Below are 72,089 nucleotides of genomic sequence, written 5' to 3'. Positions count from 1 at the left end.
GGTTCGAGTGGGAGAAATGGCAGAAGATGGTAAGTTTAGGGTTGAGAAATTTAACAGCCAAAACTTCTCGCTATGGAAAATGTAGATGGAAGATTATCTGTATCAGAAAGATCTATACCTACCATTGGGCGGAAAAACAAAGATGCCGACGGGTATGAAAGACGAAGAATGGAACCTTCTCGATAGAAAGGCACTCGGAACAATACGGTTGTGCCTTGCTGCGTCAGTCGCCTTCAATATTTCGAAGGAAACCACGACAGAGGGTTTGATGCAGACGTTGTCGAAACTATATGAAAAACCCTCAGCCTCAAACAAGGTATTTCTTATGAAACGGTTATTTAATATGAATATGTCGGAAGGTGGATCTGTTGCAAACCATTTAAATGATTTTAATACAGTTACAAGTCAGTTAAGCTCTGTAGGGGTAAACTTTGATGATGAAGTTAGAGCTATGTTATTCTTGTGCTCATTACCAGAAAGTTGGAATGGTTTGGTAATGGCCATTAGTAACTCTGTTTCTGGATCTAGTACTTTAAAGTTTGATGATGTTGTCGGTGCTATCCTTAGAGAGGAAATGCGACGGAAAAGCTCTGGTGAGACATCGGGAAATGCTTTGAGTGCAGAGTCTAGAGGAAGAAAAATGGAAAGAGGAAAGAGCTCAGAATATCGCAGTAAATCAAGGAAAGGCAGATCCAAGTCCAGATCGGGGATAGTGTGCTGGAAATGTAGAAAGAAAGGACACCTAAAGAAAGACTGTAGATCTCGGAAGGGAAAAGAAGGAGATGCACAGCAAGAAAACAATCATGAAGCAAATGTGACAGGTGAGGTGTTACAAGATGCTTTGATTCTTTCTTTTGAAAATATTACTGATTCCTGGGTGGTAGATTCAGGGGCTTCATTCCATGCCACACCTGATAAGAAATACTTTCATGACTATGTTCAAGGAGATTTTGGACAAGTTCGTCTAGGTGATGATAAACCCTGTAAAATTGTTGGAATGGGTAAGGTTCTTGTAAAACAGCAGAATGGAAACCAATGGCTATTAAAGGAGGTAAGGCATGTTCCAGATCTAAAGAAAAATCTGATTTCAACAGGGCAGTTAGGCGGTGAAGGTTGTGTGACAACTTTCACAGATAAAGCTTGGAAGGTCACTAAAGGAGCCCTGGTAATAGCAAAAGGTGAAAAGGTTGGTACATTGTATTTATGCAATGGTATTTCTAACTCTGTTAATGCTTTAACTTCCAGAGGAGCAGATGCAGCATTATGGCATCATAGGCTCGAACACATGAGTGAAAAGGGGATGAAGATTCTTCACTCAAGGAATTTGTTGCCGGGTTTGAAGAATGTTGATTTGGACTTCTGTGAGAACTGCATTTATGGAAAACAGAAGAGAGTCAGATTTCTCAGAGTTGGGAAAGAAAAGAAGAACGAAAAATTAGAGCTTGTGCATACAGACGTATGGGGACCTGCTTAGGTATCATCTCTCGGTGGCTCTCGTTATTATGTTACTTTTATTGATGATGCAACTAGAAAAACTTGGATTTATTGTATTAAGAATAAATCTGATGTATTTGATACTTTCAAGAAATGGAAAGCTTTGGTTGAGATTGAGACAGGAAAGAAATTGAAGTGTCTTAGATCAGACAATGGAGGTGAATATTGCAGCAAAGAGTTTGATAGGTACTGTTCAGAGCATGGAATTCGCAGAGAGAAGACAGTTCCAAGAAAACCACAAGAAAATGGTGTGTCAGAAAGGATGAACAGAACAATCATGGAGCGTGCAAGGTGCATGAGATTGCATGCAGGATTGCCTTTACAGTTTTGGGCAGATGCTGTAGATACTGCTGTTTATCTAATAAACAGAGGGCCTTCAAGTTCCTTGGATGGTGGTGTTCCAGAGGAAGCATGGACAGGTAAAAAGGTAAACTACTCTATTTTTAAAGCCTTTTGGTTGTGAGGCCTTTGTCCATATTGATAAAGAAAATAGAACAAAGCTTGAGGCAAAGTCAAAGAAATGTACCTTTACTGGATATGGTGTTAATGATTTTGGTTATCGCTTATATGATTACGAAAATCACAAAATCATTAGGAGCAGAGATGTAATATTCAATGAAAAGGTCTTGTATAAGAATCAGTTGCAGGAAAAGAAACAGGAAAAGGAAAACAAGGAATACGCAGTCCTTGATGAAATCACTGAAAAAGTAAAGGTGCCTGAAAATAATAATAATCAACAACCACAACAACAGCAACCACCACAACAGCAATAGGCACCCCAAACACCTGAAAGTGGTGTTAGAAGATCTACCAGGATAGGTAGACCCCCTGAACGATACTCTCCTTCATTATATTATTTATTGTTGACTGGTTCCGGTGAACCCGAATGTTATGAAGAAGCAATGCAGGTTGAAAGTAGGAAGAAGTGGGAGGTAGCCATGGAAGAAGAGATGGACTCCTTAACGCATAACCAGACTAGGGATTTAGTCAGGTTGCCTGTAGGAAAAACTACATTGAAGAATAAATGGGTTTACAGGCTGAAGGAAGAAGATGGAGGAAAACAGAGGTATAAAGCTAGACTTGTGGTGAAGGGGTTTGCACAGAAGAAAGGTATTGATTTTGATGAAATATTTTCTCCTGTTGTTAAAATGACTTCAATCAGAACTATTTTAAGTCTTGTAGCAGCTGAAGATTTGCATCTTAAGCAGTTAGATGTAAAGACAACCTTTCTCCATGGGGATTTGGAGGAAGAGATATATATGCAGCAGCCACAAGGATATGAGGTGAAAGGGAAGGAGAAACTAGTGTGTAGGTTGAAGAAGAGCTTGTATGGCTTAAAACAGGCTCCAAGGCAGTGGTATCTAAAATTTGACAAGTTTATGTCTGAACAAGGTTATACTAGATGTCACTCTGATCATTGTGTTTATTTGAAAAAGCAAAATGATGGCAGCTATATTATATTGTTATTGTATGTAGATGACATGCTTGTTGCAGGATCTAACATGCAGGAAATAAATGTGCTCAAAAGAAAAATGGCAAATTCATTTGCAATGAAGGATTTGGGAGCTGCGAAACAAATCCTTGGTATGAGAATAACTAGAGACAGGAAAAATCGTAAATTAACATTGTCTCAGAATGAGTACATACAAAAGGTGTTGAAAAGATTTAACATGCACAATGCAAAACCAGTTAGTACACCTTTTGCTAGCCATTTCAAACTTAGCAAGGAAATGTGCCCAAAGACCCAAGAAGACATGGATTATATGTCTAAAGTTCCATATGCATCAGCAGTTGGAAGCTTAATGTATGCAATGGTCTGCACAAGGCCTGATATTGCACATGCAGTGGGAGTTGTAAGTAGGTACATGAACAATCCAGGAAAGGAACATTGGATGGCAGTGAAATGGATCCTCAGATATTTGAAAGGTACCACAAATCAAGCATTATGCTTTGGTGGTTCAAACATCTCCCTACAAGGATATGTTGATGCAGATATGGCAGGTGACAGAGATAACAGGAGGAGCACTACAGGATATGTATTTACTATTGGAGGAACAGCTGTCAGTTGGGTTTCAAAAATCCAAAGTGTTGTTGCACTTTCAACAACAGAAGCAGAGTATGTTGCTGCTACAGAGGCTAGTAAAGAAATGATTTGGTTACAAAGGTTTATGGGTGAATTGGGTAAGGAGCATGATATGGGCACGTTATAAAGTGATAGCCAAAGTGCCATTCATCTTGCAAAGAACTCAACATTTCATTCCAGGACTAAACACATACAGCTCAAGTACCATTTCATACGATCAGTGTTGGAAGATGGAGAGTTGAAGCTGGAAAAGATACACACTAGCCAGAATCCCGCAGATATGCTAACAAAAGTTGTAACCAGGGAGAAACTGAGAATATGCTCAGTTTCAGTTGGTCTTCAAGGATGACGATGAAGATGAGAAACAGCCAAGTCCAAAGAGGAGTCATTGTCCAGCAAATGGAGCAGCGGTGGAGTTGCTACAATCAGTCTCCAAGTGGGAGATTGTTGGGTGTGGATCCTGATTATCTTCTATATTCAAAGGTATCGCCACATAGGACCCCAGTTCGAAATGGGGGCAGCAACGCCGCCCGTAAAATATTCGCTGCAGGGGGGGTCCAAGGGGGGGGGCGGCTGCGACCTTTGGGAGCCCCCCCTTGGCGGGGGGTTTCGGGGGCAGCGCCCCCGAAGCTAAAAACAACTGTAAAATTGCCTTGTAAAAGTATAGTAATTTCTAGTCAATCTGGGCCGTTCATTAGGCGGATGATCTGACGGTAGAACTTATGTTTAGTTTAGGGTTTTTTGCCCTAGAAGGCAACCCCTCTCTTTGTATGAGGGTATTGTATTTGAGGCTGTGAGATAGATGTGTATTCTGTGAGCGAGAAACAGAGAGGTGAGACTGTGAGAGAAAACAAAGGATATTACAACGGATTTGCTGTAGGTTGTGTCTCTTCATTTTGCTGGATAATAGAAAGGAAGGACTGGCTGTTCGGGGTGGACGTAGCCCAAACTGGGTGAACCACGTATATCTGTGTCTCTCTTGTTTTGTGCGTTTTCTGTGTTTATATTTCTGCAATAATATATGTGTTCCATTGCTCCGTAATATATAATTTTCTAACATGTTTGATTGCTTGCACCAGATGCATTGATTTAAGTGTATATGGTGATATATAATCTTATTTGATTGCTTCCACTAAATGCATTAATTTCAATGTAGATGGTGATTTCTAATCCTATTTGATTGCTTGCACTGGATGCATTGATTTCAGTGTAGATGTTTCTTTATAATCCTATTTTCTTACTTGCACTAGGTGCATTAATTCAATGTAGATGTTGGTTTATAATCCAATTTTATTACATGCACTAGATGAATTGATTTGAGTGTAAATGTTGATTTCTAATCTTATTTGATTTCTTTCATTAGATGCAGTGATTTCAGTCTAAATGTTGTTTTCTAATCCTATTTAATTGCTTGCATTAGATTTATTAATTTCAGTGTAAATGTTGATTTATGTTTTGATGTAATTGGATGTATGATGGCACATTAATTTTAAAGTGACTGGATTAACATTATGCATTGATTTAAGTGTAACCACAAAAACTTATTAACAATGTGCATTGATTTTTGTGTTATAGTAATTTAACCTACTAATATTGGAGAGAAGAAGAGACAAGGAATGTTGTTTACTACAATAGATTGAGCTAAAGATTTGAATGGTTTATGGTTTAACCTGTCATTTTCATATAATTGATATGAAAATATGACAATCAATATGAAAATATTACAAAAGTAACAAGGGTGACAATAAGAATAATAGAAGAAAATAGTTTTAGATTAACCACAATGAAGACTATTTTTAATTGACTATATTCCTAATATTCACATTTTCTATCATTCAACACTTAGATTACATTGTCCCTTTACATTCAAAATTTATATTTCATAATTTTTCATCATTAAAGTTATTATCATCACAAAAAACTGATGCAACTAAGAAAATTTAAAATTAAAATCTACAGATTAATCTGAGACAAATTAGCATATTTAAAATGAATATATTAATATTATATGAACTTACGTATTAATGATAAAATTAATCATATGTTCATTAGATTTTCTTTGGCCGCACATGACTAAAACCAACCTAGATCCATCTTAACTCTGGATCTATCAAGCGCCAAGAGGGATCAAATCTCTCGAGGTACAAACCTTTCCTCGAGTGTTGCACTCAAAAAGAGGTTTTCATGTAGAGAGATGTGATCCCTCTCATTGCTTGATAGATCTGGAGTTATGATGGAACTAGGCTGGCTTTATCTTAAAATTGAGGAAATTACAAATATTTTTTAAAAATAACTTTTCATTAAAATAATAATTCCTTACATTCAATTACATAAATTGATATAAACCTAGCTTGGATCTATCTTGATTTTGGATTTACCAAGGGCAGAGGGGATCAAATCTCTTTACACTTTAAAAAGGGTTTGTATATGAATATATTTTTATGCCTCTGGCACTTGATAAATTAGGAGTATTATTATTATTATTATATTTCACTTTACTTATTTTTATTTTTATAATTTACCCCAACTTTATTTTTCTTAACATTTTTCACATTAAATTTTATTTTACGGAGTTTCCTCAAATCAGATGTTAAAATTGACTTTCAAATAAAATAAATTGGCTATATTTTTTAATATTAAAAGTTATTTTTAATTTTCCCCATGGTGTAGATTAGTTGATGATAGAATGGGTTGTTAAGGAATTCCTTATGATGTTATTGGTTTAAACATTGATTAGCTTAGTGTGACATGTGTGAGGCAATGCGGCTACACTTGGAGGTGATTGTGGTAGTGGATAGAATCGATCCTTAAGTACAAACTGACTATAGTTGTCTATTCTCTTATATACAGAAAAAATGACAATAATAATAATATTTTTTTTTTTGAATTAATTATTTATCAAAATTTGATGTTATTAAAAGCACATGATTCTATTAGAAGTAGTTTAGGTGATGGAAATAAAGGAAACTAATTTTCTTGTAAGAATTTTCAAAATTGTATCTCCACTCAAACGCTTTCATAAAAAAAAGGTCTTGACCCCACCCATCAAGCAAACCACCTAATGTCACCTTGGTGGCCTTCTCTCACTCTTTAGACTACAATAAGGATATCCTTATCTAGGGGGGAATCCTTAAATATCGAGCTAAGCTAGGTGATTGAGTAATGAAAGGAAGTTCCTTAACGAAGACTAGTGATTTGAAACTACTCACTCTCAAAGTAAAAGGTCAGGGATAAGTGTGCCAATAGTCAAACAAACCGTGAATTATTAAAAAAATTTGAAGGATTTTAATTACACAAGTATGCTTATTCATGCAACGAAATTACACTTGAAAAATGAAAGATAAAGCTTGTTCAATTAACCATATAGCATGAGATGTTAGTGAAGCATATATACAATGACATAATAAAAATAGAAAATGAAACATAAATTGTCTATACAAGTAAGGCTTTAGATCATTCATTCATCGCATTAATGAGAATTGGAGATTCAGAGTTCGTTATCATCATCAAGGGACCATTCCACAATTAAGAGATCATACACCAACAATATTTTATATGTTTGGGACAACAAAGAGTTATGTGTTTGTGATGATAAATAAAGGAAATATTCAAACTTGTCATTGTTACTAAGGACAATGAAGACAACAAAGTTGAAGTTGGACTACTTACACATTTGTAACATTCAAATTTCATCCATTTATCATCCATTTATCACTATTTATAGTTGGGTAGTTTGTAACCTTAGAATTGTGACCCAAATGATGCGTTTGTAACATTCCAAAGTGTGTAATTACAACTAATGAACCATGAGAAATACCATTAGTGTGTGAGCACAATAACCACTATGTACTTAGAACAAATTACCATTAAGACTAGAGATCAATGTAAGTTTTAAAGCACCCCTAAACAATAAGAAATTCCATATGTCAACATCAAATATTTAAGAATTGTGTGCATTGTCTAAATTGTGTGCAGAGTGCACCAATAGCAGCACCACTAGAATTCGATCACTATCTCGTTATGTGTGTTAGGATGTGGAATTTCAAATTATAAAGTGATCATACATCTACAAAAAGGCATGAAAGAAAACCATCAATACAATCTTAAAAATAATGAATTGTTAGTGTTATGAACCAAGTCATTTCATGTTCACATGCATTAATTTGCATGAGGGTGTGGTTAGAATATCAATTTTTTCAAAAAATGTAAGAAATAAATGTATCAAGAACAAAATTTGACCATGATGCAAAGTTCTAAACCCTTTTCACAATAATTTATAAAGAGCTTAAATATCAAGGTGTTTCATGCTTTCATGTACTCATGTGAAGCTTAAGAGTGTTTACTATGCCATAGATATGTTACTTACACATATCAAATCCAACATGAACAAGTAAAAATATGATATTGTGTCGTTACAAGTAAAGCACTAGTCATTTTTAATTTATGTTAATAATTTTTTATTTTGTCACTTATTATCTAGTTATATATTTTAGTCCCAGACTAAGTTAGTCACTTTTAGTTGAGTCACTTAATATCTAGTCATATACTTTATCCCTAGACTAAATTAGTCATTTAAGTTAGTCATTTTTACTTCGATAACTTAAAATTTCTCAAATTTAGTAGTGATTCACTTGAAATAATTGTGGTGACTAACATTTTTAGTCATATAGTCACTAATGTCTCATTTTGTACTAGTGTTACATCATCAAATTTTAGAGGGAAAAAACAAATAAAAAATTAATTTTTCAACTCATATTCTCAACTTAGCTCTTTATGGGTTTGCTTGAATTTCGAGAGAAAACAATCATTGGATGCATAATTTGATTCCTCATCCAAGGAGTACCCATGTTGCATACTTTTTATGGACCCTACTACATGAAAAATGAGAAATACATGAAAAAACGCGATTGCAATCAGATTTTTCATGTATTTCTCATTTTTTATGTAGCAGGGTCCATTGAAAGTATGCAACATGGGCACTACTTGGATGAGGAATTAAATTTTGCATCCAACAATTACTCCCACTCAAAATTTGAGTAAAACCTTAGGGAGATAAGTTGAAAATACAAGTTGAAAAAATAGTTTTATTATTTTATTATTTTTTAATCTTTTTACCTTTTTACTCCAAAAATGGTGAATCATCCCCCATGGTTGAAATCATAATCTTGAATCCTATTGGTTCTTATAAATTTTATTTTGGTTGGAAATTTTTCTTAGGAGACCCATTTTATACCTCAAAATTCCCCTAATGGGAAAATTCAACGTTTGAAGGATCATCAAATTCTGAGTTGTAGAAGTGGAGATATGAATTTTTGAAGTTATTTTTGGGTTGACACCATAAGTGTCAAGGTCGGAGTAAGGTCAAATTAGCCTTGTGACAATTGTAGAAGCCCCTCAAGATAATGTTTTGGAGCCCATCTTTATGGTATATATAGGAGGTGAGTGTGAGAACTTATCCTCATCCATTGTGGAACACTCACACTTGAGAAAAATATTGTTGAAGGCCTAGATATCTCTATAGAGCTGCAAAAATGAAAGGGTTAGAACAATGAAGGTTCTTAGGATGGTTTGGAATCTGATTTGGGTGACTGAATGCAAGGAGAGAGGGTCGAGGTACCTCTGAAGAAGGCCACAACAAAGCGGAATATTTTATGGTCTTGCTGGAGGGTGGACACTCCTCCTAAGAGGCTGCTCCAGGCTTGGTTAAGCACCTGTAGGTTGTCATTGTTCTTTTGGGGAGACAAGTCTATGTGTAGGGATTGAAACTTCCCTAAAGGAGTAGCATGGAGGAGAAGCCTACGATTGAACGATAGCCAGAACAAGAGGAAGCAATTATGGGCTAGATTTGAGGACTGTTAGGGACTATGGTTGGGTCCCCTAACCATTGCATAATTGTAGCAGTCAAAGTACCCTAAAATAGTGAGCTAGTGTATTTATTTTGGAGCACATCTTGTGTGTGTTGATTCATAGTTTTTTGACCAGATTTGGAGCAAGTTTCATTGCAACTTGTGGGTGCAATTTGGAGGACTTTCTGTGGAGGTGAAAATTTCATCTTAGGAGCAGAATCTACAATGAAGAATTGGGCATCATTGGTCTGGTGGAGGCACTGTGTTGATAGCCCAAAGTAGCCCTAGACGAGCTATCTTGAAGTGACAAAGAGGAGTTGAAGGTTGGGTGATGTTTGGATCCAAATTGCAACACCTTGATGGACTAAGGTGACTACCAAACTAGAAGTTTGGAGCTTAGGATTAGGCCTACCCAGAGAGTATATTAGATCAACCTGTGTACATGCTACAGAAGTGACTTGCAACATTTTTAGGTGGCATCCCTCTTGGAGTCTCGATGTGTTTTCCTTTGAAGGACTAAGCAAGAGATAGTGATTAGTACGGGAGTGAAGGACCAACAAGAAAATATATGACACTGAAGCTGCAACGAAGTTTGTGATTGTATCTTGTATACAATAGACTACTGTATTATTCAGATTTGGTTTAATATAACAAAGATTGAGGTTGTACATTATTATACAATTTTGTTAAAAATTGTGTATACTTGTGCATATGTGATTTACTGCTTTATACTTTCTGTTGTGAAAAGTAGTTCTTGTTGAGATTCTTGGTTTGGTAGTTTTTGGTCAATCTAGTGTGTCCTAAATTGCTACATTAATTATCAATCCGAGAGTCATAAACTGATGAAGTGTGGCGCACTATATGTGCAAGACAACCTCTTTCTTATATTTTTGTCGTTTTTCAATTTTTATTTTGCTTTTGGGGATTTTTATCGTTTATCTCCTAATGTGAATGGCTATTCCTGAGTCTTTAGAAGGCAAGCATGGATATGTATTTTAGGAAATTATGTCCTCTATAATGGTTTCTAGCACTTAACACTTCAGAAGATCTTAGAATATACTAGTGATGACAGTAATGCTTGAACAAGAATGGAAAATGTGCTACTATTTAAAACAAGTAAATAATGAACTACTGATAATGAAACTATTATCTCTGCTGCTGTCTAAATACAGGAAAAGTGATTTAAGCTACTGCACTCAAAGAAATCAAAAATAGCAAAGGAAGTAAAACTAAAACCAAATTACATCATTCATAGTTCGATCTCTCACCAGTTAGTCTAGCTATGGCTTTTGGAGATAATCGTCAATAACATGAGCAATCTGATATCTAATTGCAGAAAAGTAAAACTAAAATCAAATCACAACATTCATAATCTGATTCCTCGCCAGTTAGTCTAGCTATGGCTTTCGGAGGTAATTGTTAATGACATGAGCAATCTGATATCTAATTTCATAAAAGTAAAACTAAAATCAAATCACAACATTCATAATCTGATTCCTCGCCAGTTAGTCTAGCTATGGCTTTCAGAGGTAATCATCAATGACATGAGAAATCTAATATCTAACTGCAGAAAAGTAAAACTAAAATCAAATCACAACATTCATAATTTGATTCCTCGCCAGTTAGTCTAGCTATGGCTTTCGGAGATAATCATCAATGACATGAGAAATCTAGTATCTAATTGCAGAAAAGTAAAACTAAAATCAAATCACACATTCATAATTTGATCCCTCGCCAGTTAGTCTAGCTATGGCTTTCAGAGGTAACCGTCAATGATATGAGCAATTTAATATCTAAGCTAACTAACAAAGCAAGTAAGCAAAACTGAAATCAACAAAACAGAACTGGAATTAAAATACTAAGAAAAGCAAAGTCAGCAGAGAATTAATCCCATGTCATTAGTCATTTCGAAAATTATATGCAGATGCCCAGGCTGCCTACTCTATCTTGAAACATACATGCACTGATCAGTGTTATACAAACTTGTAAAATCATGAATAGAAGTGAAATACCATAACAATTGAAATATACACAGGTGGTTAACTATGGAATATATGCAATGGAAATAAGAAAAAAATGCATAAAACTTTACAGCAACAAGAGAAACAAAACCTCAGCATATAGGGGCCCTCTGTACAGCCTCGGTCAACAAGCTATCAATCCAAAATTACGTTCATGCAATCATGTAGAAATAGAGTCTTCTCATATATTTCAAAACACAGTTACAATAATAAAGCTAGTGTCACGGCACAATGAACTTTGAACAACAAAATTACATTAACAAAAGACTAACTCTATGTGTTATAGAAACACATTATTTATAACAAAGGTTACATAACTGTTTTCTTTTAACACTACGTGAACAGGAGACACGTAAAAGACAGCATCCATGGATTTAGCATAATGGTTGCTGAGAATATTAAATCTATCAACTGTGGCTGTTGGATTCCCATCATGGGGCAGTCTATAGGTGGAAACATGACCCCAAAGATTTAGGAATGGCCACGCATCCTTCAGAATCCTTCACGTGTTTGAAAACAGAGTCTGGATGCCGTAGGACTCTTACGTTAGACTACCGTTTGACCACCATTGACCACAACTTCCCTTGATGAATCCGGCTAAACCAATAGGACCTGATCCATGTCCAAGTCATTTCTAACTTGCCCATGTGGCTTTTTTTTCCTGATGACACCTACAACCTAGAGTTTAACAAAAACAGTTGCGGAAAGTGACTGGATTCTGCAACTAATGAGCAAAATCTAGTTCAAACAGCAAACACAAAAACATAGTCAGAAAACCACTTAAATTCTCTTTTAGAATCAATATCAATGATCTCTGATAGCTTATGGAGTGCTGGTGAGGGAAAAAATTCTGGGAAAATATGTAGGAGAGGTGTAATTTCAAAGCTCTACATACCCCCACTATGAAGGTGTTGCATGTCCCCATGCAACCAAAATTTTGATCACCCTCCTTTCAGCTCATGTGTTCCGAGACCTTTGCCAATACATTTAGCCTTCTTTTCTTCTTTCCTTGGGACCACTACCATCCTTGGCTTCCTCATTAGACACCTGAACTTGAGGTTGATGAGAGCCCTATTCAACCTTCTGTTCTTTTTCTTTAATTTTCTATTTTTCTTTTGCCATAGCCCAAGATGCAACATGGTGTTGTCATGAATAAGCTTATCTAATCTGCCATGTTCCTTCAATGTTTCATTTTCTCTTTTGATGTGTCTATTTAAAACCTCCAGGTCAAAAACTTCCTATTTTAGTGATTGGATTTGAGCTTCTTGAGCTGTATTAGGTTGGGCAGATGAAGTGCCTGGATCTACGGCCGTTTTCTCCAAGGACTCTATATAATCATACATTTTTTGCTGGTTCGGGTCTATCTCAGGTGTGGTCTTTCTTGGGCTGACCCCAAAATTCTGTTGAGAAGGGCTGATTTCAAAATCTGGCTGAGAAGGACTCATGTCAAAATGTGGCTGAGAAGGACTCATATCAAAATCTGGCTGAGAAATAGGAGTATGGTGGGGACCACGGCCAGGAGGAATTGCTGAAGGTTGTTCCGGTGTTTCACCTCCTAAATCAATAAAGTGGGGCCCTTTAATTTGTATTTTTCTCAATTTCCCTTTAAGTCTGGAACTTCTCCCTAAATTTTGTGGGCTAGTGTCTTCTTTCTCCCCACTCTGTTTTTCTTTCCCTTTCTTCTTTGCTGCAGCTGACTGTTCCTGAAGGTAAACTAGTCTTTCAGACAGTATTTTGTGGTCCTCTTCTGAGGAAGGTTTTGGGTTTTGATAGACAACCTTAATACTTCTTTTCCATTTTGATTTTCTTGGCTTCTTACCCTCAGTCTTTTCCTTCCTTCTTTTAGATAGTTTTTCCTCCCTACTAGTTTCTTCCACTATGTTAGTAGGAGTGTCCTGAATTCTATCACTTGTTTTCTTTCTTCTGCTTCTCCTTGATGTGCTGCTTTCAGGGGTTTCTTATGGATCTTTAAAGAAATTTCTAACTAAAAACTGCTCCCAGCTATCCTTCTTTTCCTTTAATTGCCTTTCAATCAAGATTTTCACAAGGTCATGGTGATACAAGTGGGGTTCTACGTCCCCCAGATTCTTTTGGATGGTGGTGGACATTTTCTTTAGGCTATTTAGCAAGAAATAGGGAAAATTAAGAGTTTGGTTTTCTAGAAAATTCATCAACAACCTGGTGTGGTACATGTACATTGACCCAAATCATCCCTCACAGGTAATGAATTTCTGGATTATTAATAGTAAACTAGCCCATTTTTCTTGTAAAGCAGAGATAGGGATTCCTTTATTAAATATGGTTACATCCATACCTAGATTTCGTAGGATAACCCTCCATGCTCTCTCTTCAAAGCTCTTATTTTTGAACCACCATTCTCCCTCATGTGAGAGTTCGGTTGCAGCTGCTATGGATGCCTCTGTAATTGTGAATTTAAGGTCTCCAACCTCCACTTCTACGCCGTCAAAGGACATCGCAAAAGTCTTCGTAGCTTCCTTGTTGTAGCCTCTGAATTTCTGAATAAATTGTAACCACCGGGCCTTTCTTAGCATGCTTTTCACTTGTGGATACCCTTCCATCAATTTGGGCCCTTCCGGTTATTCTCTCAACAGAGGACCCATTCTTTCCTCCTGTCTTAAACATGTCTGTGTGGGTATTGGATGAACGGAGGTGAGATAGCTGGGTTAGCGGGAAATGGACAGGATTTATGGAGAAAAACCAGTGACTGTAAATGGAAAACAGAGAGCAGGTAGCGGGAGTGAGTTTATGCAGTGGAGCAGAGGCTTATGTGAAAAGGGTAGGAATGCAAGCATGACTTCAATAGAATATTAGGGGAGTAAAATGAGCCCAGCAAAGTTTTAAACTGGATGTCTATGAAGTAGATGTAAACATGCTCAAGAAATGGCTGCGGAATTTGTGCGGCGGAGAAGAGTCGTGATCAAATCAACCATGTCCCTATAATTACAAGTGGAGTGTCAAAGTACAGCCAAACACGATTTAAATCTGGAGGCTTGATCATGAGGCTGTTTGAAAAATAAATACAAGGTTCGTGGAAAAATCATAGTTCGTGGAACGGTTATGCGCTATCAATGCCAATCATTGCATATAATGGAGCCGTGGTTTCAAAACTATATGAAATGTGCTCTAAATGCTATTTGAAATAAACCTTACTCATACCTTGGAATTTTTGCCACTTTTCGTCCATTAACCTTTGATCAGCTGCTCCTCATTGATGCTTTTAAGTGCCTCGTGTCTTCAAAATATGTGCTTGGTCATACCTAAATTTGTTTTTCATGATCATTAACTAACTGTCAGTTTTGAAAAACAGAGTGATGGCTTCGGAAACTGCTTCTAGCTGCGGAAACTGGGTTCAGCTGCGGAAACTGACACAGTAATCATATGATTGAATGGAGATGGATAAATGATGACTGAATGAATGAAAATGGTCATGAAAAAAAACTTTTATTGGCGGAATGAAATGAAATGGATGAAGTGGAGTGGAATGAAATGAAGTGGAGTGTCACAAAACTGTGAAATGAGAGAGATTTTTTTTTTTGGAAAATATAGGGCGTCAGGAGTTCCTGATTTTCGCCCTGTATTTTCTATATAAGACTGCCAATCAGTGATTGGTTTTCAGGCTTATATATATATATATATATATATATATATATATATATATATATATATATATATATATATATTTTAGAAACATAAAAGAACAAAGGTTAGGCTGGTGGAGAAGAAGGATTCTTCTTCACCAGCCTTATTGCAGAATTATCTTGAAAGATTTTGACAAATTCCTCTTTTGAGAGTGGCTTATGATAGATCTTTAATCTGTGGCCATTCATAATAAGAGGAGTTTTATGTTCATCAATGGTTTTGATTCTTACCGCTCCATTGCTAAAGATTTTGTCAATCTCGTATGGCCCAAGCCAATGAGTTTGAAATTTTCCTTTAAAATCTTTAAACTTGGAATCAAATAGCAATGCCCAATCTCCTTCTTGAAACTTTTTCTCCTTGATGTATTTGTCATGCCACTTAGCTCTTTGATATTGAACTAGATCAGTTCTTAGGATTGCCTCTTGTCTGATCTCATCTAGCTCATTCAACCGTTCCATTCTATGCTTTTAGGCTTCTGATAGATCCATTCCCAACTGAACTTCCATCTTGAAAGTTTTGACTTGGAACTCATTGGGGAGTAGGAATTCTTTCCCATAAACAAGTTCATAGGGAGAATATCCTGTTGCAATTCTCCATGTAGTTCTGTAGGCCCACAAGGCTTCAAGGAGCCTTTCTGCCCAATCTCTTCTGTGTAGATGAACATTTTTGGTGATGATGGCTTCAATAACTTTGTTTGTAGACTCCACTTGACCATTTTCTTGCGAATGGTAAGGAGTAGATTTTCTGTGTTTGATTTTGTATTCTTCCGTCAACTTTTCCACCAGGTTGGATGTAAATTGACTTCCCTAATCTGTCACAACTTCTCTTGGAACACCAAAGTGAGTAAAAATATCCTCATAAAGAAAACTAACAACTGAATTTTCAGTAGCAGAAAATAATGCTTTGGCTTCTACCCATTTAGTGACATCATCAATACATACCAATATATACTTTTTTTGTTTAGATGGTGGGTTAATAGGTCCAATGAAATCTAAAGCCCATTTTTCAAAGGGTTCAATGAGTACATGTGGTTGTAAGGGAATTTCATTTGAAAGGGTAGGTTTCCCTACTCTTTGGCAGCTGCCACACCTTTTGACATATTGTTTTGCATCTTTAAAGAGGGATGGCCAACAATATCCTAAAGAGAGGATCTTATAGGCTGTCCTTTTGTCAGAAAATTGTCTGCCACATGGTTAATCATGACATGCTTTGAGGATATCAGGCATTACATCTTCCCTAACACATCTTCTGATCACAAGATCTGGCCCTGTTTTAAACAATTCGTTAGAAATCCATGAATATTTTGAACTCTCCTAAATAATCTTTCTTCTTTCACTAGGAAATAAATGTGGAGATAATGTCCCTATAACCAAATAGTTAGCTATATCTACATACCAAGGAGTCTTAGTAGTTACTGCAAATAAATATTCATCGGTAAACTTATCCTCTACAAGAGAATCTTCTTTAGTATTCTGAACCGTAGACAAGAAATCAGCTATTGTATTTTGTTTCCCTGGTCTATCCAACACAGTAATATTGAATTCCTGTAAAAGTAGGAGCCACCTTGTAACTCTGCCATTAGTAATAGGTTTTTTCATTAGATATCTAATTGCAAAATGATCAGTATGAATAAAAGTTTCATAGCCTGTTATATAGTGTCTAAACTTATTGATTGCATGAAAAACAACTAAGAACTCTTTTTCAGTTATAGTATAGTTCAACTCAGTGGGAGTCAAATTTTTACTGGTATAGTAAATGGCATAAGGAACTAAATCTTTTTGACCCAACACAACTCCTAGAGCTGTATCTGAAGCATCTGTAGAAATATGGAAAGGGAGTTTCCAATTTGGTCCTCTCAAGGTAAGTGCTTCAGATATTCTTGTTTTCAAAGTTTCAAATGCTGATTGACAATCAGGATCCCATTTGAATTCATAGTCTTTTGTAAGTAGCTTGAAGAGTGGAGATGCTATTTTAGTGAAGTTTTCTATAAATCTTCTATAGTATCCAGTAAATCCTAGAAAACTTCTAACATCTTTTTGACAATTTGGAATAGGCAATTTGGAGATGACTTCAACTTTTGATCTATCAACTTTAATCCCATCCCTTGAAATATGATGTCCTAAAACAATACCTTCAGTAAACATCATAAAGCATTTTTCATGGCTTAATGAAAGGTTTGTCTCTTTACATCTTATAAGGACTTTTTCCAAATTTTCTAATGCCTCTTCAAACGAATTACCATAAACTGTAAAATCATCCATATAAACCTCTACACAATCATGGATTAGATCAGAAAAAATTCCTAGTACTGCTCTTTGGAATGTTGCAGGTGCATTACATAATCCAAAAGGAAGCACTCGATAAGAAAAAGTTCCCCATGGACAGGTAAATGTGGTCTTATCCTAATCCTTAGGTGCTACCTGAATTTTATTATAACCACTAAAACCATCCAGAAATGAAAAGTACTTTTTGCCTACTAATGTATCCAATACTTGTTCGATAAAGAGCAAAGGAAAGTGATCCTTCAAGGTTGCTTGTTCAATTCCCGGTAATCAATGCATACCCTCCATTTACGATTCTTTTTGGGTACTATAACCAAATGAGAAACCCATCGACTATCTGAAATTGGATAAATGAAGTTTACATTGAGTAGTTTTTGGAGCTCTTCTTTCACTATCTCCCCTAAGATTTGGATTCATCCTTCTCTGAGGTTGTCTGATTGGTCTACTGTTTTCCTAGATATAGATATGATGGATGCAAGTCTTAGGATCAATACCTTTCATATCAGTATACTCCCATGCAAATGCAGTAGAATGTTTTTGTAAGATTTTGGTTAGCTCTTCCTGTTGTGATTTTTCCAAATTTTTGTTGATATTCAATGTTTTTCCTGGAAAAATTTCAATGGTAGAACTACCAAACTCTTCCATAGAGTAAAGAGACATTTGTCTTGATGATAAATATTCAATATCAAAATTTAACTGAAATTGTGTGTGGTCATATTCTGAAGATGTTTCAAAATTTTCTAATGTGTTCAGAATTTGACTATCTTCACTAATTTTAGAAATGGTAAAGACAGGTTGTATAGTGTCCTCATCATCGACCCATTCATTGTCTCCTACTTTTGTAATTGCTTTTGTTAGAGGATACAGATTGAATTTCTTTGTCGAACTACCATAAGAAATGTACATATCCCCAGATCTACAACTAATGAAAGCATCAGTTGTGACTAGCTAAGGTCTTCCTAAGATGAGCGGGTGCCCTCCTAAATTACTCTTGGGAGTCAAAATCATGAAATCTACTGGATATTCCCAAGAATCTAAGGAGACTGAAATATCTTCTAATACACCATCTAGTTTGATTATTGATCTATCTGCAAGTTGCAGTAAGGTGGGCGTAAAGAGAAGATTAGGACATTTAAGCTGTTCCATAGTCTGTCTACTCATAATGTTGATAGCAACCCCTAAGTCAATCAAAGTATTTGGAATTTCTATCCCATTTATACGTGTCTTGACAATTGGACTTCCCGGATCTACATATTTCTCCATGGTAATTTTTCCCATCATGATATCGGCAATTTTTCCTACCAGGTGGATTCTTCTTGTATCTCTTGGTTTCCTTCCTGGTCTTTTAAGACTTAACTCCTTTATTGTTTTTGCTAGAATAGGAATCTCTCTAATGGCTTGTAGCAAGGGAATCTTGATATAGACATTCTTTAATTCATCTAGAAAGTCATAGTCAGACAACAAGATTTGTTTTTCCACCCCTTTGTCAATTTGTAATATTTCAGGGAAAGGAGGTGTGGATGAAGATGCAGGTTGCTCAACTACAGGAGTTGTGGGGGTTGACTCTTTTTATTTTTCTTTTTGAATGGTTGGGTTTTGAAGAGATGCTGCTTCAGAACCTTTATTGGCTTTAAGAGAATCCTCCTCAGAGGTATCTTGCTCTTGAACATCTATAGAAGGTTTTTCTAAAACTCTACCAGACCTAAGTTGTACATCATTGAGAGGAACAATCATATAGGTAGGAAATTCTTGTCCTTCTACCATGTAAGCATTCTGAGGATTTTTGTTGTTGGGATTTGGCAATGACTGGGCTGGAAGTTGATTTGTCTTTTGTTGAAATGGAAGAAAGAGTTGAGAATTTGGGTTTTGTTAAGAAGGTTGTTGTTGTGGAAATGGTAATGAAAGCTGTGGGTTTTGATTTGGAATTTGTGGATTTTGTTGATTTTGAAAAGATGGAAGATATTGATAAAATTGAGAAAAACTCCCATAAGGATTTTTCATCCCTTGTGCCCATGATTGGTATGGATTTTGAGATTGGGGCCAAGGTTGTTGCCAAATTCCAATTTGGTGGGAGCTGAAAGTTCATAGGATTGTTAAATCCTTGATTTTGTGGCCCCTGCCATGGTCTTATTGAAACAAAACAAAGGGATTCTACTGAATTTGGATCTTCATGAAAGACAACTTTGAGCCCAAGAATTGAAGGACAATCCTTGGTCTCATGGCTTTATGAGAAAATCACACATGTCTCTACAACTTTTGCATCCAAGGGACATTCCCTTAAAGCATGTTTCTTTCTACATTTTGGACAAAAGATGGCTAAGGATTCGGCTTATGCTTTCTGCTTGTTTTGTATTTTAAGGGTGTCTAGTTGTTCACTAAGGCTCCCTAGAATATCAGTTTTGAACTCATCAAGCATATTGCCAATCTCTGCCCTACTTATTGATCCAATTGCAGATTTGTTTGCTCTAATAAGAGAAGGATCTCTAGGCCCTTTTCCAGTTTTAGATTTTCCCCTTGAGAGATGGACACATAGTTCTGCTATGTCATGGAGTGGAAGTTGAGAAATATCTCCCTTTCCCATCATGTTTAAAATATCTATCCATTCATCTCTAATGGCTTTCAATAGAAGGGCTTTCAAGGTTTCCTCATTTAAATTACTCATTTTTGCTCTCTTTAAGTTGTATTGAAATCTTTCAAGTAAATCCTCCAAGTTTTCATCTTCTTTTTGCATCATCTTGAATTCATCATCCTTATGATTGGTGGGCATACAATAATCCAAGTATCTATCCAAATTTTTTTGTTTCATATCATTCAAGTCCTAATAGATTGAATGACTAATCCCATGAACCATTTCAAAGCAGATCCTTTCAATGTTGAAGGAAATAGTTTGAGTTTTTGAGAGTCTTCCATATAGTCATAGGTTTGGCACAAGACTTCGAACTCAAATAGAAATGTTTCAGGATCTTCACTTCGCAACCCATAAAAGGTTGGGAGGAAAGATGGTGAAATGTTTTTCATTATTGTATGGGTTTCCTCATCGGCTATAGGGAATCCAAATGAGTTATCTCCATCCCTATTTCCCCCATTGTTACCTCTACCTCCTCCATTGTTTCCTCCTCCTCTACCTCTACCTCTACCCCCTCCTCCAAATCCATTCACTACTTCCTCTGTCATGATAGTTTCCTCAAAGTTCTCAGAGTCCTCTAGTTCTTCTATTAATGGCAAATGAGGAAGAATTTCTCCCTCCTCTTCTTCAGGTGATTCTACTTCTTTGATTACAATGTGTTCCCCTGTAGAAGTGAAGAAAGGTTCTTCTCCTAGGTCAGATTTGATGGATAGTGTGGGAGAGTCTCCTAATTCAGCTACTACCCTTGAATTCCAGGAATCCTAAGGCTGGGAGTGTGAGTCGGAGATGATGGAGGTGTATCTTGTCTATGCCTTGAAGTAGTTGGAGTTGTGAAAATCGAACTTTTGGCCCTAGCTATAAACCTTCCCCTAGAATCTCTTGCTCTATGCATGTCATTTTTTTATTTTTTATTTTTCAAGTTGGGCTAATAATTCTCTTTCTGATCTTCCAGGTCACACTAGTTGCAAGAAGAGAGCATAATCAATAAATTATTAAACTAACAACTCTATTTTCTGATCTTCCAGATCACACTAGGTGCAAGAGGAGAGCATACTTCAAGAAGTTATCAATTTTTCCCTTCTTTTTTTTTAAGAGATTGGCTACCTAGTTACACTTCCCCGAAAACATCGCCAAAATGTTTGGTCAATTTAGTTTGTCCTAAATTGCTACATTAATTATCAATCCAGGAGTCGTAAACTGATGAAGTGTGGCACACTATATGTGCAAGACAACCTCTTTCTTATATTTTTGTCATTTTTCAATTTTTATTTTTCTTTTGGGGGTTTTTATCTTCGTTTATCTCCTAATATGAATGGCTATTCCTGAGTCTTTAGAAGGCAAGCATGGATATGGATTTTAAGCGATTATGTCCTCTATAATGGTTTCCAGTACTTAACACTTTAGAAGATCTTAGAATATACTAGTGATGACAATAATGCTTGAAAAAGAATGGAAAATGTGTTGTTATTTAAAACAAGTAAATAATGAACTACTGATCATGAAACTATTATCTTTGCCGCTGTCTAAATATAGAAAAGTGATTTAAGCTACTGCACTCAAAGAAATAAAAAATTGCAAAGGAACTAAAACTAAAATCAAATTACATCATTCATAGTTTGATCTCTCGCCAGTTAGTCTAGCTATGGCTTTCGGAGATAATCGTCAATAACATGATAAATCTGATATCTAATTGCAGAAAAGTAAAAATAAAATAAAATCACAATATTCATAATCCGATTCCTCGCCAGTTAGTATAGTTATGGCTTTCGGAGGTAATCGTCAATGACATGAGCAATCTGATATCTAATTGCAGAAAAGTAAAACTAAAATCAAATCACAACATTCATAATCCGATTCCTCACCAGTTAGTATATCTATGGCTTTTGGAGGTAATTGTCAATGACATGAGCAATCTGATATCTAATTGCAGAAAAGTAAAACTAAAATCAAATCACACATTCATAATTCGATCCCTCACCAGTTAGTCTAGCTATGGATTTTGGAGGTAACTGTCAATGATATGAGCAATTTAATATCTAAGCTAACTAACAAAGCAAGTAAACAAAACTGAAATCAACAAAATAGAACTGGAATTAAAATACTAAGAAAAGCAAAGTCAACAGAGAATTAATCCCATGTCATTAGTCATTGCAAAAATTATATGCAGATTCCTGGGTTGCCTACTCTATCCTGAAACATACATGCACTGATCAGTGTTATACAAACTTCTAAAATCATGAACAGAAGTGAAATACCATAAAAATTGAAATATACACAGGTGGATAGCTATGGAATATATGCAATGGAAATAAGAAAATAATGCATAAAACTTTACAACAATAAGAGAAACAAAACCTCAGCGTACAGGGGCCCTCTACACAGCCTCGGTCAATAGGCCATCAATCCAAAATTACGTTCACGCAATCATGTAGAAATAGAGTCTTCTCATATATTTCAAAACACAGTTACAAGAATAAAACTAGTGTCACGACATAGTGAACTTTGAACAACAAAATTACATTAAAAAAAGACTAACTCTATGCGTTATAGAAACGCGTTATTTATAACAAAGGTTACATAATTGTTTTCTTGTAACACTGCGTGAACAGGAGACACGTAAAAGACAATGTCCATGGATTTAGCATAATGGTTGCCGAGAATATTAAATCTATCAACTATGGCTATTGGATTCGCATCGTGGGGCAGTCTACAGGTGGCAACATGACCCTAGAGATTTAGGAACGACCACGCATCCTTCAGAATCCTTCACATGTTTGAAAATAGAGTCTAGCTGCCGTAGGACTCGTTAGACCACTTTTTGAACACCGTTGACCACAACTTCCCTTGATGAATCTAGCTGAACCAATAGGACCTGATCCATGTCCAGGTCATTTCTGACTTGCCCATGTGGCTTGTTTTGCCTGATGACACCTGCAACCTAGAGTAACGAAAACATCTGCGGAAAGTTGAATTAGCTACGGAAAGTGACTAGATTCCGTAGCTAATGAGCAAAATCTAGTTCAAACAGCAAACCCAAAAACATAGTCAGAAAACCACTTAAATGCTCTTTTAGAATATGCAATGATCTCTGATAGCTTATGGAGTGCTGGTGAGGGAAAAAATTCTGGGAAAATGTGTAGGAGAGGTGTAATTTCAAAGCTCTACAGGTAGCATCTGATATTTTAAGATTCTAACATAGACCCAAGATAATGGAAATTCAACATGGTATCAGAGCTAGGTTTGAGCCCACCGTATTTCTTCCATAGTTAGTTCTTTCCATAATTGTGCGGATTGAATTGAAGAATTAGTCATTAGTGATTGCAACGATTCATCATTAGATAACCTCTAGATTCACTTCATATACTGTGCTGACACTCTTGAGATAAGAAAGCACTACCTCAGCTTGAAAACTAATGTAGGGATTGAGATTGCATGTAAAAAGACATCTTAGTGAGCCAACAACAGTTGGTGAATTGGTCTAAAGGTTCTAGGAATTTAATGCAGCCAACCACAGTTATTCACGACATGCGACAGGTTTTCCCCTTTTGTCTTTTCTCATCACCAACTGTCAGAAATTAACTATAGGATAGGTTCATGGCCCCTCAAGGTACACAACCTCCTCCCCCAAACGATGGATCTATAAGGTGATCCTCTCCTTTCGTCAACCATAAATTTTAATTAATTTACAATATATTTTGCAACGCAGTGTTTTGGTTAGTCGTGGCTTCCACGCTGGCTTTCAAAGATATAATTTAGTAGTACAAGAACATGCTAAAGAAAGGGACATTACTAACCACACCCCCTTAAAGGAATACCATCCTCGTTGTTCTATAAGCAAAGAACATTAAAAAAAAAAAAAAAAAAAAAACTGAGATTTATAATTACAACTCTTACATCAGCAACATCTTTCATGTCCTTAGTTGCAATGTGAGGTCATGTGATTCATAATTCATGGTCTAGTCACCTCTAGACCATCTAGCATTCCAACACATTCCCGCCTAGTTTTCCATTGTTCCCCAAGGTCTCTACAGATAACAAGTTTATCTCTTTATCTTCTTGGAAACACCTAATGCATTCATGATCCCAATGAGTATGTACATGACTCTTTGAAAACCAGTTCATCCAAGTTTCCTCTTCCCGGAAGTCACACACCTTCTAAGTTCAGGTATCCCCTTCTCTGCGCTATCAATCCCTAAGGTGATCCATTCCTTGGTAAGGATTCCTTGCACGGGAACAATATCGAGAGTTATAGAGTCTTACAACTAAGGAATCCCTCTAACTTTCTCTAATAATACAATACATTTCTCATAACATAACTCATGGAAATAAATGCATATTACGAAGTTCTAGTGTCACCTAAATGGCCTCGTCCTTAGGGTATTCATATCCATTACACTCTTGTTGCACTACTCTAAAGTCACCTTGTAAGAAACATCATCTACCATTTTTAGATAGTTCATAAAATCTCCTAGATAAAAACATACAGTTTTCATGAGATTAACCATAATAAATTTAAATAAAATCAAGCCAAAATTTCAACAGATAATGTTTTAAACTAATACTTTATTTCCATGGTTTTTCTTAGCCTCCTTTTCCTCCAAAAGTAATAATTTCCAATCATTTTTTGCATTGAACATGCTGTCTTATGCTCACATCCTAGTGAGCATGTGGAAAATTTCTTCTCCCATTAGTTACTCACCCTTCCATGATCTAGAAACCCTCATCTCGGGAAGTATATTTGGCTGAGGATTTTCCTACATGGCTCATCATCAACTACTCACCCTTTCAATCCTAGGTAACCCCCATTCTAGGAAATCTACTTAGTCTAGGATTTCCTCCATGGGTTCCCATCAACAACTCACCCTTTCTAGCCCAGGAAACCCCCATTTTGAGAAGTGTACCTGGTCAGGGGTTTTCCTGCATGGGGTTATTGTTAGATTCTTATATCCAAATGTTGATCTAGCATGCTATATTATATTATTCATGGATTTGTATAGCCTAGTTCCTTTCTGGTGTTCTCCATGACATTCCTCATGGAGTCTTATAGTTAAGGTGTTGGCTATGACTTTCTCCCAATGAGGTAATCAAAGTGTCATAATACTGTAATGTCACCACAATGGTATTTTTCCTGGGCTCCTTGCTCCATCATTTCACACGTGCCATAGCAATTTCCCATGATAAATACTCAAAAAATTCAAATTATAAATTTTAATTTCCCAAATGTGGATCATTGAAAAGCCATATCTCATAAACATGAGACTTGTAGTCATGTGGTTGGGATCCCTTACAAGTCGTGATATTCTTCCAAGGTGGATTTTATCTCACATTCCATTCCAACACTTTTCTTGTAATCTAAAATTTCAATCATCCAAACAACTCTAGCATTTATGCATACAATCTTTTCATTGCAAAAATCCACAACATCGACTTGAAGTGATCTCAAAATTATTACCCACATAACAATTCTTATCATTTATCACTGAGTTCAAATAGTTTGAAATGAAACAATTTCATTGTATATGTGCATCACATCATTGTAATAATTTCAAAATGCAATTCAAACATTTATTCCAACAACCCAAAGGGCCATAATTGATAGATACATATCTTTAAATTCATGAGAAATTTTAGCTTTCCATCTTGTTTTGTAGGCATCACAAAATTTTGAGCGATATTTTCACACTAAAGGCTTCCTATATTGATCATACCCTTTCTCATGAAATACACACATTAATTTTAAAACCAAAATGTATCAAATTCAACTGACATGAATTCTTATCCAATTCATTTCCTTTATTTTTTTACGTTTTCTTGCTAGTTGTCCCACTTACTTAGATACCATTACAAGAACTCTTAGCTAAATTCTTTCAAGAAGTCCAGCTAGATTTTAGCATACCTATTCTTGCAATATTCAATAGTACCCAAACATATGCATATTCATCGTAAGCTATTTGTGCCATACTTGTATGTTATCCATTCTATTCACACACTCTTAGTTTTAGAGAACTTCCAACCTCTAATGTCTTCAATTATTCACACAACGAATTTGATAAGGATAATCATAAGCACACTACTTTCTTTCATGTGGTAGTTAATGGAAAGAGATCATTCTTGCACATTTTCCATATGAATATTTCATGTGACATGGAATCCATTAGGTAACCTCATTATATTACCCAAAACATAGTAAGTACTAGTTTCTATTTATGTACCATTCATGCATTCATACTATTTTCAGTTGAGGGGACTCCCTTCTTAAGCCATTTTCATAGTTGTAACAACATTTTATAGTTGGTTCATATTGATCCAATTAAAGCCCCTTGACTGATCCTTTATCCACATTTTCCTTCTAATGTGGTTCTACAAGGTAGAATTGTACTCATTAGGGATCTAATCACATGAATAAAAGTTACAATTTATTAAACATAGAAATAAATTTCCTCATTTTTTATCCAAATTGCAATCCAACTTCATTCCTTGTCAAAACCATGATATTCATTTCCCTTTATACTCCTATGCATATCATCTTTCTACACACATTATTTTTCAGTCATTTAATTTACACATGAGCTATAACATCTCAAATTCACAACTAAGTCAATCTTGTTGAATCTTGAGTTCAACAATGAACATGCCAAATATATATTAGACATTTTCAACAAACCAAACTTCTATATATACTTCAACAAGAGAACTTAACATATGCAAAAAATTTAATCAGAGTGTATCCTAAGGCCTATAACAACCCTAAGATCCCAAAAATATTTCTAAATATTTCAAGGGAAACCTTCCCACTCACATTCTTATGCAAGTATATTACCATAGCTATGCATTATTAGTTAGTAAATCTCATATTACTACCATGGATCTTTCAATATTTTAGAGATCTTATAGGGATGCTCTCTCATCTATTTTCACCTTACCCACCAATGGTGGGTGATTTAGCCTTCTTAAGTACTCCAGGCACTAGCCAAATCCTAACGTGTTGTACTACCACTACCAGGGATTCTTCTTGTTGGTTTTATGTTGTTGTACCTACCTCAAACACATTGTTGTGTGATTTATTAATTGAGGTAGTCTCTTGGACATCAAAAGTTTTCATGCCCTCATGTTGATTATAAGGCAAATAATGAAGAAGGTGTTTATTTTTGTATCCCCAACATTTCAATGTCTTCCTCTTTGATTTACTTCCTTTTGCGTTGTTGGTTACTGGTTCATGTGTCTGAATTTTACATGGTCTATACTTCTTTTGTTGTTAGTGAGACCATTAACAGAACAGGTGTTATCCTAAAAAAATACAACATTTCAATGATATTTCCTTCTTCCAAACCTTATGAGTTTTTTCCCTAGTCTTGTCATTTGACACCCTTCCATATCTCTAGTGATTGGTCCATGTTGTAACAACCTTTGCATGTATGGTAGGTTTTGTAGAAGCATCGTGTTTAGTTTTGCATGTTCTTTTTGTTCTCTAATATATATTTCATTCTCTGCTCTACAAATCTTCAACTTAGATCTCAAGTTGTTGAGGGTATCCATTCCATTAGGGGAACTTTCCTCTGGCCTTTTTCTATTTGAATCTTATTCATACTCGTGATGGATTTGGTCCATACTTTACTATAGCATTCTGGTTCTCATTCCTTTATATTTGCTGCAAATTGTCTTCTTATGTGATGTCATACACACACGATTATCATCTAAATCGAGCATAAACATATTCATTACCTTAGCATGTCTAGACTAAGCATATTTATTTGATTATGTTCACACATCTAAAACCCATGCCAGTTACATAAAATAAAAATATATGTAAGCATTCTATCAAGGTTAGAAACCATGACATCTATAAGTTTAAATCAAACACACACACACTCACGCATACACATGTAACAAGTAAATTAGCATAATAAATTTTATCATTTGTGTGTGAGCCTATTTAGATCCAATGTTGAACCTCTACTCTGATACCATTCTGTATCAAATCTACAATTTTTAATCCCAAAGGTTTAGTGTTGAACCTTTTCTCTGATACCAATCTGTAACCACATCCCACCCCCTTAACCATCCTAGGATGTGAGAGGCTTTCTTTTTCATTTTGATTCAATCTCCAATTTGCTATGAATATAGTGTTACCAAAAACCTCTCTTTTCAAACTTTAAAGAAATTAATTTTGACGCCATCATTAGGATAATGTCATCGATAGATTTTTGGTTATGTAAGTTTTGTCTCAATCTGAGTCCTAAATTCGAATTTATGCTTGCTACAAGTTTCATCCTATTAACATATGCCAAGTCATCACAAGTGCACCATGTGGCACATATGTGGCCATTTCCCATACTCTTGTGGTGGTACACATCATTCATAGATGGCTCCAGGATGAACATGACACAAAAAATGGTAATACATTGCAAATCATGGTACGACCATTGACTAAGGCCTTCCACTTCCATGTCATCTTGGCATTGAGCTTTCTTAGCTTCCCCTTATTTTAATCTTAAATTAAAATACTGAGGTATACAGTTTGAGACCTGAGACTTCACTCCATTATATTGTGTGTTTGAGGTGTAGCCCACTTTCCCACATAATTTTTGTTGCTTGGCATTGGGGTTCCTTGCCTCCCTTTACACCAACCATAGTTGGAAAATTCCAAGGTCTAAAGTCTTATATCCAAGATCTACACTTCATTTCATTATATTGTGTGCCTAAGGTGCATCCTGCTAGCCCATGACATATTATCATATTGACATGAAGGTTCCTCACCTCCATCTATTCCAATCTCAATCAAAAACACTGACCTATGAGATCTGAGACCAATGAATTTCCTTCATCATGTTCCATGCTCGAGGTGGAGTTAATTGGTTCATGCCATCTCAGAATATTGACATTAGGCTTTCGTCACCTTGCTTATGCTCCAATATCAATTGAAAACATTGAAGTGTGAAGTCTGAGATGCACAACTTCAATCCATTGTATTATGTGCCCAAGGTGGAACCCATAGGTCCATGTCATCATGGTGCCTCAACATCAGAGTTTCCTTGCTTCCTTCTACACCAAACTCAATGAAAATTTCCATGGTTCAAGATCCAATGGTCAGTGGAAACATTCTGGGACCCGTGGTTCCACTCTCCTTCCTTTATTCATTTGGTTTTTGACTTATCGGTATCAACCTTCTCCACATGGGCACTTTCTTATTCGTTCGAAGGCCTAGTCGTGAGGTTACACTAGGCTAGGTTCTACCATCAGATCATCCCTCCTCCTACTCGCAATATATTTTTGATAACATTGAAGGTCAATTTGCTAATGACCAAAGTTGGATGTGGGGACAACATGGAACATTTCCATTGGGACAGGGTTCCACTAGTAGTCCCTTAGTGGCATCTTCTCTCGTAAGTGTGATATTATACTAATTCATCCCACTAATTTAAATGATTAATCTAACTTCACACTAGGGGTAATCACAAGGTAGAAAATGGGTGATTTCCCTCACTGTTCCTCTATGCATTTAGAAGTAACAAGTCCTAAAGTGCAAAAACCACAACCATATGCCTGACCACCAACAATAGAGAATGACACTATGAAACCTAGTGTCTTTATTTCTAAAAAAAGGAAGGGGCATGGCCCCAATATCAAAATTTACACAAGTTGTGGCACTGTGCAACAGGGTGGTGATATTGCGTGAGGAGTAAATTTAGCACTAGCCACACCAATTTTATAACTTCTCATAGTGTGTTTAGACATGCTCCAAGGTAGGTATTTATTACAATAAATCTAGCTACCAACATAGAAGCATCTGTAAAATTACAAAAGGAATTTCAGACCCTATGGTATGTTGTGCCATTTCGCTAAGCAACTGAGCTATTACACTCTCAACCATGGGAATTTAATGAATGACTCTTTATCACATCAATCATGAACTAAGTAATGGAAAACACAACCTCGACACTCATTAAATCCATAACATACAAGATATCATGCAAATCATAAGCATAACGACAATATTCAACATTCAAGAATTCATTAAGATTCATGAAAATACAAGAGCTAATATCAAGCATATGCAATTCATAAAACATCACAATTCATGAGTCAATATATCATTTCATTTGTCTTATCTACATATGTAAAGCTGGCTAGAAAATAAAGGAGGAGTTTCAACTCTTCCCCCAACCATAGGCCAGCTACATTACAAGTTTCTCATAGCTAACCACCCCCGAGCTAGATCCAAAGTATGAGGGGATGCTTTCTCGGGGAAAATTCACACCAAATCTTGGTAGACACTTGTATGGTTTACTATGCTAGTGGTTTAAGAACTACTCTTTGGTAGTAGGCACAATAATGACTCACTTACTCTTCTGAGTTCAATCATTGGGCTTCACCCAATGTCCCGATTTGTTTTTTATTAGTTATAAGATATTCAATCCACTATTTAGGTGGTTTCATAGTTTTTTTTCATAGCAATCACTGAAGGGGTCCGTAGTCCACTATATGAGTGGTTTAACAACTTTGAAGCAAGCATTGTAGTGGCTTAGATTTCTCGATCCAAGTGGTTTGATAGCTATACAACAAGAACCATAGTGATTTGATCATCCACTTAGCCTCCCAATGGACACTCAGGCTTGGACACATAGTTTAATGGCCTCAAATAAAACCATACCAGGAATAGCACCCTAAATTTGTAAGCCTAGGGCTTATTCACAACTCCATCGTTGCTCTTTTTCTCCCCACACAATGTTAGTTTGTAATGAATCCTCCCACATTACTAAAACGAAAAATATCGCCAGCATAAACATGAGACGAGTGTCACTATGAGATGACCTGACCTCCAAGTTCCAGTTAAGGTAGTGGGACATACAAACTGAACACTTACTCACTTTCTACAGGGACTACAAATCACTCAGGAGATGGACAACCATCCCATGTGATCAATCCATGAATTGGAACCCTTTTTTGCTGACCTAGTTCCATAATTGCACCCTTGAAATTGCATCCATGCGATTGGAAGCCTATAACCACACTCACAGGCTTTTCTCCATGCAGTTATGACCCAAATCCTCTAGTTTTGTGCATGCAGCTCTAGGATCTATGCCATTTTTTTAGGATAGCCTACAAACCACCACCCATAACTTCCTATAACTTTCTGGAAGCATAGAAAAGATGAAAACAATGCTAACCATTAAAACTCAAGAAAGAACTTGAACTAGAAATGCCTAATCCACATCAAACATTTCATCAAACATGTGGTAAACATATAAGCTACAGGTCATGAATGCATATCTGATCATACCCTGATATTCTTCATCTGAGAATCACCAAGAAGGTTCTAAGACATTTCTAGATAGCTGCAATAACACTCGTTAGTCCATGCATTCATCAACCACTCAAATACTTATGAGAACATGTCAAGAGACATAGATAGAATACATAATATAACCAACATATAACCAACAAATAAGCACAATAGAAACCATGGAAAATTAGCCATAATGTCAACATGATAACCAATATACGCGTTCATAAATCACAATATGAAAATAACTCTTATTAACATATGAAAATTCCAACAAAGTCAGGGACTTCCACGTACCACCTGACCATATATTAGGCTGAACCAAATCTCTATTTCATCTAGTCACTCCCACACCATATTCCTAGCATGAATGTGGGATATCATGGAATAAACCAAGACAAAACCAACCAGGGCTTCCAAAGGTTAAAACACCTCAACCCTCAACCACAGTGGTTCAACCTCTATGGTATAAAAATCACTAACACCAACCTGATCAGTCTCTACCTAATTTGTCCAGGGATCCATGAACTAGTAACTCAATCTACAACCTTCCAAGGCTCTAGAATGTTTGTTCCAACCATGGCTCCAGGAACTAGTAACTCAACCCACCAAGGGCTCCAGAGTATTTTTCCCAACCTATGGATCTAACAACTTGTATCTCAATCCAAGTTGTTCTAAGGCTTTCAAAGTATTTGTTCAAACCCATGGCCATAAAGAACTTGAGCACTAATCAAAACAACAAGTGGAAAAAACCCACATGTAACACCCTACTCCCACATCTATCCAAGCAACCAGTCAGCCGAGGTAAACATCTGACGAGAGGCAACTATGATATGATTCAACCTCCTAAGTTACCTTAAGGAAGTGGAGCTAAGAGAAGCACACCATACAGAAATCCAACATCATCAACAGAACCCTAAGAGGACAATTCAGCCACTCAGAAAACCTGTCCCTGGGTGCCACTATTTTTTTAGGTCTCCGTCAGTCATCATCCTGGAAATTTCCACAAGCTGGTCCCTAGTCTCATGTGTAGCAAAGAGTCTGCGTTGCATGTTGTTCGAGGGGCTGATGGGAGGTGAGGAGTGGCGGTGTGCTGTCTCTCCGGTGAGGTTCCCGTTAGGGTATGGCAAAGGAATGATGGTCTGAGCTCGGATGGTTGGGTGGGTTTTAGGTAGAAATCCCTGGCTTGAAGCAATAATGTGCTGTGTTGAAGTCTAAAAAATATAAGTCAAGGATGGAAGGCTGGTTCAGGGAGTGTTAGAGTCAGGAGATCAAATTTTAATGTCCGTAGGTGGTTGAAGGAGAATATTTGAGTCATTCTCATGTTATGGGAAAGGGAGAGACGAGCAACCTAAACTCGCTCTCATAGGCTTGCCTACCAGTGGCTATGGACCAAAAGTGTCAGCATTGTGCTAGCGACTCCAGGATTTGAGCCACTTTTTCAAGCCTGGAGCATAGGACACTACCCATAACTGATCCATCTCTTCAAACTAGTAAATTAAAATGCAAATGAAAGTACTAAAGCAAACACTTGTTGAAGACCTTCACTAGATCCCTACTAGCCATGAAAGGAATTTTGTAAAACATATCATTGAAATGTAACCTAAAGGTGTAAACAATAGAATTAAGTGTAGAGATCTCATAATTATTTGAGAATCACTATGAACCATTGGTCCCTCATGCCATTTTCTGCATTATCATCTATTATGTCATAGACACATTATCCATTCACATACAAGTAAAAACATGCTAAAAGCCATACATAATTGTTGTCATAAAATGTGCATATAACCAGCATAATAGGAATAGAAATACAATAAACATGACAACCATGGAATCCATAAATACATCAGTAATTTTACACATGGAAATCAAGGGAAAGGATTTCTCATTAATTAATGCAATGAACCAACCAGAGATGGGACTACCACGTTCCACCTGACCGTAGAATGGTTGAGCCAAATCTCTCTTCAGCCATTCACCCCTGTGCCATATTCCAAGCATGAATGTGGGATCTTATAAAACACATCAATAAAACTCATCCAGGGCTTCCAGAGGCCATCCACCTCAAACCATCAAACAATGATTCCACCTCATGGTTGGACATCACAAAACCATCATCAGATAGGTCTCTATCCAAGCCTTCAATGGCTTGAGAGCATTTGTCCAACCAAGGCTTCAGGACTAGTAACTCAACCCATAGCTTTTACTGGGCTCTAGAGTGTTTGTCCAACCAAGGCTCCAGGACTAGTAACTCAACCCCAGTTAGTACAAGGCTTTGTCCAACCAAGGCTCTAGGACTAGTAACTCAACTCAAGCTAAGGAAACATGAGAACCAACCAAAAACAAGCAATGAAAATAAACCCACAATCGCCATGGCTATCCAGGAAATGGAAAGTCTAGGTAATCCACTATCGATCTAGGTAATCCTCCACGCTAATGATAGATCATGACCAAGAATCCACATGCATATGCCATGCATGTCAAAACTAGTGAAGAAATCATACATTCAACTTGGTATCTACAAACAAATATAATGTAGTTGTTGAGGTCGATGTCTTCTGGCACTTTCTTGCTCTTCCTTTTCCTTCTTGCTCTAAGAATTCAAGTATACCAAACCCTCCAAGAGTTCTCCAAGAAATCTCTAAGTATCGAAGGGTATGCGAGAGAGAGAGAAAAAGAGAGAGGTCCAAAACTGAACTCACAAAAGGTTACCAACTGATCGTTAGAAACCTTTTTATGAATGTGGCCTCTATTTTCTTCATTTTCCATTATTTTCCTTCATTTTCCTCCTCACATGCAACCTATGACCTTTCACCTTATTTTTCTCCTAATTTCCATTATTTTCATAAATAAATGTGCCAAAATTCCTTTGCCAATTTCCTTAGCCATACACAACCAAATGAACACCCCCTAGGATGCCTTGGCCAACATTCAACTTGGAATAAGTGTCCCAGACATCCATGGTTATTTTTTTAACTTTATTACATAAAATTTTCACTAGGGATGTTACAAAACCCTCTCCCTTGGGGACACAGTCCTTGGTGTTCAATCACACATATACCTCAGCAACCTGTTGAAAGAAGACTTACTTCTTATGGATCTTTATAACACAACTCATTATGGTATTTACAATGATCATCTTGCCAAGTGCCAACTCATATGACATCATAACATCATGATAACATAACCACATGATAGCATATTAACATAACACCCATACCGCATAGTGGAGATTTATAACACAAATCGTTACAGTATTTACATCCATACACGGATGTACATATAAAAATGTCATCAAAATATATATACCAAAACATATGGCAAATCATATATCAAAACATCATATAGCATATATCAACCATCATAAATCATATATCGATCACCATAAATCATATACTAAACCAACATAAAAAAAATACTAAACCACCATCAAGCATATACCAAGCCATCATAAGCAAATACTAAACCACCATAAAGAAACTACCAACCAGCATAAGCAATCACCAAACCACCATATCAAAGTTGCTTTGCCTCAATTGGAAAAAAAGGAAGGATACATGGCCCACATCTGATCCGTCATCTCCCATGTAGCTTCATCAGGCCAAAAGTGCTTCCATTGCACTTTAACTTGCTCTATTGCTCAGTTCTGGAGAATTAGAACTATTTTCTGCAATATACAATGAGGCTCCAACTAGAATTCTCCATCTGGTTCCACCTGTAATACAAACCAGTCAATCACATGATCATCATCTTTTACACACTTCTTAAGCAATGGGACATGGAAAACATCATGGACTTTCACTATTGGTGGCAGTGTAAGTCAATATGCTATTGGCCCAATCCTCTTAATGATACTGAAGGGTCCACAAAAACGTGGTGCCATCTTTTCACATGAGCCAATCTGCAAGGAGCTCTTCTTTGGTTCGATGCACAAGCACACATGATCACCAACCTAGAACTCCTTTAACAACCTATTCCTATCAGCATAGCTCTTCTATCTATCCTGTGCTACCTTAATATTCTTCTTAATCACCTACATCTCTTGTTCCATGTCTACCAACATATCTAGTCCAATCAATATCCTACTAACTAGATCACTCCAACTGATGGGAGTGTTACAACTGTAGAGTCTGAAGATAGCCCTACCATGACATCCTTTTTGCCTATTGATCCTCTCTTTTCCCTATATAATTTACCATCTAAATAAATCCATATCTACTAGGTTTTTATGAGGGTATGCAATAATATGTATTGTTGTTCATATTTAACTTTATAGCCTATTGTTTTGTTAAAGTTGCTACTGGCTACAGAGTTAGTCTGTTTCTGAAGCTAATCCAAGTTTCTGTAGTTGTCTCCATTGTTTGCAAGGTTCCAGAGTTCCAGGTCAGTAACAAAAGGTGCGAATGGATTGAGGATGGCTCCCTCGTGGATCCGTTCCTATCCCCTAAAATTTTTTTGCTAAGAGAAGTGCAGGAGATCATAGTCAAACTCCAAGTCAACCATCGCTTAATGAAGAATAGAACCCAAGATCAATTGGAAACCTTATTGTTTTACTTTCATAATAGAAAAATGACGGTTTAACGATATAAGTTTAGATAGGATAGAGATATTAGGCTTGAATTATTCATACATTTATGCCAAGATACCTACTATAAAACTTATGGCCGCACTGTGATTTGGGTGCATGCCGAATGATATAATCGTGAACAGTTTGTGAATTCCGCATGAATAGAATTGGTTTTTGGGTGCAATCATTGTGTTGATTGGAAGCTCTGAACTACTATGTGGAGGGACCCTACAAACAATGGAAGGTTTTAATCAATTACAATATGATTTCCTTTAATTATTCAATTGCTCTGTTTTGTGTGACAATGCAGCATAATGATCTCACCAGCGAATTGTTATTTGCATAAGAACTTTAATTTGATCTATACCTAGTTTAGTTTGTTATTTAATTTTCTGTATACCTGGTACAACAGTCCTTTACTTTATTTATTATCTAGCATAATCAAAGTGTGTTCAATTCATAATATAGATTTTGCTTGGGTTATTTTGTTTGATTGAACATCGAATAAGTAAAAGAGTGAGAAGTTCTCTCCTAAACAATTGAGTTCAGACATTATTTCTTCATAGATGATAGAATAAGTTTCTTTTTTCACTTAGAGAATTAGAAGATGCAACATAAAGATTCAAGATCAAAAATCCCAAAACAATCTAATATAAGTAGAATCACTCTCACATCATTTACAAACTAATTGGATAGAGATTAATTCCTAGGAAACTTAATCAACATCCCTAAGAATTACAACACTACTATAATTGACATACATCACGTCCATCTTAAGTTTGGATCTTAAAAAATACATAACGACCTAATGAATAACTTCTAAGCACATATTTTGCACTTGTCCTTCATTAGTCTACACACCCTGGTTGACAATTTATGATTGACAATTCAAGGACATTGAATTGACCAAACATTTTGGTGTCATTGCCATGGAAGTACAATTGGAAGTAAAAAAAAACCATCATTAATTTAAAACATGACAAGCGTAGAGATAGAGACTCTAGGGGTATATTTGTAGGGCTAGGAAGAAGTTTAATTCCCACAAATCCACTCACCTCACCATGATTTCGAGATTCCACACCACCAACTCGAACCCGAATTCTATTTAGAGGTCGACAAAGACTTCCTGAAGTCTCAAGATCAAAAATTCAGTCCAGAAATTCACCTAGTTCTTCTACCGATGCTGTAATTGAAGAAAATCCTACATCCCCAACTATAGGTGTAATATTTCTATCCCCCATTGGTGAACAAATTTTGGGAGAAGAATTAGAAATTCCTAATGAAGAAGAGGAATTGGAAACTTATTCTAAACAACCATTGATAGAGGAACTAGAAAGATTAGAAGAACACTATATTAGATCTGAAGAATCTATCATGGCTGAAGAAGGGGAAGGAAAAGTATACAATGTCCATGGCGAAGAAGATAGGATTGATGGTAGAGGAAGAGGTAGAGGTAGAGGAGGGGGTAGAGGTAGAGGAAATCAAGATCCTTTGGGATTCCCTATTCTTGATGAAGATACAACCCTTACAATGAAAAATATATCACCCTCATTCTTCCTAATTTCCACGGGAAAAGAAATGAAGATCCATAAACGTTTCTCTTCGAATATGAAGTATTATGCAGATCATATGACTATCTGCATGATGCTCAAAAGCTAAAATTGTTCCTTGCCACGTTAAAAGACTCAACATTAAAATGGTTCATGAGTCTAGGAGTGCATTCTATAACAACATGGGGACAAATGAAAGAGGCTTTCTTAGGAAAATATAGAGATTATTGTATGCCTAGTAACCTTAAAGATGAAGTCTTCAAAATGACACAAAAAGAAGATGAAAATTTTGAAGACTTGGTAGAAAGGTTTGTTTATAATGTTAAAGAGAAAAGATGGATAATTTGGATGAAGGAACCTTAAAAGCGCTTTTACTCCGAGTCGTTAAAGATGAATGGATAGATCTCCTTAACCTAACTAGAAAAGGAGATATTTCCAAACTACCATTTGCAGATATTTGTGATTTATGTGTACATATCTCAACAAGTAAAGCACGAATTGGAAAGAGTCCTAGAGACCCTCTATTGTTAAGAATAAAGAAGTCTATAGCTGGGACAGTTAGTAGGGCAGAAATAGGAAATTTGCTTGACACCTTCAAAACAAATATTTTAGGGAGCCTAAATGAATAGATAGACACCCTTAAAATACAAAATAAGAAAAATTCTGAAATTGCTGCATTATCTATCTTTTGTCCCAAATGTCGGAAGAAACATGCTCTAAGAGAGTGTCCCTTAAACTCAAAATCCATATAAACCTATGTGATATGTGCAGATAATCATGAGACAAAGGAATGTCCATCCTTTCCAGGTCTTAAGGTTGTATTCAATGATGAAGGAATATCAGAACCAGTAGACCCTCTCTACTTTATAGCCAAAATACCATGGAAAAACCCCCAACCAAATCAATCACAAGGATTTAGACCACAACAATTTTCCCAGTCTTCATAAAGTAATTGGAATTCAACCTGGCAACCTTGGGCTCTGCCACAGTCGCAACCTTGCAATCAAGGATGGAAAAATCCTTATGGATCCTATGCTCAATATCAACAATACTTGTCATCTTACCTTCCACCACAATTCTCACCCCCGTCTAATCAAATTCCTTAAGCTAATCAATTGCCACAAGTCCCAGTTCAGAATCAAAACCCGCAACTTTCCCTACCATTTCCACAAAAATAAAATCAACTACCTACTCAACCACTTCCAAATCCTAATAATAAAATGCCACAACAACCAGTGTACAACATGGAGGGTCAGAATCCTCAAAATTATGTAATAACCCCAGTAGACCTAAATAATGTCCAATTAAGGTCTGGAAAAGTATTACCAAAAAACCCTCATGTTTTCAAACAAAATCTGATCTTCAAAAGCATAAAAATCAATCAGAAGAAGGGGAGACATCTCCCCCTCAAAAAGAAAATAAAAAAACATAAAAAATTACAATAGATGCTCCTATCATAGAACAAACCTCGATATTAGTTAAACCACCTTTCCCAGAAAGGTTGGAAATCGATGAAGGAGTAGAGAAACAAACTATCTTCCTTGATTACAATATGATGGATGAATTGAGAAATGTTTGTATTAAGATTCCTTTATTACAAGCCATAAAAGAAATACCAATTTTTGCAAAAAAATTAAGGAATTAAGTACACAATGATCAGGGAGAAGAAGAAAAGATATAAAAAGAATTCAGTTAGTTAGAAAAATTGCAGACATTATGATGGGAAAAACAACAATTAAAAAATATGTAGACCCAGGAAACCCCATTGTAAAAATTCAAATCAGTGGAACTGAAATACCAAACACATCGATTAATCTAGGAGTAGCCATAAACATAATGAGAAAACAAGTTATGGACACACTTAGGCTTCCTAACCTTCAATACACACCATCCTTATTGCAATTAGCAGATAGATCTGTTATTAAACCAAATGGTGTGTTAGAAGATGTTTGTGTATCTTTAAATTATTGGGAATATCGTGTTGATTTCATGGTCTTAACACCCAAGAATAATCTAGGAGGACATCTATTAATTCTAGGAAGGCCTTGGTTGGCTACATCTGATGCTTTTATCGGTTGTAGATCAGGTGATATGTTTATCTAAGATGGAAATTCTACAAATAAATTTACATTATACCCCCTTGCAAGAACAACAATAGATATAGAAACTGAAGAATGGATAGAAGATGGAGAAGATATACAACCTATTTTTGTCACTAAACAAGTGAAAGAGGAAGACCAACTTTTAAATTTACTAGAAAATAATGAATCTTCCTCACATTATGAGTGTAGTCGAAATGAATATCTCTCATCTAAACAAGTATCATTTTTTTCGATGGAAAAATTTGGGAATTCCTCAATAGAAATATTTCAAGGAAAAACCTCGAATGTCAATGAAAACTTGGAAGACATGTGAAAGAAACAATTGATAGAAATTTTACAAAAACATTCTTCTGCTTTTGCATGGGAATACACTGACATGAGAGGGATTGATCCTAAAACTTGCATACATCATATCTAAATTGAAAAAAATGCAAGACCAGTTAGACAACCTCAGCGAAGAATGAACCCAAATCTAAAAGAAATTGTTAAGGAAAAATTGCATAAATTATTAAATGTAAATTTCATCTATCCAATATCTGACAGTGAGTGGGTTTCACCCCTAGTAATCATCCCTAAAAATAATTTAAAATCGAGAGTATGCATCGGTTATAGGGAATTAATCAAAGCAACATTAAAATACCACTTTCCATTACCTTTCATAGACCAGGTTTGAGATACTTTAGCAAGAAAAAAATATTTTTCCTTCTAGGATGGGTTCAGTTGATATAACCAGATTCAGGTAGCTCCTCAAGATCAATATAAAACCACATTCACTTGTCCATGGGGAACTTAAGCTTACCGGGTACTTCCCTTTGGGTTAAGTAATGCTCCAGCAACATTCGAAAGGGCAGTCCTCGGCATTTTCTCTAACCTTTTCCATGATTGTGTGGAAGTGTACATGGATGATTTCATAGTCTATGGGGATTCCTTCAATGAAGCACTAGAAAATTTGGAAAAAGTCTTAATAAGATGTCAAGAAACAAGCCTCTCATTAAGTCATGAAAAATGTTTCATGATGTTTAATGCGGGAATTGTTTTAGGTCACCATATTTCCGGAGACGGAATTAAGGTAGACTCATCTAAGGTGGAAGTCATTTTTAAGTTATAAATGCCAAGTTTTCAAAAGGATGTTAGAAGTTTTCTCGGTTTTACTGGATACTATAGAATATTTATAGAAAACTTCACAAAAATTGTGTTAGGATATTCCGACACATAGGAAATAGTTAAGTACAACTTGGTCTAGTATAGAGTTAGGTATAGAGTTAGGTAAAGTGTGTTTCTTTACCTCGTACATTTTGTAACTTACAATCCGACGATCACGATATGTAGTGATCCGACGGTTCATTCTCTCCTCGGTATTACCGACACTTGATCTGTGGCTTAACACCCGATTGGTCCATGATTTCTATTTAAAGCACATGGAGGGTCATTTGTAGGGTAATCCATCTATGAGAGAAGCATATGTAAATTTTGATTCTTTTATTAATAAATTTCCTGAAGTGGCCGCGTTGGCTCAGGCCATGGACTGTTTCCCTCTTTGAGGGTTTTAACCACGTCAAAATACTGGTGTATTGATCTGTGATCTGTTTGTGAGCGGTGTCCTTTGGTGCTATGATACCATGTTCAGTTATTGCAATGAACTCTTGGTTCAGGACCCATTACATGGGCTTGCAAGAAACAAGGTGCCATTTCTCTTTCTTCAGCAGAAGCAGAGTATCGTGGTGTCGTAGAAGCTAGTAAGGAAGCCTTGTGGCTTCGTCAGATTCTGTTAGAGTTTGGCTTTCAGCAGCAGCATCCGAATACACTTTGGTGTGATAATAAAAGTTCCATTCAACTATGCAAAGATCCAGTCCAACATCAGCGTAGCAAACACATTGAACTGCAAATGCACTTCATCAGAAAGCTCATTCATGACCATGTTCTTGAAGTGCAATATTGTTCAACAGATGATCAAGTTGCAGACATCTTTACAAAGGCTCTCATAGAGGCGAAGTTCACTAAACTTCGATTTATGGTTGGAGTTCAGGAAGTTGTCACTAAGGGGGGATAGGCTCTAGTGCCTCCTTCCTTCTCCTATTGTGTCATATTTGTAAATCCTTCAATCCTATCCCAAGTTGTTCTTAAGGGGGGATGTTAGGATATTCCGACACATAGTAAATAGTTAAGTACAACTTGGTCTAGTATAGAGTTAGGTATAGAGTTAGGTAAAGTGTGTTTCTTTACCTTATAAATTTTGTAACTTACAATCTGACGGTCACGATATGTAGTGATCCGACGGTTCATTCTCTCCTCGGTATTACCGACACTTGATCTGTGGCTTAACACCCGATTGGTCCATGATTTATATTTAAAGCACGTGGAGGGTCATTTGTAGGGTAATCCATCTATGAGAGAAGCATATGTAAATTTTCATTCTTTTATTAATAAATTGCCTGAAGTGGCCGCCTTGGCTCAGGCCGTGGACTGTTTCCCTCTTTGAGGGTTTTAAGCACGTCAAAATACTGGTGTATTGATCTGTGATCTATTTGTGAGCGGTGTCCTTTGGTGTTCTGTCTGAGGAACTTACCCTGTAAATTCCTACAAATTGCATCCCCACTCTTTAAATTACTCACCGAGACTGTGAATTCAGTTGGGATTCTGAGTGTCAAGTTGCCTTTGAAACTTTGAAAAAGAGAATTTATAAAGCACCCATATTAAAAGGGCCTAACTAGAAATTGCCTTTCTATATCTCAATAAATGCTTCAGACTCAGCCTTAGAAGTTGTTTTAGGACAAAAAGATCTCACCCCTTATGCCATTTATTATACTAGTAAAAATTTAACTCCTGCGAAGTTAAATTATATTGTAACCGAAAAAGAGTTCTTAGCTGTAATTCATCCCATTAATAAATTCAAACATTATATAACTAGCTATGAAACTTTTTTCCACACAAACCATTTTGCCATTAGATACCTAATGAATAAACCAGTCACTAATGGAAGAATAACTAGATGGCTCCTACTTTTACAAGAATTAAACATAACCATTCTAGATAGGCCAGGAAAGCAAAACACAATTGCCGATTTTCTATCTAGAATACAAAATGAAAACATTGATCAACCCGTAGAAGATAAATTTCCTAATAAATATCTTTTTGCAGTATCTACTAAATCACCTTGGTATGCATATATTGCTAACTATTTGGCCACAGGAAAAATGCCATTTCATTTATCCCCTAGAGAAAAAAGAATAATAGCCCACAATAACACATCCTATTCATGGATAAATGAGGAATTATACAAGACAGGACCAGACCTCATCATCAGAAGATGTGTTTGGGAGGAAAAAATACCAGAGATACTAAAAGCTTGTCACGATGAGCCATGTGGAGGACATTTTTTTGACAAGAGAACTACTTACAAAATCCTGCTTTTAGGATATTATTGGCCCTCCATTTTCAGGGACACCAAGGAATATGTTAAAAGATGTGACAGCTGTCAGAGAATGGGAAAACCTACTCTTTCAAATGAAATGCCACTGCAACCACATGTACTTATCGAACCATTTGAAGAATGGGCACTAGATTTTGTCGGACGAATCAACCCACCTTCAAAGCAAAAGAAGTATATTGTAGTATGTACTGATTATGTCACTAAATGGGTAGAAGCTAAAGCACTTCCTTTTGCTATTACAAATACTATAGTTTCATTTCTTTTTGAGGATATTTTTACTCTTTTTGGTGTTCCAAGAGAAATTGTAATAGATCAAAGGACATAGTTCACATCCAGACTAATGAAGAAGCTTGTGGACCAATACAAGATAAAACATCGGAAGTCAACTCCATACCACGCACAAGCCAATGGACAAGTTGAGTCCACAAATAAGGTGATCGAGGCTATCCTTACAAAGATTGTACATCTACACAGGAAAGACTGGGTGGAAAAGACTCCAGAGGCCTTATGGGCCTATAGGACTACAAGGAGGAATACTATAGGGCATACTCCGTATGAACTTGTTTATGGGAATCAATTCTTCCTTCCAATAGAGTTTCAGATCCAGACCTATAAGACAATAGTCCAATTAGATCTTGACTTGTCAGAAGTCCAGAAGCAAAGGATGACACAATTAAATGAGCTCAATGAAATCAGAAAAGAGGCCTTCGAGAGGACCATCTTAGTGCAACAAGAAAGGTCAAGATGACATGATAAGTACATTAAAGAAAGGAAGTTTCATTCGGGAGATTGGTCATTGCTCTTTGATTCAAAATTCAAAAATTTTCAAGGGAAATTCCAAACCCATTGGCTTGGACCTTATGAGGTTGAGAATGTCTTTGATGGTGCAATTAGAATCAAGACTATTGACAAAGAGAAAACTCCTCTATTAGTAAATGGGCATCGACTCAAGCTTTACCAGAAACCATTAACAAAATAGGAATTTGTTAAAATGTTACAAGACAATTCAGAACTGAAGATGGTAAAGAATTCTTCTTCTTTTCCACCTTAGAAATTTTCATTCAATTTGTTCTTTACTATATATATATATATATATATATATATATACATATAATAATATGAAGAAAAAAAATAGAATAAAATAAAATAAATTTTGTAGAAACATGAAAACCAACATGTTGTTGGCATGCTTATACAGAAAATTGAAAGTGAACCAATTTGTTGGCACTACAATATTTTTTTCAAAAGAAAAAAAGCAATAAAGTTCATCTACTAAAGCCTTGTTTCTCTTAAGCTGCAAAATCAACAACTTTCCGCAACTTGGACAAGTTTCCGCAGCTAAAACAAGTTTCTGCAACCTAATAATTTTGAAGTCTACAAAGATACTTAGTGATCTGGATTAAAGGATAGTTGATAGCAAGGCTCTTACAGGAGATCAAAGGACAACAAATAAGGTTAGCAAAAGAAAATTAAAGGTACATGCTACTTTAATTTAATAATAGGGAAGGTTATATAGCATGTATGACTAAGAATATATGGTACTAAAGTGCAATCATTATAACCTAGGGTAATGGCTACCTAAAAAATATCATATGCCACCACTTTAAAAGTCATGTCACAACCTTATGCAAAATCTGCAAAATTAATTACCAAATCATAAGTTTGACTGCGCCTAATGGTCAGATTCATTCCCATAATCCTTATGATAACCCATTCATTCCTCCCTATTCTTACACAACTCTGAACTTTTACAACCACTCCATCTTCCTGCTAGCTGGCAAACCCTACCAACCCCATTTTCCTATCAAGGTAGCCAATATTCGAGGCAAAGCATCCTTCGACATGGGGATAATTTTTCAGACTGAGCCAACAGGGATGCAATTCCTGGAGGGGTACCCACAAACTAGGGAGTTGCTACAAAGAAGACAATGGCTACAGTTCATTGAAAAATTTAACAGCTTCCATAAGGAGGTAACCAAGACATTTGCGCGCTCATTCAAAGGAATTGAAGAAGAAATTAGGGACATAAAGCTCACAGTAATAGATTCTATGATCTTCAAGGCTACAAGAAATGTAGAAAAAATGTTTAAAAACAGAGGTATTGATAGCGAGAACTAGAAGGTCTTCCTCAAGAATCCGAACATGGACACTATGGTCTACAAAAAAGGTCTTCCCAACACTGCTCTTAAAAACAAATGGAGAAACTTATTACTTGTGCTTCAAAATTTTATCACTTGTGAGGGTAAGTTTGGGCAAATGTATGTTTATCATGTTAGGATGATGATGCACTTCCTTGAGGGTCATCAGAAGAACCTCTCTTATTTCCTGCTAAATATCCTCAAGAAAATGTCTACAAATGTTCAACAGAAAATTCAATGCATAGAAAACACCATGTATCATCATGGCCTGGTAAAAATATTGGTCGAATTTCATCTCTGAAGTATATGGGATAACTGGGAGAGTTTCCTAGTAAGGAACCACTTTGAAGTAAAAATCCCCAGAAAAAGCAAGTAGCAGTAGGGCCCTCAAAGGGAGGAAGAGAACCATAGAAATGATAAAGGAACATGCACCTCAAACTCAGACAGAAGTAACAGAAGAAGAGATACCTATAGCAAAGATTTTGTAGAGAATGAAGAGGGGAAACCCTAGAAGAAACAAAGCCAGCTTGGGTAAAGAAGAATTGTTACAAACTAAGACCTCTCCTCTAGAATAAAAATCAGAGAATAAAACGAGGAAAGTGCAGAAAATATAAACCCCAGGGTTGAGGAGAAGCACGAGGTTGAGCACGATTCCACAAACAACCTCAAAAACTACATAATATATTAATCTTGAGGAAAATGAGCCAACTGAAGGTGAGCCAACAGAGAATACTCCAACAAAGATTGAGCCAACAGAGAACGAGCCAATAGAGGATGAGCCAATAGGGGATGAGCCAATTTAAAACCCTGGAAATTCTCCAACAGGGTCACCAAGATCATCACCAAGAACCATAAGCCCAATGCATAGTCTAGGTATTGACCCCACTGAATAAGAAATATATGACTATATAGAGTCACTGGAAAGGAAGGAGACAACAACAAAAGAAACAATTAAGAGCCCTGGAGAAGGAAGCAACCAGGTAAATGAACAATCTGCCTCAAACATCTTGAAGAAGGAGATCTTTGAACTAGAAACACTAAATCAGTATCTCAAAAATGAAAATCAAGCATTGAAGACACATAGTGACATACAGATTTCAAAGAGTGACAATCTTATCCTTCATCTAAGCTTATGGTATAAGAAAAACAAGATGTTGAACAAAGAAAATAGAATTATGCAGAGAGAAATTATCAGTTTAAAGAACAAGATTCTAATGAGGAAGCCTAAAATGATGATCTCTACCAAAAAGAAGAAAAGAGTGAAACATGGAGATGATAAACAAGAGGCACAAGCGAATGACAAGGAAGAAGTGTATGAGGACATACAACATCTCCAATGTAGGGGAATGTAGAGTCCGAAGATTGTCCTACCATGACATCCTTTTTGCCTAATGATCCTCTCTTTTCCTTATATATTTACCATCTAAATAAAGCCATATCCACCAAGTTTTGATGAGGGTATGCAATAATATGTCTTCTTTTCCATATTTAACTTTATACCACCATCAAGCATATACCAAGCCATCATAAGCAAATACTAAACCACCATAAAGAAACTACCAACCAGCATAAGCAATCACCAAACCACCATATCAAAGTTGCTTTGCCTCAATTGGAAAAAAAGGAAGGATACATGGCCCGCATTTGATCTGTCATCTCCCATGTAGCTTCATCAGGCCAAAAGTGCTTCCATTGCACTTTAACTTGCTCTATTGCTCAGTTCTGGAGAATGAGAACTGTTTTCTGCAATATACAATGAGGCTCCAACTGGAATTCTCCATCTGGTTCCACCTGTAATACAAACTAGTCAATCACATGATCATCATCTTTTACACACTTCTTCAGCAATGGGACATGGAAAACATCATGGACTTTCACTGTTGGTGGCAGTGTAAGTCAATATGCTATTGGCCCAATCCTCTTAATGATACTGAAGGGTCCACAAAAACGTGGTGCCATCTTTTCACATGAGCCAATCTGCAAGGAGCTCTTCTTTGGTTCGATGCACAAGCACACATGATCCCCAACCTAGAACTCCTTTAACAACCTATTCCTATCAGCATAGCTCTTCTACCTATCCTGTGCTACCTTAATATTCTTCTTAATCACCTACATCTCTTGTTCCATGTCTACCAACATATCTAGTCCAATCAATATCCTACTAACTAGATCACTCCAACTGATGGGAGTGTTACAACTGTAGAGTCTGAAGATAGCCCTACCATGACATCCTTTTTGCCTATTGATCCTCTCTTTTCCCTATATAATTTACCATCTAAATAAATCCATATCTACTAGGTTTTTATGAGGGTATGCAATAATATGTATTGTTGTTCATATTTAACTTTATAGCCTATTGTTTTGTTAAAGTTGCTACTGGCTACAGAGTCAGTCTGTTTCTGAAGCTAATCCAAGTTTCTGTAGTTGTCTCCATTGTTTGCAAGGTTCCAGAGTTCCAGGTCAGTAACAAAAGGTGCGAATGGATTGAGGATGGCTCCCTCGTGGATCCGTTCCTATCCCCTAAAATTTTTTTGCTAAGAGAAGTGCAGGAGATCATAGTCAAACTCCAAGTCAACCATCGCTTAATGAAGAATAGAACCCAAGAGCAATTGAAACCTTATTGTTTTACTTTCATAATAGAAAAATGATGGTTTAACGATATAAGTTTAGATAGGATAGAGATATTAGGCTTGAATTATTCATACATTTATGCCAAGATACCTACTATAAAACTTATGGTCGCACTGTGATTTGGGTGCATGCCGAATGATATAATCGTGAACAGTTTGTGAATTCCACATGAATATAATTGGTTTTTGGGTGCAAGCATTGTGTTGATTGGAAGCTCTGAACTGCTATGTGGAGGGACCCTACAAACAATGGAAGGTTTTAATCAATTACAATATGATTTCCTTTAATTATTCAATTGCTCTGTTTTGTGTGACAATGCAGCATAATGATCTCACCAGTGAATTGTTATTTGCATAAGAACTTTAATTTGATCTATACCTAGTTTAGTTTGTTATTTAATTTTCTTTATACCTGGTACAATAGTCCTTTACTTTATTTATTATCTAGCATAATCAAAGTGTGTTCAATTCATAATATAGATTTTGCTTGGGTTATTTTGTTTGATTGAACATCGAATAAGTAAAAGAGTGAGAAGTTATCTCCTAAACAATTGAGTTCAGACATTATTTCTTCATAGATGATAGAATAAGTTTCTTTTTTCACTTAGAGAATTAGAAGATGCAACATAAAGATTCAAGATCAAAAATCCCAAAACAATCTAATATAAGTAGAACCACTCTCACATCATCTACAAACTAATTGGATAGAGATTAATTCCTAGGAAACTTAATCAACATCCCTAAGAATTACAACACTACTATAATTGACATACATCACGTCCATCTTAAGTTTAGATCTTAAAAAATACATAACGACCTAATGAATAACTTCTAAGCACATATTTTGCACCTGTCCTTCATTAGTCTACACACCCTGGTTGACAATTTATGATTGACAATTCAAGAACATTGAATTGACCAAACATTTTGGTGTCATTGCCATGGAAGTACAATTAGAAGTAAAAAAAAACCATCATTAATTTAAAAGATGACAAGCGTAGAGATAGAGACTCTAGGGGTATATTTGTAGGGCAGGGAAGAAGTTTAATTCCCACAAATCCACTCACCTCACCATGATTTCGAGATTCCACACCACCAACTCAAACCCGAATTCTATTTAGAGGTCGACAAAGACTTCCTGAAGTCTCAAGATCAAAAATTCAGTCCAGAAATTCACCTACTTCTTCTACTGATGCTGTAATTGAAGAAAATCCTACATCCCCAACTATAGGTGTAATATTTCTATCCCCCATTGGTGAACAAATTTTGGGAGAAGAATTAGAAATTCCTAATGAAGAAGAGGAATTGGAAACTTATTCTAAACAACCATTGATAGAGGAACTAGAAAGATTAGAAGAACACTATATTAGATCTGAAGAATCTATCATGGCTGAAGAAGGGGAAGGAAAAGTATACAATGTCCATGGCGAAGAAGATAGGATTGATGGTAGAGGAAGAGGTAGAGGTAGAGGAGGGGGTAGAGGTAGAGGAAATCAAGATCCTTTGGGATTCCCTTTTCTTGATGAAGATACAACCCTTACAATGAAAAATATATCACCCTCATTCTTCCTAATTTCCATGGGAAAAGAAATGAAGATCCATAAACGTTTCTCTTCGAATATGAAGTATTATGCAGATCATATGACTATCTGCATGATGCTCAAAAGCTAAAATTGTTCCTTGCCACGTTAAAAGACTCAACATTAAAATGGTTCATGAGTCTAGGAGTGCATTCTATAACAACATGGGGACAAATGAAAGAGGCTTTCTTAGGAAAATATAGAGATTATTGTATGCCTAGTAACCTTAAATATGAAGTCTTCAAAATGACACAAAAAGAAGATGAAAATTTTGAAGACTTGGTAGAAAGGTTTGTTTATAATGTTAAAGAGAAAAGATGGATAATTTGGATGAAGGAACCTTAAAAGCGCTTTTACTCCGAGCCGTTAAAGATGAATGGATAGATCTCCTTAACCTAACTAGAAAAGGAGATATTTCCCAACTACCATTTGTAGATATTTGTGATTTATGTGTACATATCTCACCAAGTAAAGCACGAATTGGAAAGAGTCCTAGAGACCCTCTATTGTTAAGAATAAACAAGTCTACAGCTGGGACAGTTAGCAGGGCAGAAATAGGAAATTTGCTTGACACCTTCAAAACAAATATTTTAGGGAGCCTAAATGAATAGATAGACACCCTTAAAATACAAAATAAGAAAAATTCTGAAATTGCTGCATTATCTATCTTTTGTCCCAAATGTCGGAAGAAAAATGCTCTAAGAGAGTGTCCCTTAAACTCAAAATCCATATAAACCTATGTGATATGTGCAAATAATCATGAGACAAAGGAATGTCCATCCCTTCCAGGTCTTAAGGTTGTATTCAATGATGAAGGAATATCAGAACCAGTAGACCCTCTCTACTTTATAGCCAAAATACCATGGAAAAACCCCCAACCAAATCAATCACAAGGATTTAGACCACAACAATTTTCCCAGTCTTCATAAAGTAATTGGAATTCAACCTGGCAACCTTGGGCTCTGCCACACTCGCAACCTTGCAATCAAGGATGGAAAAATCCTTATGGATCCTATGCTCAATATCAACAATACTTGTCATCTTACCTTCCACCACAATTCTTACCCCCGTCTAATCAAATTCCTTAAGCTAATCAATTGCCACAAGTCCCAGTTCAGAATCAAAACCCGCAACTTTCCCTACCATTTCCATAAAAATCAAAACAACTACCTGCTCAACCACTTCCAAATCCTAATAACAAAATGCCACAACAACCAGTGTACAACATGGAGGGTCAGAATCCTCAAAATTATGTAATAACCCCACTAGACCTAAATAATGTCCAATTAAGGTCTGGAAAAGTATTACCAAAAAACCCTCATGTTTTCAAACAAAATCTGATCTTCAAAAACATAAAAATCAATCAGAAGAAGGGGAGACATCTCCCCCTCAAAAAGAAAATAAAAAAACATAACAAATTACAATAGATGCTCCTATCATAGAACAAACCTTGATATTAGTTAAACCACCTTTCCCAGAAAGGTTGGAAATCGATGAAGGAGTAGAGAAACAAACTATCTTCCTTGATTACAATATGATGGATGAATTGAGAAATGTTTGTATTAAGATTCGTTTATTACAAGCCATAAAAGAAATACCAATTTTTGCAAAAAAATTAAGGAATTAAGTACACAATGATCAGGGAGAAGAAGAAAAGATATAAAAAGAATTCAGTTAGTTAGAAAAATTGCAGACATTATGATGGGAAAAACAACAATTAAAAAATATCTAGACCCAGGAAACCCCATTGTAAAAATTCACATCAATGGAACTGAAATACCAAACACATCGATTAATATAGGAGTAGCCATAAACATAATGAGAAAACAAGTTATGGACACACTTAGGCTTCCTAACCTTCAATACACACCATCCTTATTGCAATTAGCAGATAGATCTGTTATTAAACCAAATGGTGTGTTAGAAGATGTTTGTGTATCTTTAGATTATTGGGAATATCGTGTTGATTTCATGGTCTTAATAACCAAGAATAATCTAGGAGGACATCCATTAATTCTAGGAAGGCCTTGGTTGGCTACATCTGATGCTTTTATCGGTTGTAGATCAGGTGATATGTTTATCTAAGATGGAAATTCTACAAATAAATTTACATTATACCCCCTTGCAAGAACAACAATAGATATAGAAACTGAAGAATGGATAGAAGATGGAGAAGATATACAACCTATTTTTGTCTCTAAACAAGTGAAAGAGGAAGACCAACTTTTAAGTTTACTAGAAAATAATGAATCTTCCTCACATTATGAGTGTAGTCGAAATGAATATCTCTCATCTAAACAAGTATCATTTTTTTCGATGGAAAAATTTGGGAATTCCTCAATAGAAATATTTCAAGGAAAAACCTCGAATGTCAATGAAAACTTGGAAGACATGCGAAAGAAACAATTGATAGAAATTTTACAAAAACATTCTTCTGCTTTTGCATGGGAATACACTGACATGAGAGGGATTGATCCTAAAACTTGCATACATCATATCTAAATTGAAAAAAATGCAAGATCAGTTAGACAACCTCAGCGAAGAATGAACCCAAATCTAAAAGAAATTGTTAAGGAACAATTGCATAAACTATTAAATGTAAATTTCATCTATCCAATATCTGACAGTGAGTGGGTTTCACCCCTAGTAATCATCACTAAAAATAATTTAAAATCGAGAGTATGCATCAGTTATAGGGAATTAAACAAAGCAACATTAAAATACCACTTTCCATTACCTTTCATAGACCAGGTTTGAGATACTTTAGCAAGAAAAAAATATTTTTCCTTCTAGGATGGGTTCAGTTGATATAACCAGATTCAGGTAGCTCCTCAAGATCAATATAAAACCACATTCACTTGTCCATGGGGAACTTAAGCTTACCGGGTACTTCCCTTTGGGTTAAGTAATGCTCCAGCAACATTCGAAAGGGCAGTCCTCGGCATTTTCTCTGACCTTTTCCATGATTGTGTGGAAGTGTACATGGATGATTTCATAGTCTATGGGGATTCCTTCAATGAAGCACTAGAAAATTTGGAAAAAGTATTAATAAGATGTCAAGAAACAAGCCTCTCATTAAGTCATGAAAAATGTTTCATGATGTTTAATGCGGGAATTGTTTTAGGTCACCATATTTCCGGAGACGGAATTAAGGTAGACTCATCTAAGGTGGAAGTCATTTCTAAGTTATAAATGCCAAGTTTTCAAAAGGATGTTAGAAGTTTTCTCGGTTTTACTGGATACTATAGAATATTTATAGAAAACTTCACAAAAATTGTGTTAGGATATTCCGACACATAGGAAATAGTTAAGTACAACTTGGTCTAGTATAGAGTTAGGTATAGAGTTAGGTAAAGTGTGTTTCTTTACCTCGTACATTTTGTAACTTACAATCCGACGGTCACGATATGTAGTGATCCGACGGTTCATTCTCTCCTCGGTATTACCGACACTTGATCTGTGGCTTAACACCCAATTGGTCCATGATTTCTATTTAAAGCGCATGGAGGGTCATTTGTAGGGTAATCCATCTATGAGAGAAGCATATGTAAATTTTGATTCTTTTATTAATAAATTTCCTGAAGTGGCCGCGTTGGCTCAGGCCATGGACTGTTTCCCTCTTTGAGGGTTTTAACCACGTCAAAATACTGGTGTATTGATCTGTGATCTGTTTGTGAGCGGTGTCCTTTGGTGCTCTGATACCATGTTCAGTTATTGCAATGAACTCTTGGTTCAGGACCCATTACATGGGTTTGCAAGAAACAAGGTGCCATTTCTCTTTCTTCAGCAGAAGCAGAGTATCGTGGTGCCGTAGAAGCTAGTAAGGAAGCCTTGTGGCTTCGTCAGATTCTGTTAGAGTTTGGCCTTCAGCAGCAGCATCCGAATACACTTTGGTGTGATAATCAAAGTTCCATTCAACTATGCAAAGATCCAGTCCAACATCAGCGTAGCAAAAACATTGAACTGCAAATGCACTTCATCAGAAAGCTCATTCATGACCATGTTCTTGAAGTGCAATATTGTTCAACAGATGATCAAGTTGCAGACATCTTTACAAAGTCTCTCATAGAGGCGAAGTTCACTAAACTTCGATTTATGGTTGGAGTTCAGGAAGTTGTCACTAAGGGGGGATAGGCTCTAGTGCCTCCTTCCTTCTCCTATTGTGTCATATTTGTAAATCCTTCAATCCTATCCCAAGTTGTTCTTAAGGGGGGATGTTAGGATATTCCGACACATAGGAAATAGTTAAGTACAACTTGGTCTAGTATAGAGTTAGGTATAGAGTTAGGTAAAGTGTGTTTCTTTACCTTATAAATTTTGTAACTTACAATCTGACGGTCACGATATGTAGTGATCCGACGGTTCATTCTCTCCTCGGTATTACCGACACTTGATCCGTGGCTTAACACCCGATTGGTCCATGATTTATATTTAAAGCGCGTGGAGGGTCATTTGTAGGGTAATCCGGCTATGAGAGAAGCATATGTAAATTTTCATTCTTTTATTAATAAATTGCCTGAAGTGGCCGCCTTGGCTAAGGCCGTGGACTGTTTCCCTCTTTGAGGGTTTTAACCACGTCAAAATACTGGTGTATTGATCTGTGATCTATTTGTGAGCGGTGTCCTTTGGTGTTCTATCTGAGGAACTTACCCTGTAAATTCCTACAAATTACATCCCCACTCTTTAAATTACTCACCGAGACTGTGAATTCAGTTGGGATTCTGAGTGTCAAGTTGCCTTTGAAACTTTGAAAAAGAGAATTTCTAAAGCACCCATCTTAAAAGGGCCTAACTAGAAATTGCCTTTCTATATCTCAATAAATGCTTCAGACTCAGCCTTAGAAGTTGTTTTAGGACAAAAAGATCTCACCCCTTATGCCATTTATTATACTAGTAAAAATTTAACTCCTGCGAAGTTAAATTATATTGTAACCGAAAAAGAGTTCTTAGCTGTAATTCATGCCATTAATAAATTCAAACATTATATAACTAGCTATGAAACTTTTGTCCACACAAACCATTTTGCCATTAGATACCTAATGAATAAACCAGTCACTAATGGAAGAATAACTAGATGGCTCCTACTTTTACAAGAATTAAACATAACCATTCTAGATAGGCCAGGAAAGCAAAACACAATTGCCGATTTTCTATCTAGAATACAAAATGAAAACATTGATCAACCCGTAGAAGATAAATTTCCTAATAAATATCTTTTTGCAGTATCTACTAAATCACCTTGGTATGCATATATTGCTAACTATTTGGCCACAGGAAAAATGCCATTTCGTTTATCCCCTAGAGAAAAAAGAATAATAGCCCACAATAGCACATCCTATTCATGGATAAATGAGGAATTATACAAGACAGGACCAGACCTCATCATCAGAAGATGTGTTTGGGAGGAAAAAATACCAGAGATACTAAAAGCTTGTCACGATGAGCCATGTGGAGGACATTTTTTTGACAAGAGAACTACTTACAAAATCCTGCTTTTAGGATATTATTGGCCCTCCATTTTCAGGGACACCAAGGAATATGTTAAAAGATGTGACAGCTGTCAGAGAATGGGAAAACCTACTCTTTCAAATGAAATGCCACTGCAACCACATGTACTTATCGAACCATTTGAAGAATGGGCACTAGATTTTGTCGGACGAATCAACCCACCTTCAAAGCAAAAGAAGTATATTGTAGTATGTACTGATTATGTCACTAAATGGGTAGAAGCTAAAGCACTTCCTTTTGCTATTACAAATACTATAGTTTCATTTCTTTTTGAGGATATTTTTACTCTTTTTGGTGTTCCAAGAGAAATTGTAATAGATCAAAGGACATAGTTCACATCCAGACTAGTGAAGAAGCTTGTGGACCAATACAAGATAAAACATCGGAAGTCAAATCCATACCATGCACAAGCCAATGGACAAGTTGAGTCCACAAATAAGGTGATCGAGGCTATCCTTACACAGATTGTACATCTACACAGGAAAGACTGGGTGGAAAAGACTCCGGAGGCCTTATGGGCCTATAGGACTACATGGAGGAATACTATAGGGCATACTCCGTATGAACTTTTTTATGGGAATCAATTCTTCCTTCCAATAGAGTTCCAGATCCAGACCTATAAGACAATAGTCCAATTAGATCTTGACTTGTCAGAAGTCCAGAAGCAAAGGATGACACAATTAAATGAGCTCAATGAAATCAGAAAAGAGGCCTTCCAAAGGACCATCTTAGTGCAACAAGAAAGGTCAAGATGACATGATAAGTACATTAAAGAAAGGAAGTTTCATTCGGGAGATTGGTCATTGCTCTTTGATTCAAAATTCAAAAATTTTCAAGGGAAATTCCAAACCCATTGGCTTGGACCTTATGAGGTTGAGAATGTCTTTGATGGTGCAATTAGAATCAAGACTATTGACAAAGAGAAAACTCCTCTATTAGTAAATGGGCATTGACTCAAGCTTTACCAGAAACCATTAACAAAAGAGGAATTTGTTAAAATGTTTCAAGACAATTCAGAACTGAAGATGGTAAACAATTCTTCTTCTTTTCCACCTTAGAAATTTTCATTCAATTTGTTCTTTAATATATATATATATATATATATATATATATATATATATATATATATATATATATATATATATACACACATATAATAATATGAAGAAAAAAAAATAGAATAAAATAAAATAAATTTTGTAGAAACATGAAAACCAACATGTTGTTGGCATGCTTATACAGAAAATTTAAATTGAACCAATTTGTTGGCACTACAATATTTTTTTCAAAAGAAAAAAAGAAATAAAGTTCATCTACTAAAGCCTTATTTCTCTTAAGCTGCAAAATCAACAACTTTCCGCAACTTGGACAAGTTTCCGCAGCTAAAAAAAGTTTCTGCAACCTAATAATTTTGAAGTCTACAAAGATACTTAGTGATCTGGATCAAAGGACAGTTGATAGCAAGGCTCTTACAGGAGATCAAAGGACAACAAATAAGGTTAGCAAAAGAAAATTAAAGGGACATGCTACTTTAATTTAATAATAGGGAAGGTTATATAGAATGTATGACTAAGAAGATATGGTACTAAAGTGCAATCATTATAACCTAGGGGTAATGGCTACCTAAAAAAATATCATATGCCACCACTTTAAAAGTCATGTCACAACCTTATGCCAAATCTGCCAAATTAATTACCAAATCATAAGTTTGACTGCGCCTAATGGTCGGATTCATTCCCATAATCCTTATGATAACCCATTCATTCCTCCCTATTCTTACACAACTCTGAACTTTCACAACCACTTCATCTTCCTGCTAGCTGGCAAACCCTACCAACCCCATTTTCCTATCAAGGTAGCCAATATTCGAGGCAAAGCATCCTTTGACATGGGGATAATTTTTCAGACTGAGCCAACATGGATGCAATTCCTGGAGGGGTACCCACAAACTAGGGAGTTGCTACAAAGAAGACAATGGCTACAGTTCATTGAAAAATTTAACAGCTTCCATAAGGAGGTAACCAAGACATTTGCGCGCTCATTCAAAGGAATTGAAGCAGAAATTAGGGACATAAAGCTCACAGTAATAGATTCTATGATCTTCAAGGCTACAAGAAATGTAGAAAAAATGTTTAAAAACAGAGGTATTGATAGCGAGAACTAGAAGGTATTCCTCAAGAATCCGAACATGGACTCTATGGTCTACAAAAAAGGTATTCCCAACACTGCTCTTAAAAACAAATGGAGAAACTTATTACTTGTGCTTCAAAATTTTATCACTTTTGAGGGTAGGTTTGGGCAAATGTATGTTTATCATGTTAGGATGATGATGCAGTTCCTTGAGGGTCATCAGAAGAACCTCTCTTATTTCCTGCTAAATAGCCTCAAGAAAATGTCTACAAATGTTCAGCAGAAAATTCAATGCATAGAAAACACCATGTATCATCATGGCTTGGTAAAAATATTGGTCGAATTTCATCTCTGAAGTATATGGGATAACTGGGAGAGTTTCCTAGTAAGGAACCACTTTGAAGTAAAAATCCCCAGAAAAAGCAAGTAGCAGTAGGGCCCTCAAAGGGAGGAAGAGAACCATAGAAATGATAAAGGAACATGCACCTCAAACTCAGACAGAAGTAACAGAAGAAGAGATACCTATAGCAAAGATTTTGTAGAGAATGAAGAGGGGAAACCCTAGAAGAAACAAAGCCAGCTTGGGTAAAGAAGAATTGTTACAAACTAAGACCTCTCCTCTAGAATAAAAATCAGATAATAAAACGAGGAAAGTGCAGAAAATATAAACCCCAGGGTTGAGGAGGAGCACGAGGTTGAGCACGATTCCACAAACAACCTCAAAAACTACATAATATATTAATCTTGAGGAAAATGAGCCAACTGAAGGTGAGCCAACAGAGAATACTCCAACAAAGATTGAGCCAACAGAGAACGAGCCAATAGAGGATGAGCCAATAGGGGATGAGCCAATTGAAAACCCTGGAAATTCTCCAACAGGGTCACCAAGATCATCACCAAGAACCATAAGCCCAATGCATAGTCTAGGTATTGACCCCACTCAATAAGAAATATATGACTATATAGAGTCACTGGAAAGGAAGGAGACAACAACAAAAGAAACAATTCAGAGCCCTGGAGAAGGAAGCAACCAGGTAAATGAACAATCCGCCTCAAACATCTTGAAGAAGGAGATCTTTGAACTAGAAACACTAAATCAGTATCTCAAAAATGAAAATCAAGCATTGAAGACACATAGTGACATACAGATTTCAAAGAGTGACAATCTTATCCTTCATCTAAGCTTATGGTATAAGAAAAACAAGACGTTGAACAAAGAAAACAGAATTATGCAGAGAGAAATTATCAGTTTAAAGTACAAGATTCTAATGAGGAAGCCTAAAATGATGATCTCTACCAAAAAGAAGAAAAGAGTGAAACATGGAGATGATAAACAAGAGGCACAAGCGAATGACAAGGAAGAAGTGTATGAGGACATACAACATCTCCAATGTAGGGGAATGTAGAGTCCGAAGATTGTCCTACCATGACATCCTTTTTGCCTAATGATCCTCTCTTTTCCTTATATATTTACCATCTAAATAAAGCCATATCCACCAAGTTTTGATGAGGGTATGCAATAATATGTCTTCTTTTCCATATTTAACTTTATACCCTATTGTTTTGTTAAAGTTGCAATTGGCTACTGAATCAGTCTGTTTCCGCAGCTAATCAAGGTTTCTATAGTTGTCTCCATTGTTCGCAAGGTTCTAGAGTTCCAAGTCAGTAGCGAAAGGTGTGGATGGATAGAGGATGGCTCCCTCGTGGATCCCTTCCTATCCCCTCAAAACTATTTGCTAAGAGAAGCGCAAGAGATCACGGTCAAGTCAACCGCCGGATTAATGAAGAGCAGAACCCAAGATCGATTGAAACCTTATCGTTTTGCTTTCAGAATAGAAAAACGACGGTTTAACGATATATGTTTAGATAGGATAGAGATATTAGGCTTGAAATATTCATACAATTATGCCAAGAGACCTGCTATAAAACTTATGGCTGCGCTATGATTTGGTTGCACGCTGAATGATATAATTGTGAACAGTTTGTGAATTCCGTGTGAATAGAATTAGTTCTTGTGTACAAGCATTGTGTTGATTGGAAGCTTTGAATTGCTATGTGGAGGGCCCCTACAAATAGTGGCAGGTTTTAATCAATTATAATATGATTACCTTTAATTCTTCAATCGCTTTGTTTTGTGTGATAATGCAGCATAATGATCTCGTGAGCGAATTGTTATTTGCATAAGAACTTTAATTTTCTTTATACCTTGTTTAGTCTGTTATTTAGTTTTCTTTATACTTGGTATAGCATGGTCCTTTCCTTTGCTTATTATCGAGAATAATCAAAGTGTGTTCAATTCATAATATAGCTGTTGCTTGGGTTATTTTGTCTGAGAAAAAATCGAATAAGTAAAAGAGTGAGAAGTTCTCTCTTAAACAATTGAGTTCAGACAATATTTCTTCATAGCTGTTAGAGTAAGTTTCTTTTTGCACTTAGAGAATTAGAAGTTGTAGCATAAAGATTCAAGATAAAAAATCCCAAAACAATCTAATATAGGTAGAACCACTCTCACACCATCTACAAACTAATTGGATAGAGATTAATTCCTAGGAAACTTAATCAACATCCCTAAGAATTATGACACTAATATAATTGAAAGCACTACCTCCATCTTAAGTTTAGATCTTAACAAGTACATAACGACCTAATGAATAACTTCTAAGCACATATTATGAACCTGTACTTCATCAGTCTATGCACCATGGTTAACAATTTATGATTGACAATTCAAGGACATTGAATTGACCAAACAGCAACTTCGCCCATATAATGCCTCGAAAGGACTCATCCTCAATGATTCTTGATAATCATTGTTGTATGTAATCTCAACCAAAGAGAGACACTCTTTCCACTTCCCTTGTTGATGCATCACATACATCCTCAACATGTCCTCTAAAATCTTGTTGACCCTCTTTGTTTGTCCATCTGTCTAAGGATGGTAAGCTATGCTAAAGGCTAACTCAGTGCCCAAACCTACAAATAACTCCTTCCAAAACATGGAAGTGAACTGTTCATCCCTGTCTGACACAATATTCTTTGGGACACCATGTAATCTAACCATGTCTCAAATGAATACCTATGCCACATTTCTAACTAAGAATGTAGACTTCACTGGAACAAAGTGGGCAACCTTTGTTAACCTCTCCACAATGACCATGATGGAATCATGCTGCTTCACTGTTCTTTGCAATCCTGTTATGAAATCCATGGAAATGACCTCCCGTTTCCATTCCAAAATCACAATCGGTTGTAGCAGTCCACCTGGATGTTTACACTCTAGCTTCACTCAGCTGACAACCAAAGAATCTAGCCACAAACTCTGCTACATCCCTCTTCAAATTCGACCAATATTAATATCTCTTCAACGTTGTGAGTGTCTTATGATAACCTGGGTGACTTGAATACAATTTTGCCTGAAACTTCCTCAATATCACCTTTTGAGCTCAATGTTATCCAGTACATATATCCTATCTAGGAACCTGACCAATCAATCTGTTGTAAGAGAATAATCCAAGTATTGTGTACCTGCACTTGTATCTATACCACTACATGTACCTGTACCACTACCACTACCTACACCTGTACCATCACATGTACCTCTACTGTACCTATACCACCACCTATGAATGTACATGTACCCATACATGTACTTTGTTGCAACCTGTGCACAATCTCCATTTATCTGGCATCATGTTGTCATGCCCGTAAGATCCTATCCTATAAATATGTCCATTAAGAACTCATAGTTACTAAGTGATTCACTTGTATCCACCTACTCAGAACATCTTCCACCCTATTCTCATTACCTTTGATGTACCCGATCTCGAAATTAAACTCATTGATCATGGCCAATCATCTAGCCTGCTTGGCATTCAGATTCAATTGGTCAAACAAATATCTCAACCCAATGTGATCACTCATAAGCACAAACCGCCTGCTAAGAGGATAATGCCTCCACATCTTCAATGCATGTATAATCATTTTCAACTGAAGATCATGCATGGGATAGTTCTGCTTGTTTTTGTCTAGTTTCCATGACTCATAACATACCACCTGTCCATCCTGCATAAGGACTCCACCAATCCCTCTCTTGCAAGCATCTGTACATACTACAAACTCTTTGTCTGAATCTTCAATCTATAACACTGGTGCATGTGTCAACAATTGCTGAAGCTTCTCAAATCTAGCCTCACACTCCTCAGTCCATTCGAAATTCTTACCTTTCCTCTACAAGGATGTAATGGGATAAGCAAGCTATAAGAAGTTCCTGATGAACCCCATATAATAGCCTACTAGACCCATGAAAGATCTCACCTCATCCACAGTCTTAGGAGCTACCCACTCCATGATGGCCCTTATCTTCTCTGGATCTACTGCAATACCTTCCTTGGAGACAAAATGTCCCAAGTAGTGTACCTCAATCTGAAAGAAACTTTTGTTGAGCTTAGCATACAACTAATGCTCTCTCAACAACCTCAAAATTGCTGCTAAGTTCTTGGCATGCTATTTCTCATTCTTAGAATATACAGTATATCATCAATGAACATAATAAAAAACTTATCCAAATATGGATGCAACATGCTATTCATCAAACACATGAATGTAGTTGGAGCATTAGTTAATCCAAATGGAACAACAACAAACTTGTATTGCCCATACCTGGTCCTAAACACAGTCTTGTATATGTCCTCCTCTTTGACTCATACCTGATGGTATCTAGATCTCAAGTCAATCTTTGAGAACACTATTGCTCCCTTCAACTGATCGAACAAGTCATCAATCCTCGGCAAAGGTTATCTATTCTTGATAGTCACTTTGTTCAACTGCATGTAATCAATGCATAATCTAAGGGTACCATATTTCTTCCTCACAGACAAGACTGATGCACCCCAAGGTGATACACTTGGCCTAATGTACCCCTTGTCCAACATTTCCTTCAACTGCAAATTTAACTCAGAACTCAGGTGTGCTCATCCTATAAGGTACTTTAGATGCTGGAGCTACCCCTGGCACTAACTTAATATAAAAATCTACCTCCCTATGCAGTGGCAACTTTGTGATGTCCTCAGGAAATACATCCCTGAACTACTGCAAAATCGAGTATTTATTCAAAACATCTACATCCTCAACCTCCTTACCCTTATGACTAGAAATATGTACTAAAAATAGCCCACACCCTTTCCTACGACTATGCTTTTCTTGCATAGCTGCAACCATCCTAACTGATGTGGATATATTCTTACCCTGCAAGACTCTTGGTTCTCCATTGGCATCAACACATTCAATGGCCTTATCATAGCAATCAACCTTGGTTGTATGTAGATACAACCAATCCATGCCCCAATAACATATTGTATGAACTCAAGAGTAATATATTCAAATGTGTTGTGGTAGGCATACCATTCAAATCAAATGCACAAGATCTTACCCAATGATGAACTCACTTCTTTGTACATGTAGACAACTGAACTAATTAAGACTTTGCATGCAATTCCATACTCAAACCACACTTATCCACCAAGTCAGGACTAACATAGCTATAATTAGATCTAGGTTCAATAAAAATAGAAATAAATTGATCACAAATCTTACGATCCATCTCAATGATAGATGCTTGATGCTCTGCCTACCTATTTTCCATGGCTGCATAGATATGCAGAATACTCTAGCCTACATCTCCAATAGTTTGCACCTCATGTGCACTGTATATCTGAGGTCTACCATTTTGATGCTATGGACAATCTATCCTAAGGTGATCTTTTCCACATGTCCAACAACGCATGACCTTCTTACTCTTCTCCCAAGGCCGATGTCCCTATTCTCTATCTGATGCATTGAAATTATTAGGCAGTGAAACATTATCGTTATTATTTGTACCCTATGGCCTTGCCCACTTTTTATCCCATTTTCTTTGTTCTTTACATTACCTCTCCAGTCTGACTTAGTCTCGGTTTTCTGCTTTGATTTTTCATGGCAATGGTTTAGCTTTCGAATGGCCTCCTCCAATGATCTAGGCTCATTGAATTCAATCTTGTCTTTGAATGCAACAAATAGTCCACTAATGAATCTATGAATCTTAGCCTTCTCCTCCTTGAGGTAAGGCACATGCCTCAATAGTTCCAAGAACTTACTGGTGTACTCATCACCAGTCATGGATCCCATTTTTAGTTCATACAATTCTTTCTACCTGTCATCGAAGTATATCTATGAAGATACTTATTCTTGAATAGCCGCTCAAACTCACTCCAAGTCAGATATTTCTCATTAATATCTCTGACATTCCTCACAACTTCCCAACAGATGTTTGCTTTACCTTTAAGACTGAAAGTAGCCACTCTAGCTTTCATGTTCTTTGAATAGTCATGCAGCTTGGAAAAATTCTTCATACCAAGCAACCATGCCTCTTCATCTTGTGATCTCTTTATCTCTTCATCAAAATTAGGTGGCTTTTCCTTCTTGAATTCATCCAAAAAATACACCATATCACTCCTCCTGTAAAGATGATGCAGATTATAATCATAGTGCCTATCTAAATCTAAATTAGAATCATACATGTGTCTATACCTTCTCCTCTCCAGAGTGTTAAACAATCTACCATCTCTAATTATATCATATCTATCATCTTGATGACCACCATGCGATATACTACCATAGGCCCCATTAGTTTTATCTTCCTTCTCATGACTAATCCATAGTTTTCCTTGTCACTGCAAATCCGATAAGCTCTAAAGTATTACTACATTCACCTTTGCTAACTTTTCTTGTGACTATATGACTCTGTCATTATCTGCGTTACAACTCCTTATCTCCTCCTTTAAACTTCTCAATGTAACTACTAAGTCAGAGGGGTTCCCAACACCACATAGCTCTTTGTATTCTTAGGGAGAGTCTCTATAGTCAACCATATTACTAGTCATTTGATATTTCTTCTTGCAAGGCATAATATGTCAGATAAACCAAATCACAATAAACCATTGCACCTTATTATAACTTGGGCAGGACACTTGTCTACAATATTACCAAATCATTGTGATACATGTATAACATAATCATAACAACATATAGACATACACAAGTAAATTTATCAACTCATAAACATTACTATAGCTAGGATCCATTCATCAATGCAAGTTCATATCAACAATGCATGATATTACCTCAAGCATGAAAACAACCATTACTCCATTGTACACATTTCCACATGCCACCAGTAGTATGCATAAGCAATTTCAAACCAACTACAAATATGCATAACCGCATGTAGTCAAACATAATCGATCAGTTCTTGTAATCAACCTACAAGACTAATGCATGTACTCAAAATATTAAAAAATGTAACCTAACATATAAGGATGTAAGTAGGTACCATGAAATCAGCATGTAAGTGACATATAATCCATATAGAGTCAGTCACATGCTCATTTCAAATACATTTCATGAAATCAATAACAAATTATCCATGATAACCATACTACAACCCTAATCTGACATCAAGCAATTTCAATAAGTAGATAAGTATAAGATACACACATGCAATTGACATGCATGCATGACCAACACATAGCCCATCCAGTCCAAGGGGTGAACCATGCTCTAATACCACTCTGTAACACCCTCATCCCAGATCTACGAAGAAACCAACCAACCGGGGTAGGCATGTGATGAGAGGCCACTATGATATGATTTGACCTCGTAAGTCACCTTAAGGAAGTGGAACCGATGGAGACACACCATACAAATGTCTAACATCATCAACAGAACCCTCAGAGGACAAGTCAGCCACTCAGATAGCCTGCCAGTGGGTCCCATGACTATTTTAGGTCTCTTGGGCCATAGTCGCTCTCATGCTATGGGCAAGGGAGTGTCAACAACCTAATGTCGCTCTCACAGGCCTACCTACCAGTGTCTATGGGCCAAAAGTGTCAGTGTTGTGCCAGCGACTCCGTGATTTAAGCCACTTTTTTAGGCCCAGAGCCTAGGACACAGCCCATAACTAATCCATCTCTTCAAATCAATAAAGTAACATTGAAATGAAAGTACTAAAGAAAATACTTATTCAAGACCCTGACTGGATCCCTACTATCCATGACAAGAATTTTGTCAAGCATATCATCGACATGTAATCTATAGGTGTAAACAACATAATTAAGTATAGGGATCTCATACTTATCTGAGAATCACTATGAACCATTTTTCCCTCATGTCAATTTGTGCATTATCATCTATTAGGTCATAGACACATTATCCATTCACATACAAGTAAAAACATGTTGAAAGCCATACATAAATGTTGTCATAAAATTGCATATAACCAACATAATAGGAACAGAAATACAATAAACATGACAACCATAAAATCGATAAATACATCAGTACCTTTACACATAGAAATCAAGGGAAAGGATTTCTCATTAATTAATGCAATGAACCAACCAAAGATGGGACTACCACTTTCCACCTGACTGTAGAACGGCTGGGCCAAATCTCTCTTCAGCCATTCACCCTCGTGCCATATTCCAAGCATGATTGTGGGATCTCATAAAACACATCAATTAAAACTCATCCAGGGCTTCTAGAGTCGATCCACCTCAACCCATCAAACAATGATTCAACCTCATGGTCGGACATCACAAAACCATCATCAGATCGATCTCTATCCAAGCCTTCTAGGGCTCTAGAGCATTTGTCCAACCAAGGCTCCAGGACTAGTAACTCAACCCATAGCCTGTACTGGGCTCTAGAGCATTTTTCCACCCAAGGCTCCAGACTAGTAACTCAAACCACCAAGGGCTCCAGTGTGTTTTTCCAACCAAGGCTCCAAGACTAGTAACTCAACCCAAGCTGGTACAAGGGTCCAAAGCATTTGCCCAACCAAGGCTCCAAGACTAGTAACTCAACCCAAGTTGGTATAGGGCTCCAGAGTGTTTGTCCAACCAAGGCTCCAGGACTAGTAACTCAACCCAAGCTAAGGAAACATGAGAACCAACCAAAAACAAGAAATGAAAGTAAACCCACAATCACCATGGCTATCTAGGAAATGGCAAGGCTAGGAAATCCATTGTTGATCCGGGAAATCCTCCATGCCAATGACAGATCATGACCAAAAATCCACATGCATATTCGATGCATGTCAAAACTAGTGAAGAAATCATACGTGCAACTCGGTACCTACAAGAAAATCTGATGTAGTTGTTGATGTCAATTTATTCTTGCGCTTTCATTCTTTTCCTTTTCCTTCTTGCTCCAAGAATTCAAGTATGCCACACCCTCCAAGAGTGCTCCAAGAAATCTCTACGTATCCAAGAGTATGGGAGAGAGAGATAGAAAATGAGAGAGCTCCAACACTGAATTGACAAAAAGTTACCAACTGATCCTTAAAAGCCTTTTTACGAATGAGGCCTCTATTTTCTTCATTTTCCATTTGTTTCCTTCGTTTTTCTCCTCACATGCAACTTATGACCTTTTGCCTCCTTTTTCTCCTAATTTCCATTATTTTCATAAATAAATGTGCCAAAATTCCTTTTAATGCCTTAGCCATTTCCTTTTCCAATTTCATTATCCATACACAACCATATGAACACCCCCTAGGATGTCTTTCCCAACATTCATCTTGGAATAAGTGTCCCAGTCAACCGTGGTTATTGTTTTTAACCTTATTACATGGAATTTTCACCAAAGTTGTTACACCACCGCACCATGGATATCTAGGAAATGGAAAGGCAAGGTTGAAACAACTGTCAATCTAGGAAAAAATACATGCCAATGAAACACATAACCAAGTAATCGCGTGCATATGCCATGAATCCAAAATTAGTAAGGAAATCACCCATGCAACATTTTCCTGCAAAGCAATCCAACTATAGTTGTTGATCCAACTATCTCTCTTGTGCTCCCTTGATTTCCTTTTCTTTGTTTCTCGAATCCAAGTGAATGCTATAATTCTCCAAGAATGCCCCAAGAATTCTCTAAGTGTGCAAGAGTATGATAGAATTAGAATGTGAGAGAATGAACTAGACCTACCCCACAAAACTATCAAAAAGCTTGCAATTTTTTCTCTGAAGTGTTTTTATCATTGATGCCTCTACGTTCTTCATTTTCCATCATTTTCTCCTAATTTCCCTTGCATGAAAATTTGTGTCCCTTCACCTTCCTTTTTTACTTTTTTCCTTTATTTTCATAAATAAAATGCCAATTATTTCCTCTTTGCCTTTACCAATGCCTTTGCTAATTTCCATAGCCATTAATTAATCACAATTGATTCCCACTAAATTGTTTTTCCTAACATTCAACTTGGAATACATGTCCCATGACATTGATCTTATTTTATTTACATGGAAAATAAACCAGGGGTTGTTATAAACCACTCCCCCTTGGGGGGACACCATCCTTGGTGTTCAATGATTCTTATAATAATAATAAAAAAAAAAACATGTTGCCCATGGAGCTTTATAACCCAGCTCGATACATCATTTACATCATACCAAACTATTGAAACCATGAACACCATAATTATTATTGGAGCTTTATAACACAACTTTATGTAGTATTTACAATGCACGTCTTATTAGTGCTTTCTAACATGGTTCATTGTAGTATATACAATACACATATTCATATATAATCGTAAAACAAAACACATATATCAAACACACCTCCTCAAGCAACAAATAAAGAAGGATACAAATCCCGCATCTAGTCATCCATCTCCCATTTTGCTTCATCAGGCCCAAAGTGCTTCCACTACACTTTAACCTTCTCAATTACTCTATTCTAGAGATTGAGTTGTTTTCGTTGCAAAATGCACTGCGGTTTTAGCTAGAATCATCCCTCTAGCTCCACCTGCAATAGAAACCAATCATGGCATGATCAACATGCTGGACATATCTCCTAAGAAATGAAACATGGTAAACATCACAGACATTCATTATTGGTAGTTATGAAAGTCTTTAGGCCACTATTCCAATCCTCTCAAGGATCTCAAAAGGCTTGTAATATTGAGGTTCCATCTTGGCACATGATCTAATCATCAAAGATCTTTTGGGCTTGATGCAAAAGTACACATGCTACCCAACTTGAAACTCCTTGAATGATCTATGGTGATCTCCATAACTCTTCTACGTATCTTGTGTTGTCTTCAAACTCCTTTTTATAACCTACATCTCTTGTTCCATCTTAGCTAACATATCCTTCCAATCAACACTCTATTCACTGGATCACTCTAGCTGATAGGCCTATTACAACTTTTCTCATAAAGAGCCTCAAATGAACTAATCATCAAGGACTTCTGATACCCATTATTATATGAAAACTCCATCAGTGGAAGATACCCCTCCCACTTCCTCTGTTGATGCATGAAATACATCCTCAACGTGTCCTAAAGAATCCCATTAAAACACGTTATCTATCCATTTGTCTGCAGATGATAAGTTGTACTATAACATAAATCTATCCCCAAGCCTACAAACAACTCCTTCCAAAACCTAGAAATAAACTTGGAATCTGTTGTAGTGGCTACAACCACCCTCCAAAATTTTTCCTTAGCTTTGTTTTGGAGTCTCCCTACTAACCATCCTCAACGGCACGTCTTGCACTATCAAGTACACAAGCTTCAATGGTTTTCTAGTAGCATGGCAGCCTATGCATGATATCTTGTTGCATTCCCCGCACAGGTTGCTTCCCTGGACTTGGTCCAGCTGTAGGCTAAGAAGCTCCTTCAAGAAATTGCAAAATTCTATAGGAGAACTAGTCTTCCCTCCATAAATTGCACAATCCTGTCTGACAGCCTAATGGGCTTAGGAATTGCGCAATTCTGCTTATCAACCTTCCCTGGAAAAACTACACAATTTGACCCAGCAGGACTGTTGAGCCCAGAAATTATGCAATCCTGGGCAGAAGTCAACTTCTCAACCCAGAAATTGCACAATCCCTCTAGACGACCAACCTAGCCTCCTCCCAAAAGCTGCGCAAAAGTTACCCTTAGTCAAGCAGGCTATTGCATGTGCCATCAAATTGACCGGGTCCACTTGAGACCAAGAAAAATTGACTTGCATGCATGGGCTGATTTTTCTTGAAATAGAAAAAAGAAACATGCAAAAAGCATCCCAGATTTTAGGGAGCTATTTTTAGTAGCTGGAAGTTACATGCAAAGATCGTTTGAGAATATTTCCTCCAAGTGTCACTTTTTCCTAGATTTGTGGCATGCACATCATGAGCCTCAAACTTATTTATTCGACGCTTCAGAGTTCACTTCTTCACATCTATCTTGGAGCTCTGACATGCCAATCCATGAGTCTTCGACACATCCAATTCAACTATTTCTGGGTAAGTCTACTTAACTTGTCTTTTGCACCATTTATGTCGCTTTTTGTGTTTTGGCTTGTGTGAGTGTTGTCTTCTTAATTTATATGAACACTTGTTGTCATTTGCATGCATATTATCTTGTACTAGCTTCATTTCATCTTTCATTAGCATCTCACTGTTGTCGCATGCATGACATTGTTTTGCACTAATGGTCGTCGATTTGGAGACTCGCTTCACACGCATGCATGTTGTTCCATTTTCTGGATTTTTTATTCACTATTTGGATGCATGATCATCCACTCCTGCTTACACTCAGTATCGCCATGCATTCACATCCATATTTTCTTTCAGTTGCCCATCGGCGGGTCTGGGCAACCTTCACCTGGACTCTACCTCACCAAAACAGCATTGCACAACCTTGAGAGGGAAGGCTTTGCTTTCCTCCCAGAAAATGCACATTTCTTCCGAGTGACTGTCCTCCAGTCTTGCATTGCGCAATTCTGAGAGGCAGTGATTGTTGGCCCAAAAAATTGAGGAATGCAGTCATTGGGCCTACAACCCTGCCAGCCGAAATTGCACATTGCATAATTCTAATAGCCAACAGGCCAGTCTAGATTACACATTGCAGAATTATAGTAGCCAGCTAGCCTCCCAACAATTCGGATTGCCTTTTACGTAGTTCCAGCAGCCGGTCTCCGGGCCTCTTAGAAAAAAATGCACAATCCTTGCTAGTCAATCCAAAGGAATGTTGCATGTCGTTCCTCAAGTTTGCTTTGGTTTTGGTTGACAGATTTCTTACAATTCATGTCACCATGTCTCCAGATCTAGTAGGTGTTCATCTGCCTCTCTGCGGTTTAGGATCAATGGCCTCTAAGAGAGCAGGATCAAAGGACACTGGCAGAAGCACAACTGGAACAATAATTGAGCGAGTGTTTATAGGCTTGTTGTTATGAAACCATCTCAAGAAAAGATAGATCAACGCCTTAGAATTCAGCCTCTTCGAGGGGCAACCTCCTTTACATTACATAAATGAACAATTCTTGGATGATACAAATGAAAAGACCTCCTTTCTATATATAGGAGTCTAAGGGGTCATAACATAATCAGAGCCGACATAACAATAATAATGTAAGGGCATAATAATAACAACAGTGGGCTTCTATGGGGTACATTAATAACAATATGGGCACTACATGGGTACATCAATATAATAAGTGGGTTGTACTAATAACAATAAGGGGTTACACTAGTAGTATAGGGGCCTAACATGCCCCTCTCCTTCAAAAAGCGTTGTCCTCAACGCTTGAGTAGTTCTTGATGCTTATGTATAAAATTCTTGTCCTCCCATGTGGAATCTTCAGTGGGTAAGTTCTTCCACTTGATGAGATACTCTGAAATTGATCGATTTCGTAGCTGTCGGGTTCTTGTTTCTGTGACTGCGCCAGGTTCCAATATGAATTTTCCTTCCTTTTCAATTTCTAGCAATATTGTTTGAATTGGGATCTTTTGCAACTTTTGAATAAGTGGCCGTACTTCTTCGTCCTTCTTCCATTCATCCCTTGCTTCGTTTATCCAATCTGGTTGGATAACAGAAATAGCACAAAACAATGCTTCCACATCCTCATCCTTGAAGAGTCTTCCCATTCGGTAAGGTCGCCATTTTTTAAGTGCATGTAGTATTGCCAACATTTCCTTCTCATAAATAGCTTGCTTGAGATGTAGCAGTAAAAATACCCAATCACCTACATCAAAACATTTTTCACTACAATGTTTATCTACCTATTGTTTTGTTTGATTTTGCACCAAAGTGGTGTTATCCTTTAAAAGTTGGAGAACTTGTTGTTGATGCTTGATGTGATCTTTCACTGCTTGAACCTTTTTCTTCTTGATATGTCCTTCTATCTCTTGAGTTTGAGGAGTGGTAATTTCTTCCAATCCTTTACAAGATATGGTCAGATTCATTTCTTGATGCTCGATGTGATCTTTCACTTCTTGAACATTTTTCTTCTTGATATGTCCTTCTATCTTGATAGTTTGAGGAGTGGTAATTTCGAACAATGAATTACAAGATATGGTTGGATTCATTTCTTCTTTCTCGATGTGATCTTTCACTTCTTGCACATTTTTCTTCTTGATATGTCCTTCTATCTTGAGAGTTTGAGGAGTGGTAATTCTTGCTAATGATTTACAAGATATGGTCTGATTTATTTCTTCTTTCTCTGGGGTGGGGTCCTGGCGTATATCTTCTTCTTTTGATGTTTCTTGATCCTTTTCTTCCTCCTCTTCATATTCTATGTAAAATAATTTCTTCTCAACACACTTATGACCTTTAGTGCATTTGCTATCACAATTGTAACAAAGCCCTTTTTCTCTTTTTTCTTCCAATTGTTGTGGTGCAACCCTTGTAGGTTGTGGAAGGCTAGGAGAAACAACACTTCCATCTTTATAGTTGTGAGGGGTACGCTTCCTGGTTTCCATAATTTTTCTTTCCACTATGTCACAAAGCCCTTTTACTCTTTCCAATTGTTGTGGTGTTGCTCTAAAGTAGGAGTTGCTCTTTGTATCCTCATAATGTGCTATCATTTCCTCCGTGAAAATTGACCACGTAACAAGTTGTTTACGAGAACAAAGCCCTTTGTACCATAAAAATTGATCTGGTTCTAAATATGAAGATGCAATACATACCTTTTGTAATAGTTGTACACCATGTAGATCAAAATATTGCTCCATCTGAAGTATCCAATTTACCGGATCCTTGCCATCAAACTTCCTCATCTTGCTTTTTCTTGATTTTAGGAGCTCGACTTTGAAATGACTATAACTCTGTACTTTCAGATCTTTAAGTTCTGAAATTGC

Source organism: Pinus tabuliformis, chromosome J, assembly GCF_031772625.1.
Source record: "Pinus tabuliformis cultivar Carrire ecotype Pingquan chromosome J, CPIR1, whole genome shotgun sequence".
In the NCBI taxonomy this organism is placed as follows: Eukaryota; Viridiplantae; Streptophyta; class Pinopsida; order Pinales; family Pinaceae; genus Pinus; species Pinus tabuliformis.
The sequence above is the reverse complement of the archived record's forward strand: the minus strand, read 5'-3'. Positions refer to the sequence as shown.